This window comes from Symphalangus syndactylus, chromosome 2 (genome assembly GCF_028878055.3).
Source record: "Symphalangus syndactylus isolate Jambi chromosome 2, NHGRI_mSymSyn1-v2.1_pri, whole genome shotgun sequence".
In the NCBI taxonomy this organism is placed as follows: domain Eukaryota; kingdom Metazoa; phylum Chordata; class Mammalia; order Primates; family Hylobatidae; genus Symphalangus; species Symphalangus syndactylus.
Genome location: NC_072424.2, coordinates 131,482,818 through 131,554,906, shown reverse-complemented (window position 1 = coordinate 131,554,906; position 72,089 = coordinate 131,482,818).

Here is a 72,089-nt window from a genome sequence, read left to right as displayed (position 1 = left end):
GACTTGGCCATAAAAAGAGTGTCTGAGCAGAACTGAAGAGCTTCCTCATCATGTATGAGATTTGCCAGATGAGTCAAGTGAAATTGAACTGACCACTCAGCCTGTCCAAGTCCAGACAAGGTGTGCCACTGGACTACATGTTTCTCTTGGCTTTGATGACAGAATACAAATGAATTATAACTTAATGGAACCTTTAATGATGACTTTCAAAGAAGACTGTGAGACAAATTCATTCAGAAAAAAAAAATACAATACTTGCAAAAAAAGCAAGGGAGTCACATTCCAGAAGGAAAGAGTTGTCAAATATAAAACACAGCAAAGGAAAAATGTAAAATTTTGTGTTTTTTGAGAGGGTCTTACTCTGTTGCTCAGGCTGAAGTCAAGTGGCATGATCTTGGCTCACTGAAGCCTTAAGCTGCTGGCCTCAAGCAATTTTTTCACCTCAGCCTCCCAAGTAGATGGGACTACAGAGGCGCACCACCAGGCCCAGCTAATTAAAAAAAAAAAAAAGCTGTAGAAACGAGATCTCACTGTGTTGCCTAGGCTGGTCTCGAACTCCTGGCCTCAAACAGTCCTTCTATCTCGGCCTCTCAAAGTGCTGAGATTACAGGTATAAGTGACTGCAATCAGCCAAAATGTAAAATTAATGATTACTTTGTGTGTATTCACCTGCTTACAGTTAAAAACTGGTCATTTTTTCAAATGTTTATCATATTCATATTCATAAGCAATATGACATGTCTTCAAATACCAACACATCAAAAAATAAAAATAAAATTGTCTATGTTAAGAAGTCTGGTTTGAGAAAAATATTCACTATTTTATTATTGTGAGGACAAGAATCCATCAAGGTGACTCCCTCGTTTTATCATGAGATATACTATTTTTCCCCCTTGAGTGAGGTATGTGAAGTATATAGTTTTAGTATTGGTAGCAGGATAAATGTTAGATAGCATTCTATATAACCTATTATCTCTGTTCCTTAGGCAAGATTTTTACCTTCTTTGTGCTCCAGATTTCTCACCTATAAAAAGGGAATGGTGATAAAGTTATATTTCTCAGTGAATTGTTGTAAGGATTAAATTTGTGTTCAGCAGTGCCTGCAATATCATGAGCAGTGTAAAAATGCTTTCTGTTACTGTTATTATGTTGATGGAGATGATTCAACGGAGAGTGAAAAATAGATGATGCAGGAGAGGAGAATTTCTGCACTGATGTCCTTAAGTAGGTAAGGGTAGGTAGACGGAGTCTGGTGCCCAAATGGAAACTCCAGTCTTGGACAGAGGCATAGATTGTTTGTCCATATAAGCATGAAGCAAAGCAAAGAAGATGGCTGTAACATGGGACCAGAGTATATGGGGGAGTGTACTGGAAACAGCCTGGAGAAGTTTGTCTAGATGGCTCACATTTTCTTTGTGAATTAGGAACTAATGTCATCAGTTGGAAGTGAGAATAAGGAAGAAACTATGGGAGGAACTGAGATAGAGAGCAGTAGAGTAAGTTGACCAAGACAATGTAGTGGGACTCTAGAGGCAGACTCTGAAATACCAAGGGCTATGGCAGAGAATATTATTGAAATATTCTGAATATGTTGTTTTAATGTTTTTATAGGATTTTAGATCCAGGACCAAATTCTACTTTATATTGGACTTAAGTCCTACAAACAACATTATAGAAGTGGTTATTGTAGTTTCTACTCTTTTTCTTGACACAGGATTAATTAATGTTATTTATTCACTGTGATATTTTGATTACATTTTAATAAATTCAGAAGAAATTCTTGGTGGATATAAACACATTATCTTATTTTGCATACCCGCTTTGTGGATATGTGTGAATTTGGTTTTAATCATAAAATGTAACAGTAGACAAATGTAGCAAGGGTGAGGAACCACCTGGGCTTAGTGGTTGTGCATAAGCAGTGGAATCAGTCACATAGGATTCTGTAGAAACAGGGAAATTGGAGACTGGGACATCACCAGGATTACCAGGATAGAAGGGAAAGGAAGTTAAGGGTGTATGCAAGATGTTCATATAGAGGTGAACTTTGTAATCTCAACTGGATAAAGAGGGAAGAAAGACTGTAAGTGGGTGAGATCCAGGAAAAATTTGTTAGGATTAACAGATTAGGGAAAGGACTTAGTTATTGGTAATGGCATGTTCTGGAAGAAAGTGGCTGAGCAAGTTAGGGAACAATACTATGGAATAAAAGAAGTCAAGGACCTAGGAGTTCTATATGTTTGATGGTTTTATCCAAATACATATGGAAAAATCACCATCATTTTTAAAGATAACAATATCCAAGGGTTGGTAGAATCATGACCCCATGCATCCCTAATCTTAGAAAACATAGTTCATCTTTTTTTTTTTTTTTTTTAAACTGTGAGCTCTGGTAACTCCAGTCTTTTTAAAAGGAAAATTCATAATGAGGTAGCCTCTCCCCAGTTAGGGTAGTTTTACAGTATAGAGATAGTGGTCATATAATTTTCAGTGAAATGAAGACTGTAGGATAGAAATGAGACCTGGATGGTTTCCTGTTCACGATAAAGTGGTCCATTCTCACTGTACCCTATATCTAGAAGAGAAAATCATGTGTCACATTGCTTCTGAGAATAGTAATTCATTAATTTATCCATTCCAAAAACATACTTTGAAGAGTTTGATACTTTTAGGGATGTTAATTAGAAGTTACCACCCACAGTAGAGAAGTGCTGAACATAATATATTGGAAAAATGAGGATAAATCTCACTTGACTTTAAAATATTAAAAATACTTGAAAGATTCCTTTCATGTATGAGTGATCCGTAAAATTCTTCCTCTTTCTTTCTTTCTTTCTTTCTTTCTTTCTTTCTTTCTTTCTTTCTTTCTTTCTTTCTTTCTATCTTTCTTTTTTTCTTTCTTACTTTTCCTTCCTTCCTTCCTTCCTTCCTTCCTTCCTTCCTTCCTTCCTTCCTTCCTTCCTTCCTTCCTTCCTTCTTTCTTCTTTCTTTCTTTTCTTTTCTTTTCTTTCTTTTCTTTTTGTAAGATGGAGTCTCGCTCTGTCACCCAGGCTGGAGTGCAGTGGCGCGATCTCCACAATCTCAGCTCACTGCAACCTCCGCCTCCTGAGTTCAAGAGATTCTTCTGCCTCAGCCTCCCAAGTAGCTGGGATTACAGGGACCTGCTACCATGCCTGGCTATTTTTTGTATTTTTGGTGGAGACAGGGTTTCACCATGTTGGCCAGGCTGGTCTCCAACTCCTGAGCTCAAGTGATCCACCCACCTTGGCCTCCCGAAGTGCTGAGATTACAGACAGGAGCCACCTTGCCCAGCCAATTCCTCTTTTCTTTTATGCAGTTGTTTTTAGTAGACAACTAATTTTCTAGTTTACAGATTAAAAGGCATGTAAAATATTTCTAAAAATGACTGATAAAAGTAATATCGTAGACAGTTAAAAGAAAAACAGTTTGAACAAGGTCATTTAGTGGTATTTCTAACTCTACTTTGTTACAGCAACAGGAGAGAAGCTTCTACTCTTGTGAGATTCTGTAGTTTCATATTCAAGAGCCCAATTTTGAAGGGAAATCAGGAATATCAAGCACTACTGCCAACCAACAGCATTATTGGCATAGCTGGACATTCCATTTATGTTTTCACAACAGATTAGATTCATACCCAGTTTCCACTTGGTGCTGGAAATAAATAAATCCTGCCAACCGCTTTGAAGATGTGACTATGGTGACTTTTTATTCTTTATTTTCCTGTCCATATTTACTTACAAACAAAACAGTTATCTACTGGGGTATGTTTATTCAGAAATATTCTTGCTGCAAATTTAAACTCTAAAAGTAATCCTTTCTGACAATAAACATGATACATACCATATGCACCTGCTTAATTTATATGCAATGCTAAACTAAAAAGTAAAAGAAGTGTTAGTTGGTGTAACTATGGGAGTGCACTTAGGTCTGTGCAAACAGTGACAGTTCTGTTGATTATAGCTTCTTTATGAATAAACTGATAATATAATAAAATTTAAAATTTCAGCTGAGCTATTCATAAGCTATCAAAACTCCTCATCTAAAACTGTCATTTTCCAAATGCTAAGGTTGTCTTAATAATCATGAAAATCAATTGAGCCCTGATTTCAGAACAAAGTAATTGGCTTTATTAAGACTCCGTTTTCTGAAACTTCATCTGAGTTTAAAAGGAGTCTATTATCTTAACAAAGAGACCAAATTAATTCTTGTCTGCATCCTGACATCAGGATGGGCTTGATATTTTGGGCGAGAATTATTCTTGTTTTATTAGAAATAATTAGCAAATAAATCTAAGTGTTTGGTGGCATTATTCAGTCTTTAATCAAGTAAAGTAGTTGACATCAAGTTTTCAGCCACATTAATGAAACAATTATTATTAACATTCACTCCTTCTCCTATCTATAAATTAATCTGGATATGCACAGTGAAGTAGATGTTATTCTTTCTCCCTAAATAGCGAGTCCTTAGATGCAGAGATGAATAATTTGCATAAGTATACCCTTTTCACAAGGAAATGTATTTTGCTTCTTGAGATCCCTGTAAAGTATTGTGGATGACATTTGACTACGAGTAGGACACCCGCCTGGGACACAGAAGAGCTTTATTTTGCCAAATCGTCCAGTCTAGACCATTACTTCCTTCCTCTGTGCACTGTAAATAAGACTCTTCAGCGTTTCATTCCTTCTTATAGCCTTTGGATTTCTTCTTCTGTGTGAAGCCAGGATTAGGTATCTCATGTGTGTGCTGTTGATACACAATGGACCAACCTTCTCACCAGGTCCTTTTGATACACTGTAGATGCCTGATGGCACACTCTGTGGACATCTGACAGCATACTCTGGACTGTGGACAAAAAGTCACATTTTCTCAATGTCTTCAGGAGTAGTTGACATAATTTCAAAAGGTAGGCCCCTCTCTTCTGGTAAGAGCTTAGACAGAATTCCTCTTCTGTCTCTTTCAAAAATGGACATTCATCTCTTGCCCAAGACAGAGAACCATTCACATACTCCTAAGTATAATTACATTTGTGAATTAAAACATATTTACTTGTCTGCTTTATGAAGTTGATATAATTATTATGTTGATGATCACTATTTGCCACAGATGGTGGGGCGAGAAGTGGGAAGAAAGTGACTTGTTTCTTAATTTATCTTTTTGGTCAACATTGAGGAAGACGTTTCTGATCCACATTTCACTCTTGAAATTGTGGCAGTTACATAAATTTAGCATACGCTACATAATAGGCTTCAATAAGTATTTGCATTGTGATATTGAGCATTTATATATAGGAAATAATTTCATCTATTAAAAAATCCTAGGTTGATTCATTTATTTATGTACCAGTTCTTTCCTTATATAATACAGTATTTTTTAATGTTTATTTTTTAATGACAGAGTCTTGCTCTGTTGCCTGGGCTGAAGTGCAGAGGTGTGATCACAGCTCACCACAGCTTCGGACTCCTGGGCTCACGTGATCCTCATACTTTAGTGAGGTCCCAGGAGCTAGGACCACTGGTGCAAGCCACCGTGCCAGGCTAATTTTTGTATTTTTTGTAGAGACAGGGTCTCACTGTGTTGCCCAGGCTGGTCTCAAACTCCTGGGCTCAAGTGGTTCTCCCGCCTTGACCTCTCAAAGTGTTGGGATTACAGGCATGAGGTGCCACACTTGGCCTCAGTACTGTTTTAGTGGTTTAATTCAACATTTAATATCTCCTTCATTGTGTACTTTTACAGGCAGAAGAAAAAATGAAGAAACAAAAAATGCAGTTGCATTGCTTTTATTTTTACCTGTGTATTTATCTCTACTGATGCTCTTTATTTCTGCATGTGGATTTGAATTACTGTCTAGTGCCCTTTCTTTTTTCAGCCTGCATGTGAATAAAACTGGTGTTATGGGCTGAATTTTGTCCCCCCCAAATTGACTCTTGAAATCTTAACCCCACGCATCTCTGTAACTTTATTTGGAAATGAAGTCTTTAAAGAGGTTATATAGTGTAAATAGGACCTTTCGGGTGGCCCTTAACACAATGTGAGTGGCGTCCTTATATGAAAGAACATTTGGATACAGACGTGTGCACATAGAAGAGAGACAATGTGAAGATAAAGGGAGAAGGGGACTATCTATTATACAAGCCAAGGCAGAGGCCTCCTAAGAGATTTGCCCTGCCAACACCTTGATCAAATTCTAGCCTTCAGAACTATGAGAAAATGAATTTCTGTTGTTTCAGTCATGGTCTGTAGTATTTTGTTAGGACAGTCTTAGCAAACTAATGCAACTGGAGAGGATGATGACAGTTTGGTCTCCATAAAAGAAGTATAGGTGAGGAGTGTTGATAGCCTGCTTTTAGGCAATACTGTGAAAGAAAGAGATAGAACTAATCTGACTGACATTTAGAAGTAGAATCTGTAGGACAAAGAGGTTGTTCACCATGCAGGTGGATGGTGAGTGCATCCACATTCACAGGGAACATAGGTATTGGAATAAGTGTATAGAGGATAGAGGAAAGATACACGTTTGATCCTGAACATGTTGAGTTTGAGATGCTTATAGGACAACTAGACAAAGATACCAGGACTTGTTTACATACATAGGTATAAAGCTGAGCCCATATGTAGAAAGAAAAGGAGACTCAAATTTTCATTTTCAAAATGGGATAGATTTTAATATATTTGCATGCCAAGGAACTTTGTCTTTTGATAATTTGATCACTATGTGTCTAGATGTGCATCTCTTTGAGTTTATCCTGGTTGGAATTTGTTGAGCTTTTGTATGAATAGGTTTAATATTGTTTCATCAAATTTGGAATTTTTTTGGCCATTATCATCAAATATTTTGTCTTTTTCTCTGCTTCCTCTCCTGGGACTCTGATTATGTGCATGTCAGTACATTTGCTGGTGTTGCACAGGTCTCTGAGGCTCTTCTGTTAAGTTTCTTCTTTAATTTCTTTTTCTGTTGTTTGGAGTATAGAATCACAATTGATCTACCTTCAAGTTCACTGATTCTTTCTTTTGCTATCTATCATCTATTGTTCTTTTCTAGTAAACTTTTATTTAATTAAACTATTTTTTAAGTTCAGGATTTCTATTTAAGTCTCTGCTATAATTCTGCCCATTTGATGGATATTTAGTGAAATACTATTCTTATACTTTGATTCTTTAGATATAGCTTACTTTAGCTTTTTGAACGTATTTATAGTAGCTAATTGAAAATATTTTTCTAGTAGGTCCAAAATCTAATGTTCTTCAAGGACAGTTTCTATTGACTGCTTTTTTTTTTTCTCTATGTGTGGGCCATGTCTTGTCTCCTTGTGTCCTTGAAATTTCTTGTGGAAAATGGGACATTTTAAATAATATAATGTGCCAATTCTGGAAATCAGAAAACTTCCTCTCCCTCTCAATTAGCGTTTGTTCTTGTTTACTGTTGTTACTGATGCTGCTGTTTCTTTATTCACCAAATTTCCTGGATTAAGTCTGTACCCTTTGTCATGTGCAGCCATTGAAATCTCTGCTCAGTTCGTTCAGTGGTTAATGACATTCAGTCATTTTTCCTCCATAAATTCTCCTTGGATTTTTTTGTAAGTGATTAATTCCCAGAGTTCATTGAAGTTGATTTTGACAATTTTATTCCAGTGTTCTCATCGCTTTTATGAAGGAGCAGGGTTTCAGAGGTCTTTACCATTCCAGAAGTGCTTTATGAGCTTGAATATTTTTGACCTCATGTATACAAAATTCACATGAAGGCCAGCTTGTGATTTAAATTGTCTCACTGAGGATTTTAGTTTTGCTTTTCACTTAGCACCAAGGCCAAGACAGGTTGTATGTGTGTATGGGTGTTGGATTTTACTTATTTTGTATACTCACCTTTAAAATAAGGCTGTAACTCTTTTGAGACCCACGTTCATGCAGGTCTATTCATTTGTCTGCATTTCCACGAGTGAGTACTAGGCTTTATAACATGTTCCATTTGCTTCACAGAGCCAGAAGAAATAGAAGCTCAATGACATGATAATTTGATGTCTCAGGGAAAATTATCCTCACCACTCACTTCCCCCCCAAGAATTCCTTCTATGGTGTTTAATTTTTTTTCCTTTGTGGATTCTTCAAATTCTTGTCATTTATGCAATAATTTAATTATTAAAAATGTCCTTTGTCTGGTTTCAAAGCTGGTTTAATGCAAGTTGTTCAAACTTTATCATTCACCAGTGATCAGATAGAGAAGTGAGGTTTTTGTTTTTAATGAACAATTTTCCCCAAGAGTTTTCATCTCTTATTTTTATCTTTACAAGTAGTAACAAAACTTGAAGATCAAAACCCCTAGATTAATTTTGCAATGGATTTTTTTCACTCTCCCTACCCATGTCTGCTTTGCAACTCTTATCAGAGAAGGAATACTACCTAAAATCGCTTAGTAATACTGTGTAGTATTTATGCCTATGCTGTCACTTCAAAAATATCAACAGTGTTACATTACATTTAGTTATCCACTTCTAATCCTGATAAGGAAATTCAGTAAGAAGGAGAGCTGCCTTTGATTTAATCTGTTGGAGAGTGCTGGAATGACAAATGTAACCTTGGCCAGACATTAAAATATTGCCAAGAATTCCATATATATATATGGAATTATTGGGGGGAAAGTGAGTGGTGAGGATAGTTTTGAGATATCAAATTATTATGACGTTGAGTTTTCATTTCTTCTGGCTCTATGAAGCAAGTGGAACACATTATAAAGCCTAGTATCCACTCATGGAAATGCAGACAAAAGAATAGACCTGTGTGAATGTGCGTCTCATAAGAGTTACAGCCTTATTTTAAAGGTGAGTATACATAATAAGTAAAAACTAACACACACACATTCACTCTCACATACATAAATACATATATATGTATGTGTATATATATAAAATGTGTGCTATATATATTTACATATTCATATAGTATATTCAAATAGTGTATTCTGTTGAAAATTGACTTATCTTTGTCTTGTATAGAAACAAAATAGTCTACATTTGGATTTTAGTGTAGTCCAAAGGTATAACATGTATTATGCTTTTTATTACACTTGCCACCTTTACCTCTCATGAACACCTGTGGTTATGAGGTTATGACTAATCAGTCACGACAATTTCAGGCATGGCTTATAAACCTTCCTAACAGGGTACACTGGGAACTTTCTGCTAATTGATGGTAGTTGACACAGTACATGAAACTTACCTGCCATCCATGATTAATGAGTTCTCTGTTAATATTTATGTAGTACATTGTAAAATTCTACAAAAATATCACCACGTCTGTAAAAGTGTTTAAAAACAAGAACATCTGCAGTTGTTAAAACCAGCCTTCTCTTTTAAATATATGTATACCACCCTGGGTTTATTATAAAAATTTAAACAAGTATATGATATAATCTAATTCTACTTTTAATCAAATATGATGAAAATATCTTGACTCAAGTTTCTGAAGTGCACCCTGGATTGCAGGTGTTAAAACGCTCTGGCAGTCAAGGTCAAACTGCCCCTTATTGGAGTGTCATGGAAAGCCACAAGTCGCCATGGAATTTAGTCTGAGATGACAGAATCGGTGTTAGAAAAGGTACCTAAGACAGATGACCAAGATTTAATTTAAAGATGTTGTAAACTTTACAAATCAGGTACTAGAGTTGTATAGTTAAGTTTGGGACAGGATTTACAAAAATAAGCAAGGTAAGAGGAGATAAGAATTTCCAAGGCTGTGTCCCCAGAGTAATTGGACTTACCTAAATGATATTGCTCTCAATTAGGATATGTTTTTGAAATCATAATAATGTGTTAGCTCTTGCAATACATAATCTTAGGTTATATTTAAAATGTACCTCACAATATACTTCGTATATGCTGTGTTAAGCCTCTTTGATCATGCCAAGTATTACTATTTTCATATTACAAGTTTACCCCACTTGTTCTGTTACATGGGAGACAAGCATCTCACTATGTTGACAGATGTACTTAGTAGAAACATTTTTGAGAGCTTAATTACTGTTCCTCTCATACATAATTAGCCAACAATTATTTTCATTTTTAGCTATAGAAGTAATTTTTATACACAGCTTTGGTTTATTAAGTTACCATATAATGCATGGTCTATGATTTTGACATTTTAAAATTACTCTTTCTCTAACTGATTGCTGTTCCAAGTCGTGATCTTTAGCAAGAATGTAGATTTTTCAAGACAAAAAAATATACCATTGAATTAAAATATTAAATCTTCAAGGTTAAAGCCAAATACTATTCAATAAAAAATAAATTATTGGGCCGGGCGCGGTGGCTCACGCTTGTAATCCCAGCACTTTGGGAGGCCGAGGCGGGCGGATCACGAGGTCAGGAAATCGAGACCACGGTGAAACCCCGTCTCTACTAAAAATACAAAAAATTAGCCAGGCGTGGTGGCGGGCGCCTGTAGTCCCAGCTACTCGGAGAGGCTGAGGCAGGAGAATGGCGTGAACCCGGGAGGCGGAGCTTGCAGTGAGCCAAGATCGCGCCACTGCACTCCAGCCTGGGCGACAGAGCGAGACTCCGTCTCAAAAAAAAAGAAATAAAAATAAATTATTGAGTACCTCTATGATGCAGCATTGTGAAAGAGTCTCGTAAAGCATTGTGAATAAAAGACACAGTCCCTCTACTCATAGAGTTTATAATCTTGTGAAGGATATAGAAAATAAAGCAGATTATTAAAATCGAAAGTTATGTCCAAAAACCCCACAAGTCTGTAATCAGGTGAGAAGAGCCTTTATTCAAAGGATTATTTCAATTAGGGGAGGAGTATACTGTTATGAAAAGAGGGGGACTGTTACAATTAGGAGGGGCCTTTGACAATAAGATGTGAAACGTCCGTGGGAGTGGTGGCTCAAGCCTGTAATCCTAGCACTTTGGAAGGCGGAGGCGGGCAGATTACCTGAGCTCAGGAGTTTGAGACCAGCCTGGGCAATACGGTGAAACCCGCTTCTACTAAAAAAAAAAAAAAAAAAAAAAAAAAAAATTAGCCAGGCATGGTGGTGGGCGCCTGTTATGCCAGCTACTCAGCAGCCTGAGGCAGGAGAATTGCTTGAACCCGGAAGGCGGAGGTTGCAGTGATCCAATATCGTGCTACTGCACTCCAGCCTGGGCGACAGAGCAAGACTCTGTCTCAAAAAGACAAAAAATATCTGAAATGTCAGGCAGCAGAAAGGGCTTTCCTTTATAAAGAGAAGAAAGCATGAGGTGTGGAGAAATGGAGTGATGTGGGATGATTGCAAAGCTGATAGTTTCCCTGAAGGCCAGCAATTCTCTCTGCAGGGGCTTTTAAGGCAGGCTTATTCAGTGTCTCAAAGCTCTAGGGTAGGCCAAAGTTCAGGGGCACCGAAGAAGAAGAGAATCCTGACTAAAGTTTGGTCAAGTCTAGTTAGCAGACATGTTGTTCTGATTGATCAGTGTGGACAAACAGTTGAGCTCATTGTTTATGACCCAAAGAATAGGAGTGTAGAATGTCTCTTGCGACGTCTTTGGTAAACAAGTGAGCTCTCCAGGAGCCTTATCTAATTCATTTGGGGAAAGGAGTTCTTTGCGGTAAATTGTTTTCCTGAACACAAAGTGTGGGGGGATTTGTTTTACCTATTTCTGTTTTCCAGGAACAAAGGGCTCAGGTAAAATCGTATGTATCATTCTACAAGGTTTGTGATGGAAGCTATGAAGGAATATTTGCAGGATGCTATGGAAACACCAAAAGGAAGTCAGGGAGGAAATGCTTTTAAGAATCAGGGAGGCTCTGATTTTAAGAATTAGTAGGAGTCAAAGATGCAAAAGGATCATTGAATTAAAAGACAATAAATGTATAATTTACTGGGAGATTGCATTGTACCATTGTAGATTGCATATTCAAAAGAGTCAAAAATCCATCCCCCACAGATTTGTGCGTTTAGATTTTATTTTGTATATGTGTTCATGCAGTGGTGCCTTCACTTAGCGTAAGACACCTGGGAACCAGAAAGGAGTTGATGTTTATTCGCAAGGTCTTGCTAACTGCAGGACCCCAGCCCCTAATACTTGGGCCTTGCAGGAATTACAGGAGCACTAGGGCAGAATTCAAGCAGATCTAGTGTTAGGTAGAACGAGGAGGATAAACACTTGGTCGACACTCATGTGGTGAGGGCAGAAAGTAATGGGACTGAGGAACTCTGGCGTGTTAGCTCCTGAATCTGGGTAGGAAGAGTGAGGGGAAGAAGAGCATGCAGTTCGAATCACCAAATTCCAGGACTAGGATGAAAGGATTCTTTCCGAGACCCCTGTGCAATTGTCCCCTGAAGTGTTTTGTGCTTCAATCAGATTTAACTCAGAATCTGAGGTAGCACTTTGCCATCAGTATTGATGGTTTAGCACTGTGCTGAATGGATGGTATATAGTCCCTCATTTCGGTTAGGTACTGCCATTATCTTCAGATATATGGTGTTGAGGAAATAGCGACAGAGAAATTTAATTATTTCCAAGGGTCGCCAGGCAATTAGTGATGGAATTCACATTACAGACTCAGACGATCTGGTCTTGAGTCTAAGCTCTTCACCACCACACTGTGCTGCCGTTCAGCATCAAGACGCCGTGGTGCTCTTAAGTCAGAGGGGCAAAAGAATATACCTTGGTGCTTGTAGGGATGGGAGTTAGTCTGAAGATCAAGTGTAGATTGCATTTCGTCTCAGATCATTGGTCTCTTTCCAGAGGTCTATGTCTGAGGTATAGTTGTTATAGCAGAGGAGAGAAGATACCAGTTCTTCTTTCTAAATGCGAATAGTCCCGGATTGATAAATTATCAAGTCTTCAACACTTGTTGCTCGGCCCTTTTCTGGTATTTGGGGGAAGATAGAAAACTTTGAGAATCCCTACTTGGTGGAAGATAGAAAGCTTTGAAAATCCCTAAAGTGAGGGCAGAAGGCATTGAGAAGAAAATAACACAGCAAGAAAGAAACGGATCTTCCCATCCACGCCCACGATGTAGTCTATGTTGGGATCAGCCTGGGACCTGAATTTAAAGCCAGTTTGCCATGCATGACAGCCACTGCTGATGAGAGGGATAGCGTAGATGGTCCTCTCACTGATTCTCAGGGTCTTCTAAGCAGTAAATCTGCCCCAGTATACATTGTGCTCAGTTCCACCAAATCATCCTCTTTAAAAATCAAAAATAGCACTTTGTGTCTGAAGATAGTGTCTTGCAGTATTTTTCTATTTGGATTTTTATGGAAGTCGTTAAGTTTCTAAACACGTGACCTCTCAGGAATGACAATGAAATACATCTCTGAGCTACTGGCTCATAAATCTCTCTGTTTTTCTGTTTTTGTGAGACTCTTTATTTTGTAATGCCTGAACATAATCCACAGAGTTCTGTTGCATTCATTTGATTTCATAAAAGCTTTGATTTGGTGGGATAGGAAGTGGAATTCTGTCCAAAACTTAAAAAACTCCTTCATCTAATAACCCTTGTACACCTCTTCCCCACCAAATGTTTTAGTATGTTTTTTGTACTGTACCTACACTATTCAGACCTCAGAAAAATAGGATGTTCATGGTGACATCTATATACAAATTTAATGTTGTCCATATAGTAGGCATAGTATGCATGATCATAGAAAGGCTACATTTGGGCTAAATAACTCCTTTTTCTGCGATACTTTGAGCATGTTTCCTGGCCTCCATATGTAAATTCAAAATACTTTATTATTTCTGTTAAATCACTTGACTATTTTCACAGAGCTTGTTGCACATCTCTGCCATTTGTAGCATATTGTTTTGATAGTTAAACAAAGGGGAACAACCAAGTCCAGCAAAAGTGCACTGTTGTTGTTTAGGCAACACTCTTCAACTACCAGCACCTCAACTATTTTTTTTAGATTAATATTTATTTGACACATTAAAATTATAGAAAAGTATAAGAACGTAAGACATACTTAGCTACTCTCCACCATAATCAGCAATTGTTAACATTATGCTGTATTTGTTTCATATCTTTAAATAAAATGTAACACTTTAAATTTATATATACATATATATAAAATGTTGGAAATTTATTTATCACCTATTTCCAAATTTCCCTTTGTTTCCCCACCCCTCAATCTTCAGCCAACCAATCTCAACAATACAATGGCATTCTTTCTTTTTAAAAAAGTTTTTATTTCAATAGCTTTTGGGATACAAGTGGTTTTTATGTTACTTAGGAGAATTATACAGTGGTGAATTCTGAGATTTTATTGCACCTGTCACCCAAGTAGTGTACATTGTATCTAACGTGTAATGTTTTATTCCTAGATGCCCCCTCCCTGCTCCTTCTGAGCCTCTAAAGACCATTCTGTATACCTTTGTGTACTCATAGCTTGGTTCTCACTTATAAGTGAGAACATTTAGTTTTTGGTTTTCTACTCCTGTGTCACTTAAAATAATGGCATCCAGCTCCATCCATATTGCTGCAAAAGGCAGTCTTTTTTCCTTTTAATGGCTGAGTAGTATTCCATTGTGTATATGCATTTTCTTTATCCACTCATTAGTCTATGGGCACTTAGGTTGGTTCCACATCTTTGTAATTGTGAATTTTGCTGCTATAAACATATGTATGCAAATGTCTTTTTCATATAGTGACTTCTTTTCCCTTGGGTAGATACCCAGTAGTGGGGTTACTGTGTCAAATGGTAGATCTACTTTTAGCTCTTTAAGGAATGTCTATAGTGTTTCCCATAGAGGTTGTACTCATTTACATTCCCACCAGCGGTGTATAAGCGTTCCCTTTTCCCCACATCCATACCAACATCTACTGTTTTTTGACTTTTTAATTAAGGCCATTCTTGCAGGAGTAGGGTGGTATGTCATTGTGGCTTTAATTTACATTTCCCTGATGATAAGTGATGTTAAGAATTGTTTCATATGTTTATTGTCCATTTGTAGATCTTCATTTGAGAAATGTCTATTAATGTCCTTTGCCCAATTTTTTATGGGATTATTTGTTTTTGTCTTGCTGATTTGAGTTCCTTGTAAATTCTGGATACCAGGCCTTTGTCAGATGCATAGTTTGCAAGTATATTCTTCCATTCTATGAGTTGTCTGTTTACTCTACTGATTATTTCTTTTGCTGCACAGGAGCTTTTTAGTTTAATTAAGTCCCATTTGTTATTTTTTTGTTGCGTTTGCTTTTAGGGCCTTAGTCATTAATTCATTGCCTAGGCCAATGTCTACAAGTTTTTTAAATATTGTCTTTTAGAATTTTTATAGTTTTGGGTCTTATATTTAAGTCTTTGATCCATCTTGAGTTGAATTTTGTATAAAATGATAGATAGGGTTCCAATTTCATTCTTCTGTATGTGGCTTGCCAGTTTTCCTGGCATCATTTATTAAATAGTGTGTCCATTCCCCAATTTGGCTTTATTTCCAGGTTCTCTATTCTGTTCCATTGGTTTATGTACCGGCTTTCATGTCAGTACCATGCTGTTTTGGTAACTATTGCCTTGTAGTATAATTTGAAGTCCAGTAATGTGATGCCTCCAGATTTGTTCTTTTTGCTTAGGATTGCTTTGGCTATTTGGGCTCTTTTTTAGTTCCATATAAATTTTATGATTGTTTCTTCTAATTCTGTGAAAAATTATGTTGATATTTTGGTGGAAATTGCATTGAGTCTGTAGATTGCTTTGGGTAGTATGGTCATTTTCACAATATTGATTCTTCCAATTCGTGAGCATGGGTGCATTTCCATTTGTTTTTGTCATCTATAATTTCTTTCAGCAGTGTTTTGTAGTTCTGCTGGTAGAGATCTTTTACCTCCCTGGTTAAGTATATTTCTAGGGTTTTTTTTTTTTTCTGCAGCTGTTATAAAAGAGGTTGAGTTCTTGATTCGATTCTGAGATTTCAGAGGCAGAAGTTTGCTGCAGGGGCAGAACTCTCATGGAAAACATTTGCTAGGGCATTGAGGAAGGAAAATGTGGAGCTGGAGCCCCCTAGAGAAAGTCCCCACTGAGGCACTGCCTAGTGGAGCGTGAGAAGAGGTCAACCATCCTCCAGACCCTGGGGTAGATCCACTGACAGCTTGCACTCTGCACCTGGAAAAGCCACAGACATTCAATGCCAGCCTGTGAAGGAGCTGTCCAAGGCCATGGGAGCTCACTGCTTGCATCAGCATGCTCAGGATGTGACATATGGAGTCAAAGGAGATTATTTTGAAGCTTTAAAATTTAATCGCTGCCCTGTTGGCTTTTGGACTTGCATGGGGCCTGTAGCTCTTTTGTTTTGGCTAATTTCTCCCATTTGGAATGGGAGCATTTCTCTAATGCCTGTACTCCCATTGTATTTAGGAAAGAAGTAACTTGCTTTGGATTTTACAGGCTCATAGGCAGAAGGGACTTGCTATGTCTCAGGTGAGACTTTGGACTTGGACTTTTGAGTTAATGCTGGAATGAATTAAGAGTTTGGGGGATTGGGAAGGCATGATGGTGTTTTGAAATGTGAGAACATGAGATTTGGGAGGGGCCGGGGTGGAATGATATGGTTTGGCTCTGTGTCCCCACCCAAATCTTATCTTGAATTGTGATCCCCATATGTCAAAGAAGGGACATAATGGGAGGTGACTGGATCATGGGGGTGGACTGTTCTCATGATAATGAGTGAGTTCCCATGAGATCTGATGGTTTTATAAGTGGTGGTTTCTGCTCCTTTCTCTCTCCTACCATGATGTAAGACAGGCCTACTTCCCCTTCCTCCATGATTGTAAGTTTTCTGAGGCTTCCCCAGCCATGCAGAACTGTGAGTCAAACTTCTTTCTTTTATAAATTACCCAGTTTCAGGTATTTCTTTATAGCACAGTGATAATGGACTAATACAATATTACAATGTAATAATAATAGAAATAAAGTGCATAATAAATATAATGTGCTTGAATCATCCCAAAACCATCCTACCCCAATTGGTTTGTGGAAAAATTGTCTTCCATAAAACTGCTTCTTGGTTCCAAAAAGGTTGGGGACTGCTGGGTAAACTATTTCTTTTAATTATTCTTGAATTTATGTTTGATTTGACCGTGTTTCTTTTTTGTTTTTTAATTTCTTTTTTCCCCTTAAGGACGTGACTTTGATGTTTATAGTTAATCATAGCCAAATTTGGTTCTTGGTGCTTTCACGTGTGAAGACTCTGTAAGAGTTCCTTGGTTATAGGAGAGTCTTTGTAGGATGGGTTTCTCATGTGCTGGTTGTGGAAGCAATGTGCTCAGTGTGTGAGCAAGTTCACTGTCTCTTATGGGGTTATGATGGTAGAGGTATCTTAAAGCTTATATCATTCCCCTGTGGCATGCATTTTTAAAATTTATTTTCTCTCAGTATCTTATTTACTGGTTTGATGGTTTAGGCTTCAGGCCAGTAGGGGAGGTGTCCCTGGGTAGGAATCAGTTTTGGCTAAAGCAGGTGAGTAAATGCAATACCCAATAGTAGGCAGAAGTCCCAGCCTTGGCAGAGGTGGCTGGAGGAGCTCTCAGTGAGTTGCACTAAGGGCTTCTTAGGGGGAAAGGTTGGAGCCACCTCAACTCCCCTTCCAGGTCAGCAAGAAAGTTACCCAGCTCTCAGACACATTCCCTTCCCAGGGCTTCAGCTAATCAGATCAGTCAGGCACCTCTTTTCATCTGTGGGAATGTTGATGTTCCAAATAAGGTGTAATTGTGACTCTGTCGCTCATGCAAGCCTGAACCTGGAGGGTGCTCCTCCTGCGTGGATGTAGTCATCCTGATCTGTTCCAGAAAGACTGTCTATAGTTGCACCCATGCCATGCTCCCACGGGGAGGAGCTCCAACTGTGCCTGCAGTGGTGGTGGACAAGAGGTCCCCTTCTCCAAGACCCTTAAGGCACACCAGGGCTGTCTGACTGTTGGATTAGAGCTGAAGACTTTCCCTACTGTGCCCAGCATTGCAACTGTGCCTATGTTGAAAGAAACTTCCCACAAGCAGACAGATCTGGTACTTAAGGCCTGCTGTCCAGATTTTTTTTATCCCCCTGGGTGTTCCCTTGTTGTGGTACACACACTCCCACTTCCCCTAGGAGTTGGAATTCCTGAAAGCCAGACTACTTTGAGTGTTGTTGCTTCTCTGGATCTAGCTGCCCAGTGAAGTTGCCACACTCCAGGCTGGTATTGGGGAATGTCTGCAAGGGAGCTGGTGATGTGACTTGTCCTCAAGTCTCCCAGCAGTGGGTAGCAGGACCAACTCTAATGGAGGTGACAGGGGAATGACATAGACTCTTTTAGATTCCTTGGTTATTGATAGCTTTAGTGTGTTGACTTTCTCGAACCTGGTTAGAGTAGTAATGAACCAGTCATGTGGACAGACTGAGGACCTCCTGGTTAGCCAGAGTGGTACAGGCAGTGGCGATAGCTGAGATCATGCAGACACCTTCTCCTTCCTAGGTATGGTGCTATTCTGTGAGGCTATGGACTGTGTTAATAATGGACTGTGTTAGGTTTGTTGGCCTCCAGCCAGGAGGTGACATTTGCAAAACAGCACCAGCTGCAGTAGTAGCAGTGTGATTTTTGCTTACCTTACATTTCCCAGGGTGGATACTATGGTTTCTCAGGCAATGGGTGGGGCCATATAGTTCCTAAGAGTTTCTGTCCTTTGTGTTAAGCTACCAGAGGTGGTGACGGGGCAAAGCCCTGTGGGGGCAGTGTCAGGTGGGTTTGCACTTGAGTCTCCATGTTCAAGGCAAGCTGTAGACCCTTTGGGTGTCAAGGAATGGGAGCAGTTCTCAGGCCACTGGGTTGATGTTCCAGAGGGGACTGTTGCTGCCTCTGTTCCACTCTGCTTCATGCAGGAAGTGAACCCCACACAGGCAGCAGTAAGCCCTACACAGATCCCACATACTTGGTGAGGCAGATTCACTCCCACAGTGTTTCTCTGGCAGCAGTGGACTAGGTTCCAGTCAGCCTGCACTCAGAACTCTCATCTGCCCCAAGTCATAAACTTTCCCCATAGATAGAGCAACTGTGGCTTTCAGGCCATGCCCCTTTCCATCCACTGCAAAGCTGGGCACCAGGCTCCTGCACTCATGGCTCCTGCACTCCTGCTGCAGCCTGCTTTTCACTCTTCCCTGTCCTGGCCCTGGCCAAGGGAGTTTGCCCCCACTCAAAATTATATCATGAGCCCCAGCTGGGGGCCTCTTTCAACCTGTGTTCACTGTCTAAATTTTTTGTATGTCATCCACAGGGGTCCCTTTGAGAAACAATAAGCAATGGCTTCCCTCAGTTTGTGCTGAAAACTGGGAGTGCATGCAAGGATCTTCCTGCTACTGCTCCTACTTTTATATTCCATGATCCTCCCAAAGTCAGTTTCTACACTAGGTAGGGTTAAAGTCTTCCCCTGTGGCCTGGACTTTCAGGGTCCCCAGTAGGGGTGTATATCCTGGAGGCAGTCTCCCCATTTCACACTCTGGATACTCACAGCCCTTCACCTAACTAATGGTGTAGGCTGCAGCCTCCTGCTTCCTTCAAAAGCTCTGTAGATTCCTTCAGTTTTCCTGTTCAGTTCCTGTGTCACTTCTTGAAAAAATGTTCACTGTGTCTGGTCTTCCTTCTAAGCTAATTTTACATAGGTGACCATAAATAAGATAGATTTTTTTCAGGTTTTGAAAAATCTCCAGCAATACATAAATTGTATATATTATTCTATAATATTTTTTATTCAACATTTTGGTTTTGAGATCTATATAATACCTGAACCTTATAAAACTGGTCATGTGTTTTTAAAACAAACATCAATAGCTAATAAATGGGCTCTACCGCATTATTGTTAAAAATAGCATCAGGCAGGTGAATTTGTTGCGGGCAAGAATTAAAAAAGAACTCAACAAGAAGCATGACTGAACTGTGAAACCAAATGGAAAGGGCACAGATGCAGTGTTCCACAATAATGATAATCATTATAAAAATGCTGACTTGAAGCATATTTTAGAGGCCAGCTGCTAGAGAAAGCATTTGATTCTGTCTCTCACATGCTCTAATGGATGGAGTCTCCTGGGGTAGTGATCCAATTTGCCATATCCTCAGGCTGGTTCTGTCCAGGGCTTGAAATGAAAAGTTTCCCCATTAATGGCAGTCCACCCACACCATCCATAATTGGAAGTGCAGTGCAGCTACCTCTTTGAGGCCTCCCACTGGTGCACAGAGATGGAAAAGTATATATTTCATGTGGCCCATCTGGCCAGCCTCTGTCTCAGATAGTGTCCTTTGGGGAACATAATGTATAATGAATTCAGTTTTAGTGTAGATGCTATAAAAGACCAGGGACCTGACCTTCCTATGTGAAAAAGAAACAACAGGCCCAATCCAAAATATTAACAGGTATGTGGGAAAACTGGTATACATCTATCATTTTACCAGCAGCAAATGTATTTCTACAGAATGCATAAAGTAGTTCTATTTGCATTCAGTTATATTTCCTGGCTACAATGTTGAGACATAAGCCATTCCAAGCAATGATACATGAATTACCTACATCTCATATTTCAGAGACCCTTATGAACTCAAAAATTGAATTTCAGGGGTTTTTTGGTGTTTTATAAGAGTTTTTCACTCAGATTTTCTACTCTCCTTGAATTTGAGTGACTGAAATGTGGGAGAAAAGACCCCTAAATCATTTGAGTTAAAATTTCAGACACTATAATTTTCCATCATATGATTCTTCTCTTCAACTCCCTCTAAATATCTCCATGTTGACACACCAGACGTTTTTAACTCACTATTTGAAAAGCCTGTTATAGTCACTAAGTTGTCAACACCCAGTTACTCAAGCTAGAAATCTGGTAGTTACCCTCAACTCTTCCTTCTCTCACACCACACATGTAATCAAATTCGGCTAAATAGTTTTGAAATTTCCCACCTGTCTGTCAACTCTGTCAGGCTCACTCTTTCCTTATCTGGACTTTTTCAGTTAAGATTCTTAGGATTGCAAGCAATAGAATATGTTTTGTGCTAATTTGAGTACTTCATAAAAAATATAGACTGTTAACAGCCAAGTCTCTTAAAGGGAAGGGACAGGACAGCCTCCAGGAACTCTAGAGATTTCTGTTTTTTCTCTTTGGATTTGCAGTATTTGAAGAAGTGTAGCTGTTGTAACAAACAAAAGCATAATCATATCTCCAGCAAAATACAAGTTTATTTCTCACTCATAGAAAATCCAGAATGAGTATTCCCCAATATTTAATTTGTGTGAAGTGGTGAAATGGGAAAGAACATGGAGGGTTCTACATGGGCAATTACGGGCAAGCCTGGAAGTGCCACACATAATGTCCATTCATATTTCACTAATTGGAAATCAGTCACATGGCCACAGATATCAGTAAGGGAAGCTGGGAAATGTTTTCTAGCTGTGTGCAAGGGAAAACCAAGACTAGGCTTGGTAATCAGCTAGTAGTTTCTGCCAGAGCTTACCTTTCTGCCACTAAGTATGTATATATCTCAACCTTCCTTCCATGACAAGAACATGCTCATCCCCTCTCCAGGAGAGACAATTCAAAGCCACCTCTAGCTCAGTTTCTCGGGTCCTTGATTGATGTGAAATTCTCAGTATCAGGACATAAAATGACAACATCTGTAACCCTGCTCTGCACACCCTATATATGACGGCACAGAAACAGGAACAACACAAGAACTCCCATTAGAAAATGAAAGAATAGAAGATACATAACAGATATGTAGTGTTACAATTGTGAATTCTTGCTGGGCAAAATTTGGGAAGGCCCTACCATGGCTGACTGGCTCCTTGATTAGATCCTGATTATTCTATTTGCTTAGAAGAAAATTCTTATCAGAGACACCTAACTTTATTCTCTTGTTTTTTGTTAACTTGTACATTATCTTCTAAGGCTCTAGTTGTAGTGGACCTTGAAAGTATATGTTCCTTTGAGACTTTGGCTGTTTTTGCAGTCTTTTTCCTGCTTAATAGTTTAGGCAGTACTGAATGTTGTTTTAAGACTGAACAATGAAAAATGTTTTACTTCCAGGTCAAGAGTTCTTTCTAATATACAATTCACTCAGAAACCAATATTGCTTCCTGTATATTGTTTCCAGAAATCCTATATGCTAGTAAACATCTCCAGAGTTCTTTTCTAGGTGCAATGAGCAAGCCTGATATAGTTCTTGGTTTCCTAGTTTCTACTGATTTTTTCTTCTAAATTTAATGGTGGCCGTATTAAAGCCATTTGAGATAGTAGGTGGGAAAGCCTGTAAATCTTATATTTTTGCTACATGGTTGTCACTTGCCTGGACTGAGAAGACTTGGGGCTTTTTGAGTCTTGTTTTATAATTCGAAGTCCAGGTGAAGTTAATTTTTCCAACCCTGCAAGACTCATGCTCTAGATATTCTCCATTCTATATCATCTTTGCTTAAAAAATTGTAACTTCTTACTGTATTTCTTGTAATGCCTTGTTAAAAGTAGCCAAGAGAAGCCAACACATACTTATCATCTACTTTTAGAGGTCAGGCCTAATAGTCTTCCAAGTAACTGTAGACATATGTTTGACCAATTGTGTTCCCTCTACATAAGAAGATTCTTCCATTTTCCAGCCTGCACTGCTCTAAGTGCTGGGACGCTGGGGTTGTTCACCCAACTCCCACCCTCAAACTGTGAATAACCTCATTGGAAGAGCTTAATTTACTCCTATTAATATCTGTCATAATGAAGCAATGTATTTCGTAGTTTATGTACTTAATATTTTTTGTACAAATGAATCACATGGACCAAAGAACTAGCCATTATATTGCTGAATAGAACATCATGAGGATTTTTATCTATACTTACTATTCTGTGATTGTTTTTTCAAATGTAAATTGAAGTGTTCTACATTTCTAATGATTTATGCTTGTTCTTTACTCCTTTCACATTGGGACAACTTCCACATAGAAGAGGAAACAAAAGTGAAGAGCAATGCAGGAACTAACACATACATTTTCCTCTCCCTTTTTTCCTTTCTTTTTTCATTCATTTAAAGGCCTGTATTTCTTTGCCTTGCCAAATTCTGCAAAGAACTTGCAAAGATGAGTAAAACATCATCCATGTCTTCAATGAGCTCTTGGAAAAGTTACGAATACAGCATTATTACCAAATTGTATATCGTAACATCTTATGTGCTATGATACTGATTTATGCAAAGTGCTATTGAAATAAAGATTTTGTCTTCTTAATGGGTATTAGATAAAGAATCAAACAGATGGAGAACATCTGAGCTAGGCTTTGAAAAGTCAGTGAGATTTAATAGAAATAAAATTATGGAGCAGGGGGTTGCAGGCCAAGGAACAGCTTGCAGAAAGGACATGAAGTTATGCAAATGAAAGGCTTATTTGTTTCAGAATTAAAAATTCATCTAGGGTATGTAAAGTACTTTTTTCCTTTTTTGTTAAGAGTGGTAAGAGATAAGATGGAGAAGTTGACCTAAACTTAGTTTTAATCCTTGTTGGTTGAGAAAAAATATTTGTGACTGAAATTTATTTCCTGCTGAAGAACTTCAAAGACTAGTTCTGATCCATTACTTTCTCTCATTTTTTAATTTTTAGTGAAAAGGTGCTTGTGGTTTATCAAATTCCTATAGGCATTCCTTTCATAATCTTTGATTTCATTTCTTTTCATATAAAGCTTATAAGAAATTCTTGGAGGCTCATTCCAAGATTAACATCTAAGGTACTGACACACAGTATTGCATTTTCAAGGCAACATTTGTAAATCCAGCTTTCCTACTTTTTAATGCCCAAGTGAATTTGCTATCATTTAGCCAGCACTTCCGTTAGAAAAGAAGAAGGATTGGATGGTAAGTTTCTAGCAATTCTAAAGAAAAATAAAGGAAGTGTTTTCTCCCAGAAGACTCATTGAAGAAGTGGCATGAACATCCAGGAAATGATTCTAGAATAGGGGAACAATGCCTGAAGGTTGGGGATGGGTGTTCAGAATCTCTGGCACACAAAGCATTTGTTAAGGCAGGATCAAAGTTGTCATGCTAGGTGTAAACAGTCAAGAGTTGAAAGACTGGCATAATAAATGTTCCACAGTACTGATTATCTTTGTTTTCTTTTGGCTTATCCTATTTTTGGAGTGCTACAATCATCTATCTTGCAAACCTGCCTCCTATTTATAATTAATTTTAGACTCCAGTCTCGAGCCCATTTTCTTCTCACCTACTAGGAGACTGATAAATATTGGAAGGCATTTGGCCATCTCAGCCTATGACCATTAGGAAGCAAGTCTTTTGGGATGCCTCAGTGCTGTTGGCTGGCAAGAGCCAGATGGGAAATAAACTGCTTCAGAGGCTCAGGGCTAAGCAATGGAATTACATTGTCAGAGGGAAGAGAAAAGAAACAGAGCTAAATATCAGGCTTTGGCATTCACTTTGCACTTTTTAGCCATGCATGGTGAGAATTGCTGTGGGGTAGGACAATAAGTTTATAAGAAGGTAGTATCAAAACTGTACTCAATTTGCTCTACATCAGTAGTCTCCATTAGACTTCAGGCATTCCCTACACAAATTGCATTTTCTTTAATGCAATATGTATTCTTACTGGCTTGACATTTGAAGAATTTGAGATTTTTAGTATTAATCTGCTTCGCATTCATTTTTCATAAAATAGTAGCCCCAGGATAATCCATTTCTAAGATCCTACCCCTCTAATGGCCTGTGGTTCCATTGGCTGGTGGGATGTGCCTATGTATGCTTTCTGATGACCTGATGAGAGTGGGTGAACTCTCATCTTTCTTGGAAGTTTCTGGCAGTTTTGTGTGCTTGAAATCAAGTTTCAATGATCCAATAAAATTAATTTCCTTAATAAAAACACCTGTGATTATAGTATTGAACAAACAAAAACTGGTCTCCATTCACACTCATCTTCTGTTCTGTAGGAAAAATTCCAACCGCTTAAATTGTAAGATGAGCTCATAGCAAACTCAGTACTTTTCATGACTCTTCACTTGTGGTCTTACTTGTTCTCATGAACAGTTGCACACACTCATATACCAACTACACACATACACACATACATAAACACCATTCTAAGGAAAAAGAATAGCAATGGGTAAAATATATATGTATATGTATACTTCAACTATGATCATATATTCAACTACATATCGTACATATACGTATCAGAACCCATTCAATGTTTTAATGTCTCAAATTCATGATTTATAAATAGACTAACTTCTATTGATGTATCTGTTATCCTAACCAGAGCTTTAAGAAAACTGAAGACAATGAATTGATATTTCCAGTAGCCTTTTATAGTCTGAATTTATCAAGTAGAGAAACAAGTATCTGTTCCTGATTGAATCCTCAGTATCTAAATTGGTAGCCTTTTGTAATAGTTAATTCCACTAGAAATAACATTTTAAGTGTAGCTCATTATTTACAACTGAGTACTTAATGACAAATAAAAAAGAAATAAGAATTGTCTTATATGGAGAAAAAAAGAAAGTAGAAATGAAAGATAATAGCTCTGCTATTCACCAACAGCTACGAAGCTGAGAATCAAATCAAGAATTCAACCCCTTTGGCAATAGCTGAAAAACAAACAAAATAACTGAGGAATATACTTAACCAATGAGGTGAAAAACCTCTACAAGGAAAACTACAAAATACTGCTGAAAGAAATTATAGACAACACAAACAAATCCCATGCTCACGAATGGATAGAATCAGTATTGTGACATTGACCAGACTGCCAAAAATAACCTACAAATTCAATGCAATTCCACCATCATTCTTCACAGAACTAGAAAAAAAATCCTAAATTCATTTGGAACAAATAAAGAGGCCACATAGCCAAAGCAAGGCTAAGCAAAAAGAACAAATCTGGAGGCATCACATTACCTGGCTTTAAACTATACTATAAAGCCATAGTCACCAAACAGCATGGAACTGGTATAAAATAGGCACATAAACCAATGGAACAGAATAGAGAACCCAGAAATAAAGCCAAATACTTACAGCCAAATAGAACTCAGCAAAGCAAACAAAAACTTAAGAAGAATAAAACTGGATGCTCCTCTCTTACCTTATACAAAAATCAACTAAAGATGGATCAATAACTTAAATCTAAGACCTGAAACTATAGAAATTCTAGAAAATAACATCAGAAAAACCCTTCTAGACATTGGCTTAGGCAAAGACTTTATGACCAAGAACCCAAAAGCAAATGCAGCAAAACAAAGATGAATAGATTGGACTTAATTAAACTGAAAGGCTTCTGCACAACAAAAGAAATAATCAGCAGAGTTAACAGACAACCCAGAGAGTGGGAGAAAATCTTCACAATATATATATATCCAACAAAGGACTAATATCTAGAATCTACAAAGAACTCAAATCAGTAAGAAAAGAAAACAAACAATTCCATCAAAAAGTGGGCTAAGGAAATGAATACACAATTCTCAAAAGAAGATATACAAATGGCAAACAAGTATACAGAAAAATGCTCAACCTCAGTAATTATCAGGGAAATACAAATCAAATCACATGCAATACCACCTCATTCCTGTAAGAATGGCCATAATCATAATCATAAAATAAAAAATAATATATGTTGGCATGGATGTGGTGAAAAGGGAACACTTTCCACTCTTGGTGGGAATGTAAACTACTAGTATAACCACTATGAAAAACAGTGTGGAAATTCCTTAAAGAATTAAAATTAGATCTATCATTTGATGCAGCAATCCCACTACTAGGTATCTACCCAAAGGGAAAGAAGTCATTATACAAGGAAGATACTTGCACATGCATGTTTATAGCGGCATAATTTGTAATTGCCAAAATATGGAACCAGCCGAAATGTCCATCAATCAACAAGTGGATAAAGAAAATATTATATAGATGTGTGTATATTTACACACACACACACACACACACACACACACACACACACACAGAGATGTATACCATGGAATACTATTCAGCCATAGAAAAGAATGAAATAATGGCATTTGCAGCAACCTGGATGGAATTGGAGACTATTATTCGAAGTGAAGTAACTCAGGAATTTTCAATAAGATGTTTCAAGCAAACATCTTATGTTCTCACTCATAATTGGGAGCTAAGCTATGAGGAGGCAAAGGCATAAGAATGATACAATGGAGTTTGGGGACTCAGAGGAAAGGGTGGGGGCAGGATGAAGGATAAAAGACTACACGTGGGGTACAGTGTACATTACCAAAACCTCAGAAATCACCACTACGGAATTTTTCATATAATGAAACACCACCTGGTCCCTCAAAAACCTATTGAAATAGAAAATAAATTGAAAACAAAAAAAAAAGTTTAAGGTAAAAAAAAAAGAATATGGAAGAACAAAAGAACAGTTTCAAATTTTACATGTATTTAAAGTAAGTGAGGAAATAACAAAAACATCAAAACTCTGTAAACCCTGACATCATAAACACTCTTGTAGTTAATTTAAATTGTATCATTAAGACTTTGTTTTAAACGTATCTATTATGGACACTGTCAGAATTACAAAGGAATATTGATTCACTGAAATCACTATATAGTAAAAAGAGTAAGAAAAAATAAAGTTCATGTAATCAAAAATATGTTTTGGGCAATACTGAATGCATTTTTTTTGAGATTGTTGATATTTTACTGGTCACCCAGGAATGCCTAAACCACACACTCTTCCTTCATTCCTCCTTTTCCAGGAGTTCCCCTGAAAGGATATTATTTTTAAGAAAAACAGGCTGGGCACAGTGGCTCACGCCTGTAATCACAGCACTTTCGGAAGCCGAGGTGGGCAGATCACCTGAAGTCAGGAGTTCGAGACCAGCCTGACCAATATGGTGAAACCCTGTCTCTACCAAAAATATCAAAAGTTAGCTGGGCGTGGTGGTGCATGCCTGTAATCCCAGCTATTCAGGAGGCTGAGGCAGGAGAATCGCTTGAACCCGGGAGACAGAGGTTGCAGTGAGCTGAGATTGCGCCATTACACTCCAGCCTGGGCAACAAGAGTGACTCCATCTTGAGAAAAAAAAATAAAAATAAAATAAATAAAATAAAAAAAGGCCGGGCATGGTGGCTCATGCCTGTAATCCCAGCACTTTGGGAGGCTGAGGCGGGTGGATCAGGAGGTCATAAGTTCGAGACCATCCTGGCCAACATGGTGAAACCCCGTCTACTAAAAATGCAAAAATTAGCTGGGCGTAGTGGTGGGTTCCTGTAATCCCAGCTACTCAGGAGGCTAAAGCAGGAGAATCGCTTGAACCAGGGAGTCAGACATTTCAGTGAGCCGAGATCGGGCCACTGCACTCCAGCCTGGCGCCAGAGCAAGACTCTTGTCTCAAAAAAAAAAAAAAAAGCAAAGTGAGATATAAACTTCTACTTTGTTAATAACTGGACAAGTTCCAGGTAACTCCCAAAGACTGTATCTGGTGAAGATTGGATTAGAAATTGGGAACCAAGTTTTAAGTGACACATTCTGCTTGCAGCATATTGGTAAATCACTTGATTTAAGACCTGACTGAAAGAGATTAACAACCCCCTTGCAGCTTACAAATGGTATAAAGTATAGGGATAGGCCTTGCCTTTTGTGCCCTGTGGAGACAGGTTCTATCTCATTTGCCTACTTTTGGTCATAGATAGCAAAATTAGGTGGTATTTTTCATGGCTGTTGATCTTTAAAGGGCAGCAGTAATCCAGCACACTAGGAAAATGCCACTCTTAACATTTTTCTAGACTCAAAGAGGATATAAATGTTTCCTCTGCATGAGCTAGGTTCCAGGAACAAGGAGAGGATGTTCAGCAGGCGTTTACCTATAGTAAATTAGAAAAGAGAGACTGGGCATTCTAAATGGAGAGAAACGGCATGGACCAAATCAGGAAAATAAAAGTGACATATCTTGCTGGGAGCAATCAGTCCGTGAAATTCCGTAAAGGTCTTAGACTAAAAAGGTGACAAATGATCACCCTTCCATGTCAGCACACACTGTGTGTGTTGGGTGATTGCAAAAGGGTCAGAAAGGGCTGTCTCTCCCAAACTGTCTTCCCTGTTCAGCGACTCTTTGATGCACTTCGAAGTGCATCAAAACCTTTACTTGCACAGTTAGAACGATTGTTTCCTTTGTACATATCAGTGGAGAAGAGACATTGACTTAAACACAAACTTTGACTTAAGTTAGCATTTACAAAGCAATTAAAGGATCAGGAAAAGATATCAACAACAAAATATTGGGCAGGAATGATACAGGGTTACTTACACTTTATTTTGGCAAGAACCTACATTAAAATAAACAAAAAATGTATGTATAATCATAATATCGTTATGGAATGTGTGTTTTGGCTTTATTATGGATAGAATTGTTTTGATCCATGAATTCATATTTGGACCAGTTGACAAAGTTTTCCCTAGATACCTGAACTTTGCATTTTGCTTGGCATATGGATTATAAATATTCATGTTTCTTTAATCCGAGCCGTAAAATATGATGAACAGAAAATTATGAGTAAAATAAATGTTAGCTAGAATACCAATTCTTAGTCAATGCAGAAGTTTTTTCTTAGAAATTCCAGCTACATACTTGCCAGAGTATTTAGAAAATGAAATAAGGAAATTTCAAAGATACTCACGATGTTTAAACACTAATGATAGATCAGTAAATGGTACCTTGATGCTAAAAAAAGAAAATCTGGATGAGTATCTTTTCATAAATCATAATTAAGACAGTACTTGAGAATTAGAAACCAGTTGCTCACTTTCCATGTTTCTATAAAAATATCATTTTAATAAAATATCAACTTGGAAGCACCTGGAGCACAAAAATGTTAAGTAGCAGTGAACAGATTTGTCAGAAATAATTCTCAAGCACCTCTAATTTCTATCTCTGTCTAAATAATTTACCTGCTAAATAGCGAGGAGTTAGCTCACAAAAATGGTATCCATTTGTATTTTAATAAAGTAGAGTTAATCAACATGATTGTATATAGTCAAGGTAAACACAATGAAACTGATGCACAAGTTTTAAATTGTATTTTACACATGTAGAAATCACAAAAATTAAAATACATTTTAAAAGCGCTATCATTATCTTCTAACAAAATATACGTTTGGATAAAGATGACAGATTTCTTTAAAACTTTAACTCAATTGGTAGAAATAGTGATGTTTGGAAGAAATTTTACACAATACTCTGTACATTTGTAATTTATTTTTTCTGTGCAAAAATCCAGATTGCAGCATAAATACAAAATGCATTTTTACTTCGTGTTATCTGTTATTTTAGTGCCAATTGCTGAACAGTGCTGATGATTTAGATTGTGTAGATGTAGATGTTATTATAGGCATATAACCCTGGGAGAAGCATGGGTGATACTACAAACTATAATTTTTATTTATTCTTATTTAGTCCTTCATTTGATTATATCTCTCCCTCAAATTCTCATATATTAGGTTGGTGCAAAAAGTTATTGTTGTTTTTGTAATAATGCTTGAAAAGTACAAAGACCATTATTGTATATAATGTAGCCAATCTCCCTGCCATTCACTCCACATTACACATTTGAAATAAATGAGACTCAGTGAGGTTACATGGCTTGGCCAAATTCACACAGTAAAAGATGAAATATGGTCATCATTCTAGGTTTTCTTATTAGAATTCCATTGCCTTTCCCTTCCATTATGTTGACCTTTAAGCTCTGGTCTTGGAAATGGAGGAGATGAAGGGAGTAGCCTTTCTCCAACATGAAACATGGGGGTCTGGAAAAACCTACTCAGTCTACATTTTGTCAGTTCAGAGGTGCCACCTAGATGTAAAGAAAATGGGGAAAAAATGTTGTGTTCCATTTTTTGCCTTTAAAATATGTGTGTTTTGGAGAGAAATGAAACAACTGTACTTCTAATGCTTGTATTCAAAGTATAAAATATCAAAATTAATATGTTTATAGATTATTAACCATTAATATATCTTCTCAATGTTTACTTTGAACTTTTCTTTCACATAAGCATGGGTTTGCCAATGGAATTTGCCCATTTTTTCAAGATTTCTGCTCCAGATATTTTAACTAATTTTTTTTTTCTCTGAAAGTAAGGATTCTGTTAAAAGATTAATTGGGAAGCCATTAGGCTGGGGAAGCTACAGTGCCTGGAGTTTCTACATAAGCAAACCAAACCCAACTCAGTGTGGAAGGTCATATTCTTGGGCAATCAGAAACCACCAATGAGCTTTTACGAAGGATTCTCCCACTGGCATGATGCAAATAAGTTTACTGCAGTATTAGCCAATCAAAGATTTTCTTTGCCTTGCTTCCATATTCACCTTAGCAGTCTTCCCCTCATGCCCCTTTGGTGGAGTCTCTGACCCCCTTGTGGTCTGGAGCTGCCCAATTCATGAATTGCTGTCTGCTCAAATAAACTCTTTAATATTTGAAGGTAACTCACTTTATCTTTTAACATTTCTTTCACTATTGCTGACATGCTTATGCTCTATCATTTAAATCTGTTCTTTCTCTTGAAATTTGTTCTGAGTGCCTTTTGAAAGAACCATATATCATTTGATTATATTTGCATCTTGACTTGATTCTTTGACTCCAGCTCCTTTAACATGCAGCTTCTTCTTGATGACAAACTCATTTTTAGCATTATAAAAGCATAGGAGCCAGGTGCTATGGCTCATGCCTATAATCACAGCACTCTGGGAGGCCAAGGTGGGTGGATCACTTGAAGTCAGGAGTTCGAGACCAGCCTGGCCAACATGGTGAAACTCTGTCTCTACTAAAAATACAAAAATTAGCTGGGCATGGTGGTGGGTGCCTGTAATTCTAGCTACTTGGGAGGCTGAGGCAAGAGAATTGCTTGAACCCAGGAGACGGAGGTTGCAGTGAGCTGAGATCATGCCACTGCACTCCAGCCTGGGCAACAGAGTGAGACTCCATCTCAAGGAAAAAAAAAAAAGCATAGGGATTATAGAACATAGAATACCAATTCTAAAAAAGGGTTTTATTACCTAATCTGGTTTAGCTACATAATGTCAGCAACTTTTCATTCTCCATGTGAATCTTTAGAAATTGTTGAAACACAGACATGAATATGAAAAACTCTTAATTTTGAAATAAAATAAAAAGTTTAGACAAAATTCTTATAGAAGTACAGGGATATGAGTAAAATACTTTTCAAAATTGATCCAGTTTTTTTCTTTTATATTTTAGATAGAAGTAAGACTTGAGTAAAATCAAGAATGTAAACTGAGCATAGTGGTGCATGCCTGTAATCCTAGTGCTTTGCAGCACCAAGGTGAGAGGATCAGTTGAGACCAGGAGTTTGAAACCAGCCTAGGTAACATAGCAAAACCTCATCCCTACAAAAAAATTGAAAAAAAAAAATATACCTGGGCATGTTGGCATGAGCCTGTTGTCCCAGCTACTCAGGAGGCTGAGGCAGGAGGATCATTTTTGTTTGAGATTGCATTGAGCTATGATTGCATCACTGGACTCCAGTCTGAGTGACAGAGTGAGACCCTGTCTCGAAAAATAAAAATAAAAAAGTCAAGTACCCTAATCATAAGTGTAGAGTTTGCTGAAGTTTTATGTTTGCTCTTTTATCAATAATCCCAGATCACACTGTAGGTCAAGTCCAGCACCCTAAAAGGTTTCTTTATGCTCTTTCCCATTTAATATTTACCACCAGTGGCAACTGCCATATGTTGACTTCTGTTGCCATGGACTAGCTTTGCTGGTTACAGAACTTCATAACAACTGAATTCTAATATAGATACTCTATCATGTCTGGCGTTTTTTTTTTCTGCTCAGTATATTGTGTGTGAGATTCATCGATTTTTTTTTTCCCACATAATTGTAGCCAGTGCATTCTTACAGAGTATAGTATTCCGAAAGCAAAAGACCTGATTCAACATTTACATTTTTTTTACCAAAAACAATGGAAAGATAATATATGCTAATACTCTCAACTTATGATAATTGAATTTTGAAATTAAGAAAACATGTTTTAGAAAAGTATTTTTAAAATGATGCATTTACTTGTGTTTCATTTCCTATTGTTTTATGACTTTCTTTTTTAATTGTAATAAAGCATTTCCTACTTTGTTTACTTTCTCTCCCATGACTAAATTCATTATTTTCTTTTTATTATTATACTTTAGGTTTTAGGGTACATGTGCACAATGCGCAGGTTCGTTACATATGTATCCATGTGCCATGTTGGTTTGCTGCACCCATTAACTCGTCATTTAGCATTAGGTATATCTCCTAATGCTGTCCCTCCCCCCTCCCCGCAACCCACAACAGTCCCCGGAGTGTGATGTTCCCCCTCCTGTGTCCATGAGATCTCATTGTCCAATTCCCACCTATGAGTGAGAACATGTGGTGTTTGGTTTTTTGACCTTGCGATAGTTTACTGAGAATGATGGCTTCCAGTTTCATCCATGTCCCTACAAAGGACATGAACTCATCATTTTTTATGGCTGCATAGTATTCCATGGTGTATATGTGCCACATTTTCTTAATCCAGTCTGTTGTTGTTGGACATTTGGGTTGGTTCCAAGTCTTTGCTATTGTGAATACTGCCGCAATAAACATATGTGTGCATGTGTCTTTATAACAGCATGATTTATAGTCCTTTGGGTATATACCCAGTAATGGGATGGCTGGGTCAAATGCTATTTCTAGTTCTAGATCCCTGAGGAATCACCACACTGACTTCCACAATGGTTGAACTAGTTTACATTCCCACCAACAGTGTAAAAGTGTTCCTATTTCTCCACATCCTCTCCAGCACCTGTTGTTTCCTGATTTTTTAATGATGGCCATTCTAACTGGTGTGAGATGGTATCTCATTGTGGTTTTGATTTGCATTTCTCTGATGGCCAGTGATGATGAGCATTTTTGCATATGTTTTTGGCTGCATAAATGTCTTCTTTTGAGAAGTGTCTGTTCATGTCCTTCACCCACTTTTTGATGGGGTTGTTTTTTCTTGTAAATTTGTTTGAGTTCATTGTAGATTCTGGATATTAGCCCTTCGTCAGATGAGTAGGTTGCAAAAATTTTCTCCCATTCTGTAGGTTGCCTGTTCACTCTGATGGTAGTTTCTTTCGCTGTGCAGAAGCTCTTTAGTTTAATTAGATCCCATTTGTCAATTTTGGCTTTTGTTGCCATTGCTTTTGGTGTTTAAGACATGAAGTCCTTGCCCATGCCTATGTCCTGAATGGTATTTCCTAGGTTTTCTTCTAGGGTTTTTATGGTTTTAGGTCTAACATGTAAGTCTTTAATCCATCTTGAATTAATTTTTGTATAAGGTGTAAGGAAGGGATCCAGTTTCAGCTTTCTACATATGGCTAGCCAGTTTTCCCAGCACCATTTATTAAATAGGGAATCCTTTCCCCATTTCTTGTTTTTGTCAGGTTTGTCAAAGATCAGATAGTTGTAGATATGTGGCATCATTTCTGAGGGCTCTGTTCTGTTCCATTGATCTATGTCTCTGTTGTGGTACCCGTACCACGCTGTTTTGGTTACTGTAGCCTTGTACTATAGTTTGAAGTCAGGTAGCGTGATGCCTCCAGCGTTGTTCTTTTGGCTTAGGATTGACTTGGCGATGCGGGCTTTTTTTTGGTTCCATATGAACTTTAAAGTAGTTTTTTCCAATTCTGTGAAGAAAGTCATTGGTAGCTTGATGGGGATGGCATTGAATCTATAAATTACCTTGGGCAGTATGGTCATTTTCACGATATTGATTCTTCCAACCCATGAGCGTGGAATGTTCTTCCATTTGTTTGTATCCTCTTTTATTTCATTGAGCAGTGGTTTGTAGTTCTCCTTGAAGAGGTCCTTCACATCCCTTGTAAGTTAGATTCCTAGGTATTTTATTCTCTTTGAAGCAATTGTGAATGGGAGTTCACTCATGATTTGGCTCTCTGTTTGTCTGTGATTGGTGTACAAGAATGCTTGTGATTTTTGTACATTGATTTTGTATCCTGAGACTTTGCTGAAGTTGCTAATCAGCTTAAGGAGATTTTGGGCTGAGATAATGGGGTTTTCTAGATATACAATCATGTCATCTGCAAACAGGGACAATTTGACTTCTTGTTTTCCTAATTGAATACCCTTTATTTCTTTCTCCTGCCTGATTGCCCTGGCCAGAACTTCCAGCACTATGTTGAATAGGAGTGGTGAGAGAGGGCATCCCTGTCTTGTGCCAGTTTTTAGAGGGAATGCTTCCAGTTTTTGCCCATTCAGTATGATATTGGCTGTGGGTTTGTCATAGATAGCTCTTATTATTTCGAGATACGTCCCATCAATACCTAATTTATTGAGAATTTTTAGCATGAAAGGTTGTTGAATTTTGTCAAAGGCCTTTTCTGCATCTATTGAGATAATCATGTGGTTTTTGTCTTTGGTTCTGTTTATATGCTGGATTACATTTATTGATTTGCGTATGTTGAACCAGCCTTGCATCCCAGGGATGAAGCCCACTTGATCATGGTGTATAAGCTTTTTGATGTGCTGCCGGATTCGGTTTGCCAGTATTTTATTGAGGATTTTTGCATCAATGTTCATCAAGGATATTGGTCTGAAATTCTCTTTTTTGGTTATGTCTCTGCCAGGCTTTGGTATCAGGATGATGCTGGCCTCATAAAATGTGTTAGGGAGGATTCCCTCTTTTTCTATTGATTGGAATAGTTTCAGAAGGAATGGTACCAGTTCCTCCTTGTATCTCTGGTAGAATTCGGCTGTGAATCCATCAGGTCCTGGACTCTTTTTGGTTGGTAAGCTATTGATTATTGCCACAATTTCAGAGCCTGTTATTGGTCTATTCAGAGATTCAACTTCTTCCTGGTTTAGTCTTGGGAGGGTGTGTTTGTCGAGGAATTTATCCATTTCTTCTAGATTTTCTAGTTTATTTGCATAGAGGTGTTTGTAGTATTCTCTGATGGTAGATTGTATTTCTGTGGGATCAGTGGTGATATCCCCTTTTTCATTTTTTATTGCATCTATTTGATTCTTCTCTCTTTTCTTCTTTACTAGTCTTGCTAGCAGTCTATCAATTTTGTTGATCGTTCCAAAAAACCAGCTCCTGGATTCATTAATTTTTTGAAGGGTTTTTTGTGTCTCTATTTCCTTCAGTTCTGCTCTGATTTTAGTTATTTCTAGCCTTCTGCTAGCTTTTGAATGTGTTTGCTCTTGCTTTTCTAGTTCTTTTAATTGTGATGTTAGGGTGTCAATTTTGGATCTTTCCTGTTTTCTCTTGTGGGCATTTAGTGCTATAAATTTCCCTCTACACACTGCTTTGAATGTGTCCCAGAGATTCTGGTATGTTTTGTCTTTGTTCTCGTTGGTTTCAAAGAACATCTTTATTTCTGCCTTCATTTCATTATGTACCCAGTAGTCATTCAGGAGCAGGTTGTTCAGTTTCCATGTAGTTGAGCGGTTTTGAGTGAGTTTCTTAATCCTGAGTTCTAGTTTGATTGCACTGTGGTCTGAGAGACAGTTTGTTATAATTTCTGTTCTTTTACATTTGCTGAGGAGAGCATTACTTCCAACTATGTGGTCAATTTTGGAATAGGTGTGGTGTGGTGCTGAGAAAAATGTATATTCTGTTGATTTGAGGTGGAGAGTTCTGTAGATGTCTATTAGGTCCACTTTGTGCAGAGCTAAGTTGAATTCCTGGATATCTTTTTTAACTTTCTGTCTCGTTGATCTGTCTAATGTTGACAGTGGGGTGTTAAAATCTCCCATTATTATTGTGTGGGAGTTTAAGTCCCTTTGTAGGTCACTGAGGACTTGCTTTATGAATCTGGGTGCTCCTGTGTTGGGTGCATATATATTTAGGATAGTTAGCTCTTCTTGTTGAATTGATCCCTTTACCATTATGTAATGGCCTTCTTTGTCTCTTTTGATCTTTGTTGGTTTAAAGTCTATTTTATCAGAGACTAGGATTGCAACCCCTGCCTTTTTTTTTTAGTTTTCCATTTGCTTGATAGATCTTCCTCCATCCCTTTATTTTGAGTCTATGTGTGTCTCTGCATGTGAGATGGGTTTCCTGAATACAGCACACTGATGGGTCTTGACTCCTTATCCAATTTGCCAGTCTGTCTTTTAATTGGAGCATTTAGCCCATTTACATTTAAAGTATTGTATGTTATGTGTGAATCTCTGAATAGACCAATAACAGTATTGTTATGTGTGAATCTGATCTTGTCATTATGATGTTAGTTGGTTATTTTGCTCGTTAGTTGATGCAGTTTCTTCGTGATCTTGATGGTCTTTGCAATTTGGCATGTTTTTGCAGTGGCTGGTACCAGTTGTTCCTTTCCATGTTTAGTGCCTCCTTCAGGAGCTCTTTTAGGGCAGGCCTGGTGGTGACAAAATCACTCAGCGTTTGCTTGTCTGTAAAGTATTTTATTTCTCCTTCACTTATGAAGCTTAGTTTGGCGGGATAGGAAATTCTGGGTTGAAAATTCTTCTCTTTAAGAATGTTGAATATCGGCCCCCACTCTCTTCTGGCTTGTAGAGTTTCTGCCGAGAGATCAGCTGTTAGTCTGATGGGCTTCCCTTTGTGGGTAACCCGACCTTTCTCTCTGGCTGCCCTTAACATTTTTTCCTTCATTTCAATTTTGGTGAAATTGACAATTATGTGTCTTGGAGTTGCTCTTCTCGAGGAGTATCTTTGTGGCGTTCTCTGTATTTCCTGAATCTGAATGTTGGCCTGCCTTGCTAGATTGGGGAAGTTCTCCTGGATAATATCTTGCAGAATGTTTTCCAACTTGGTTCCATTCTCCCCGTCATTTTCAGGTACACCAATCAGACGTAGGTTTGGTCTTTTCACATAGTCCCAAATTTCTTGGAGGCTTTGTTCATTTCTTTTTATTCTTTTTTCTCTAAACTTCCCTTCTCACTTCATTTCATTCATTTCATCTTCCATCACTGATACCCTTTCTTCCAGTTGATCGCATCGGCTACCAAGGCTTTTGCAGTCTTCACGTAGTTTTCGAAACTTGGCTTTCAGCTCCATCACCTCCTTTAAGCCCTTCTCTTCATTGGTTATTCTAGTTATCCATTCATCTAATTTTTTTTCAAAGTTTTTAACTTCTTTGCTATTGTTTTGAATTTCCTCCTGTAGCTCGGAGTAGTTTGATCATCTGAAGCCTTCTTCTCTCGACTCGTCAAAGTCATTCTCCATCCAGCTTTGTTCTGTTGCTGGTGAGGAACTGCATTCCTTTGGAGGAGGAGAGGTGCTCTGCTTTTTAGAATTTCCAGTTTTTCTGCTCTGTTTTTTCCACATCTTTGTGGTTTTATCTACTTTTGATCTTTGATGATGATGATGTACAGATGGGTTTTTAGTGTGGATGTCCTTTCTGTTAGTTTTCCTTCTACCAGACAGGACCCTCAGCTGCAGGTCTGTTGGAGTTTGCTAGAGGTCCATCCCAGACCCTGTTTGGCTGGGTGTCAGCAGCGGTTGCTGCAGAACAGCGGATTTTCATGAGACCACAAATTCAGCTGTCTGATAGTTCCTCTGGAAGTTTTGTCTCAGAGGAGTACCTGGCCGAGTGAGGTGTCAGTCTGTCCGTACTGAAGGGTTCCTCCCAGTTAGGCTGCTCGGGGGTCAGGCACCCACTTTAGGAGGCAGTCTGCCCGTTCTCAGATCTCCAGCTGCGTGCTTGGAGAACCACTACTTTCTTCAAAGCTGTCAGACAGGGACATTTAAGTCTGCAGAGGTTCCTGCTGACCTTTTGTGTGTCTGTGCCCTGCCTCCAGAGGTGGAGCCTACAGAGGCAGGCAGGCCTCCTTGAGCTGTGGTGGGCTCCACCCAGTTCGAGCTTCCTGGCTGCTTTGTTTACCTAAGCAAGCTTGGGCAATGTTGGGGGCCCCTCCCCCAGCCTCGCTGCCACCTTGCAGTTTGATCTCAGACTGCTGTGCTAGCAATCAGCGAGACTCCGTGGGCATAGGACCCTCCAAGCCAGGTGCAGGACACAATCTCCTGGTGTGCCGTTTTCCAAGCTGGTTGGAAAAGCCCAGTATTAGGGTGGGACTGACCTGATTTTCCAGGTGCCGTCTGTTACCCCTATCTTTGAGTAGGAAAGGGAACTCCCTGACCCCTTGCGCTTCCCGAGTGAGGCAATGCCTCGCCCTGCTTCGGCTCGCACACAGTGCGCTGCGCCGACTGTCCTGCACCCACTGTTTGGCACTCCCTAGTGAGATGAACCTGGTACCTCAAATGGAAATGCAGAAATCACCCATCTTCTGTGTCACTCATGCTGGGAGCTGTAGACTGGAGCTGTTCCTATTCGGCCATCTTGGCTCCACCCTAAAATTCATTATTTTCAATTTTACAAAAAGAAAATAAAGGAATTGTTTCCTCATAGAAGTTCTGTTTAAAAAAAATTTGTTAGTAAAATGAAGTGTGTTCTTTTATTTATATTATTTATGTAGTAGTTACCACAAGTGTAATTACCAGCAATTGATGAAATAAGGGGTGAAAGAAAGTCATTACATCTAGTTTTCATGTTTGGATTGTAACTGAATTCTGAAGTGCCCTATGAGTATTATTTAAAATACCTAATACCATAAGAAATACCAATATTCAATTATTTTAACACAACAAACAGCAATGACTAGAACTACAAAAGGTATAAATGATGAAATAACCTTATTGTCAAAGATTAAAAACAATTATAGTAAACCAATGAAAATTTAGACTTGACCAAAATGTGGGAGAAATATAACAGCTATGCCTAAAACTGTACAGAGTTCAAAATTTGACCTTGGAAAAATTGAACTACTTGGGAAATTTCTCATAAAAAGATACTAAAAATGAGACAAGTTATATTTGGTAAAATCAGATGTCATTAAATAAATCATTAAATGTTTTATTGCAAAAATATATTTAGAAACAACTTTATCCAGGAGAATATAATTTTATAAAATTCAAATGAAAATGAGAACAGTTGTAAGCTACCAATCAGAAAATATTTCTATAGCAAATGATTTAAAATGTGCTTAAAATCGGCTGAAATGATTAAAATGTTTGTTTATTTTATGTAACAAAAGTCTAGGTTTAGCCAGTCTGGAGGTAGCATGACAGCAATGAAAGGACCCAGCCTCCTTTTATCTTCCAGCTCAAAGATATTCTATAGTTATATTTATTTTCTCTTCAGGGTGGGAAGGTAGCTTCTGTTTCCCCAGGAATCTTGTCCATGTACAAGGCAGGAAAAAACAAGAGAAGGCAAAAATCAGAAATGACGTTAATGAAGTCAACATTCTAGCTAAACCAGCCCTTGAAGAGATCTCTTCTGGAACCCCACCCGTGTATCTTTCTTTTCTGTTTCATTGCCAAGAACTGGGTTACATGTCCTAGAAGTAAAACCATCCAGACAAGTGAGTATTATGGTTTTCTGGTGTGGGTAGTAGAGGAGTGTAAGGGGGAAGGGAACTTTCAATAATCAGGGTAACTCATCCAATATCTATCACTCAGTTCCACTGTTCTCTTTGGATCCTTGAACAAAGAATTAAATTAATCTAAGGGAGTTCTTTACCTGAATAATTTACATTAAAGCTTCCATAAGTTTGTTTGAAATTCTTGTGCTTATAAACAAAGTAAAAATTGTTTATACTGCAAAATGCCAGAGGTGACACTTCTGCTAGTCCAAATGGCAGGAACAAAATGGGGATGAGTTTCTAAATGCATTAGCCATTAAAAAAAAAAAGGACGGGTGCAACGGCTCACATTTGTAATCCCAGCACTTTGGGAAGCCAAGGCAGGTGGATCAAGGCAGGTCGAGAGTTCGAGACCAGCCTGGCCAACATGGTGAAACCTTGTCTCTACTAAAAATACAAAAATTAGCCAGGCTTGGTGGCATGCGCCTGTAATCCCAGCTACTCAGGAGGCTGAGGCAGGAGAATCGCTTGAACCCGGGAGGCAGAGGTTGCAGTGAGCTGAGATCACGCAACTGCACTCTAGTCTGGGCAACAGAGCAAGACTCTGTCTCCAAAAAAAAAAGGAGAATTGCAAAAATCTCATTAGTGATTATCACTGAAATTATACTAAGGATAATTTTAAAAATCCATGGTTTTAGAATCTGAAAAACTAAGTATTTAGAGAAAGAGCAGGAGCCATGGCAAGTGCCCTCTTACAGCACCGCATCAAATATTGTTTCAGGGCTACTGATTCCTCCTGAATGCTGATTATCTTTTAGTTTTGTAGCTGTTCGGTGTCCTGTATCATGAATACAGAGAGATAATTTTGTTTTAGTTTGCAGTAAACTCAAACTTGCATTACTTTTTTTGGTTAACTTTCTCTGTGTCAACCTACGCAGCTTGGCCTTCTCATTTTATCCTTTTTGTCCTATGAAACCTTGCCAAACAGTGTTTGTAGAAAGATAACTTTTTCTTATTATCTTCGTATTTACCCTGTTCTTATCAACACCCAATTTTCCTTTGTTAAGGATATAATGTTCATGTTTTACCAATATTTCTGTGGAAACAAATTTAAAGAAAAAGAAGAAGAAGAATATAATGTTCTGTACTAATCTATTTCCAGCTCGTGTTTTTATTTTAAGGTATCTGTGGATTAGTTTTGGCTGCTGCCACCATGGAAAGAAGCAAATCATTTCTACACCTAATTTTGTATCAAATTCATTAGCTCCTTTGGAGATGGTTTTTGAGGATGTGTTACTTTCTATACTGATGGTCACAGATAGGTACTATTAATATTTAAATTAATAAAGTTTGAAAAATTATATGAGGAAATAATACCCATTTCTTAAATTTCAGTGACATCTAATAGCATATGTAAACAAAATACTGATACTCGGCTTAAATAATCACTATTTGAAAGGATTATTGAGTTTGTAGGGTCAAATAAATTTTTTAAAAAGCCATTTTTACTCCTGATGGATTTGTTTTTCACCCCAAGTAATAAAGGCTTTTTAGCTATAAAGAGTTCCCCCAACAACCAAAGCTTTAATTGGAGGAAACATTCATTCTGACATTAAACAATGTGGTTCTTATGTCGCTACTCATTTGAAGATTTGTAAAAATATCACTTTATATGTAAACATTTATAATGCCTCTTCGAATGATCAATGGATTGAGAACCTGGAGAGTATAAAATAATTCCAGGGATTTTAACAAAGGCTACTGATACATGCCTTGCCACTTCAAGGACTGATTCAGTGTCAGGAGTCCCACAATGAAAATGTGGCATCTGAGTAAATGCCTGAAAGAGATGAGGAAGGAAGTTCTGCCAGTGCCTGGGAGGAGAACTCCAATAAGAAGAAATGGCAAGTGCAAGGGCCCTGACAGCAAAGCATGTCTGAGTGATAGCCAGGAAACACTGGGTGGTTTTGAGTAGAGAAGTGAAAATATATGATGTCAGAGGTCATCCTGACTCCTCTGTTGAGAGTGTTCTGAAGGAGGCCTGGGGCGGAATCAGGGAGATGGGTTAGGAGAGAAAACTATTGTCATAATCCCAGCTAGCGATGACCATGGCTTGGACCAGCAGTGAAAATGGGGAGAAGTGGTTGTACTCTGAAGATAGAGCCAAGAGGATTGCCTAAATGAATAACTGTGGAATCCAGGAGAACTTCAAAGTTTTCAGCCTGAGCAAATGGCAGGAATTTGTCATTTAGTAACACAAGTAAGGTTTTAGATGCCAAAGATTTTGAGGTAAAGCTCAGAGGTTCAGTTTTAGACTTAATCATGTTTGAAATGGCTACTAGACATTCAAATGGAAATACCAGTTATCAGCTGAACATGTGAATCTAGAGTCTGAAGGAAAGGTGTAGAGATATTGAAAGCTTACCAGAAAGAATAAGATGTTTCTATGTCCATGAACTCCACAGTATTTGAGTTTACTCAGCATTCATAAAGGCTCATTCATTCCTCACTTACTGACTCTAATTTCCTTTCAATGGGAAGTAAGTGTTTTAAAAAATGTTGCTGTGGGCCGGGTGCTGTGGCTCATGCCTATAATCCCAGCACTTTGGGAGGCTGAGGCAAGCAGATCACGAGGTCAGGAGATCAAGACCATCCTGGCTAACACAGTGAAAGCCCGTCTCTACTAAAAATACAAAAAAATTAGCCAGGCATGGTGGCGGGCACCTGTAGTCCCAGCTACTCAGGAGGCTGAGGCAGGAGAATGGCGTGAACCTGGGAGGCGGAGATTGCAGTGAGCTCAGATCGCGCCACTGCACTCCAGCCTGGGAGACAGTGAGACTCTGTCTCAAAAAAAAAAAAAATAAAAATAAAGGTAAAATAAAATGTTGCTGTGAATCTTCAAATCCAGGATTTAGGAAATTGTCTAATTTGTGTTTGAAAGAAATGGACTTTTTGGGGGGCAGAAAGTCCTTAAGGAAAATGAAATATTTCATAGATGAGTATGAGACACGGAGAGAATCAAATCACAGCAAGATTCTTCTTTATGTTTTTCCAAGAAAAGGAACAAACATAAATGTCAAATATATGCAGATTCATATCACTAGTCTATTACTAGGAGTTAGTCAGAAACAGCAATTTTCAAAGGACGTGAACAAATAAGATTAGCTATTACAAAATGCTATGCTGATTAAAACAGTTTTTGTTGACTGCTGTTTCTTATTCTTAAACTTCAGTGCTCACTGGAAAGAATGGCCATTGTTATCATTGTGACTTGACTGATGAGAAATATTGTCTTGGCATGAGAGCTATAGATTTAGAGGGTTAGATGTACTATCATAGCATGTAAGTTGAGGAGGTGGAAATAGATCTGTGTTCTTCCAATTCCCTAGTCATTAAATTGCTGATTAAAATGCTTCTGGGCATGTCATCCTGTGGAACTTTAATTAGAGACCTCTTGTTCCAACTTAGGATCAATAGAGCCTAAAATAAACCTTACTTTTTCTAAAAAAAAATGCTATTTTTCATAGCAGTGTTATTATTTGTAGTAACATTTAAGATATTAAAAATTATAAATGTTGAATAGAAATTTTTTAAATGTCATGTCCAATCCATATGATGAGGTGTTATGGTTGTTTTGAAACTTACCCTTCCCTTAGACAAGATTCAGGCAAAATTTAAATTCTTCTTTCTGGGAATCTGCCCTCGGAACCTGTTCCACAGAGCAGTAGTTAACGCTGCTGTTAATAGTGGGCTTCAATGTAATTAATGGTACATATAAAATAAAGAAAAATTGTCTTTTAAAATATTGGAGGGAGGTGGGGAAAAAAATGGAAACACTAACATAAAGTTTAAAAGGTTTCTTTACCATATGACTTTGCAGAGTCCTTGATGAATAAAAGTGCATGGTAAATATATAAAGAAAAATAGTCTGAAGTGTTCTCAAAACATATTTAGTCATAAACACTTTTTAATTTGAAGGGAATCTCATGGGAATAGATTCTCATTTGGGGAAAAACTGCTTTAAAGTGGACCCAGCCAGGCCAGCACATTCCCAATACAACCCTGGTTGCTGACTGCAATTGTAAAATATGCTATGGTCTGAGCTAAAAAAAATCTGACCTTTTTTTTCTTACTCTCTCTGCATAATTGAGGAATGTTCCTGCTTTCAGTCTTAGGCACACTGGTAAAATTTATATATATATATATAAACATATATATATATATAAACATATATATAAAAACATATATATATATACACACACACATTTATGTGTGTGTTTGTGTGAGTGTGTGTGTGTATATATATATATTCCAATAAAGTAATTTGTTTGGTTTTATGTACTTTCATTTGAAAAGTTCAGTCCAAAATAAAAAGTAGGGCTATTTTTCTCTAACATTCCCTGGGATTTTGGGATTATGTTCAATGGTTCTATGGGCTTGAAATTTTATTACTTGAATATCTTTGAATATTTTTGAATTAACATATTTATCTTATCTCAGATATACTTTATACTAAATTTAAGCATATTTACCAATTTATTATGCTCTAGAATTTTATATTTAAGAGAATTCCTTATTTAGGATCATGCTACCTAGTTGGTGCTGCTTTTTCCCATTATTTTTAGCGTCACCAATTTAAGTGAAATGAGATATACTCAGTGTAGTTTTCTCAGGAAGAAAATCAGGTATAATATTAGATATTAAACTGAGCTATCTGTAGCATTTATTTTCTAGCTAAGTAACTCTCTAGATCTAATCTGCCTTGGTGAATCTATTTATCTGTTCTTCATGTTCTGCAGTTGAGACTGAAGTCTTATAAAATCTGTGCATTGATTCTCTTTCTCTGCCTAGTCCTTATGTGTCAGTGTTTCCTGAAGTTCTGTAAATCAATCTGTGTCTGTAATTGTACATATTGTAAAATTAGAGTTATGTCATCCCTATTCACCTGTAGCCATCTCTGATCTTCCTCCAAAATGCCAAACACAGCTTTAGCACTTGTTATTCCCTCTTCCTGGAATGTTCTTCCTCCAGAAATTCCCAGAGCTCACACTCTTACTTTATTTGGTATTGCTTCCTTAAAGAGGTCTTCCCTGACTTGCTTTATTTTTATTTATTTTTATTTTTATTTTAGATGGAGTCTTGTTCTTTCGCCAAGGCTGGAGTGCAATGATAAGATCTTGACTCACTGCAACCTCTGCCTCCTGGGTTCAAGCAATTCTCCTGCCTCAGCCTCCCGAAGTAGCTGGGATTACAGGCGTGCACAGCACACCCAGCTAATTTTGGAATTTTTAGTAGAAACTGGGTTTCGCCATTGTTGGCCAGGCTGGTCTAAAACACCTACCCTCAAGTGATCCACCCGCCTCAGCCTCCCTAAGTGCTGGGATTACAGGCATGAGCCACTGCACCTGGCCCTGACTTGCTTTTTATATTAGTATGCCACCTTGAATTTCTATTCCCTTATAGGATTTCCTTTAAAAAAAAAAACCTAATTGTTAATACTTGACATTATATTACACATTTGTTAATTCTTCTTCTCTCACAAAAATATAAATTAACTAACCACAACCTGATGATCATGAGTATTACCTAACCGCCAACTTGATGATCATGAGTATTACCTAACCGCCAACTTGATGATCATGAGTATGAAATCTTTTTAACATTTTTAAATATTTTTTCTTTTTTCTTTTTTTTTTCCTTTTTTTTCCACAGCCCCTGGAGGGAAAATGAGTATGAAATCTTTATCTCCAGCACTGTCTCTCTCTAAGCCTCAGACTCATATTAACCACTGAAAGAGAATTCCAACTGGATTTACCTCTTGAAGGTCAAACTCAATATATCATACAGCAAACTAATTGCCTCCCTGACTCTTTGCCATGCTATCACTCTTAGTAACATCTCCATCCCATTTCAAGAAAAAGTATCACCAATATCCAGTTATTTCAGCCAAATGCTAGTTGTTATCCTTGATCCTATTATTCCCTTTACTACCCTCCAGTTTCACTCTCCCATTTATTCATAAAACAGATATTTTGGGGAACTTAGATTATTTTCTAGACATTGTTCTAGATGCTGGAGATACAGTGACAAAAGTATGTCCCTGCCCTAATGAAATTTGTCTTCTAGTGGAGGAGCAAGAAAATAAACAATATAAGAGAATAGACACTGAAGGATGCATACTAACAAAAAGTAAGCCAGGCAAGACCTCTTTCAGGAAGCAAAGCCAAATAAAGTAAGAATATGAGTTCTGGGGCTTTCTGGAGGAAGAGCATTTCTAGGCAGCGGGAAAGCAACTGTTTGAGCCAGTGCATGGCATGTCGAAGGAGAAGCAGAGGTGGTCAGTGTGGCTGGAAAAGTGAGTTATATCCTGTGTCATAAAAATGTCCTGGAAATAATTTGATGTGAACTTTGAGGCCACTGGATGTTGGGAACAGGCCCCCAAACTCTGGCCGTAAACTGGCCCCAAAACTGGCCTTAAGCAAAATCTCTGCAGCACTGTGACATGCTCATGATAGCCTTGACACCCATGCTGGAAGGTTGTGGGTTTACTGGAATGAGGGCAAGGAACACCTGGCCCACCCAGGGCAGAAAACCGCTTAAGGCATTCTTAAATCACAAACAATAGCATGAGCGATCTGTGCCTTAAGGACATGTTCGTGCTGCAGATAACTAGTCAGAGCCCAACCCTTTATTTCAGCCCATCCCTTTATTTCCTCTAAGGGATACTTTTAGTAAATCTTATGGCTGGCTCACTGTCAATAAATATGTGGGTAAATCTCTGTTCGAGGCTCTCAGCTCTGAAGGTTGTGAGACCCCTGATTTCCCACTCCACACCCTATATTTCTGTGCGTGTGTCTTTAATTCCTCTAGCGCTGCTGGGTTAGGGTCTCTACAACCGAGCTGGTCTCAGCAATTGGAGAATATTTTGAGTGTGAAAATCAACAAGTTCTAGAAATTAAAGAGCTTCCCAGAGAACTAAAGTACCAGCAAATGAGACTGGTTAAGATAACTTTAGCATTTCTCTCAGCATGACTAAACTTCATACAGACTTATTTTTGACTCCAGGTTCCTGACTTCCCTTTTCTTAGAACATTTCTTTAGAAAACTTGTAATTGCAAATTATTTATCTGCCCCTTTGATGTAAATCGTTTTAAAAGCCTCTGGCCAGTTTGACAACCCAGAAATGTCTTTCTCAAGCACCTGGGAGCCATCTCTTTGAAATATAATCCTTAATATCATTCCCTATCTTCCAATCTCTGTGGTGCCTAACTCCAGTGCACATCTTGCTCCAAGATGGAAAATGATCTCAGGTCATAATGATGAGAAAGTTTACATTTCCTTTAGGTAAAGCCAATTAGCAACACAGATGACCGCTGATCTCTCTCTTCCCCTAGAATATAAATACACTCCCACCATTTGTGTTGGCTGAGTAGAATTCAAACTTTGTTTTGGTCAGTCTTCTCTCTTGGAATAGCCTTAAAGTCTTCTTTGTTTAATCTGGCCCAGTGCAATGTTTGATTTAACAAGACTAACTACCGACAATGTGTTTTAAGTCGGTAATTATGCTACTGATCATCCCAAAGTATCTACAGGATCTGCTGAACCTGTTGCAATGGGAAGATATATTCACATTTTCACTTTGTGTATTACCTGTTATCTACTCTGAAAAGCACATAGTTTGTGGCTTGCAATATTTTCTACACACTATTATGGAGACACAGACTGTAGCTTAAAATGGTTGGGTGTAGTGTGCCAGCTAAAGTGTTCTCTGATTCCTTGTCTGGACGTTCATCACAGACAAGCCAGACCCTAGATAATAAAGCTGTGCTTATTTTCTCAGTTCATGGTGCTGTCATGGGCAGGATAGACTATTGGAATGCAGAATATGGAGATGAAATGGGGTCAAATAAGATTGGGAGCTAAAAGAAAATTCAGACATACCACATCAGGGCTGAACCCAGAGCAGAGAAAGGGCATGGAAATTGAATCTGGAGAAATTTGCTGACCCTCCATCAGTAGGCTACAGAGCGCCCCTACAGCATGGTCCTGGGTTGAGTAGAGCTCTACAGGCTGCCGTATTACCTCAGGCAAACTTCAATTGCGTTTTCTGTTTTACCTTTTGTGACTGCACCCCAAATCTGCTTAACTTGTGATGGTTGCAGTGGACCACCTGGAGTGGCCGCTGTGGGGATGCCAGCTGCAGCAGAGGGAGTTGCGTCCAGAGGTGAGTGCTCTGTGGAGCTGGTGGGAGCCGGGAACAGGGATCTCAGTGGGAGCTCTGTGCCCTACTGAGTTGCCAGGGCAGGAGCCCATGTTCCAGGGTGCAGCTGCAGCCCACCCAGCCACAGCTCCAGACCCGGGAATCCCTGTGCTCTCAGGGGCTCAGCAAGCCACCTGCCCTTGCAGGCTCAGAAGTATCTGCTCATACTCCCTGGCCTTTTCCTGCTTCTAGCAGCTGGGGAGTTGTAGCTAAGCCCACGTGCTGTCGCAATCTGGCCAGGTGTGTGTGCCCTTGGGATGGCACTGACACATCAGCCACCACTGCTGCCTCAGTCCTTTTCAGACTTTGGGTGCCAAAAAGTGCAGGGGGGAGGTGGTGGGTGGGGTGGGGCACAGGCTGAGGGTGGCTCGGCACGGGCCTGCAGAGTTTCCTTGGTACAGACAGGCTGGGTACTGTGAATGGCATGTTGATGGTGGCTGGAGGCAGACAGGTGGGAAGGGGCATATCCCCAGTTAAACCCCGCCTTCAAGCCAGAGAAGACCTGAAGCCTGGGGGCTGGGCTGCCAGTTCCACATGGAGTCCACAACTGGGAGTGAACTTTATTAATGCCTTCTGGTCAATTGGATGGTGCTCTCTCCAGGCCTGCCCATGGTTGCCCATGGAGCAATCAGCATGCATTTCCTCCATTCTGAGCACATAAAACCCCAGAATCAGCCAGAATCACACACTTGCTGGGACAACCTGCCTGCAGAAAGAAGCTACTGACTTCAGGTCTCCTGAGAGCTGTTCTGTCTCTCACTAACGCTTATCACTGCCTTGATTATCCTCCGGTTGTCTGTGTGACCTCATTCTTCCTGGATGTGGGACAAGAACTTAGGACCCACTGAACAGCCAGAGTGACAGGAGCTGTAACAGGAAACAGTTCCTGGCTGGCTTGCTTAGCTGTGGGCAGTGACGTGCTCCAAGACTGTGGGAGTGAAGAGTGGTGACCCTTCTGGGGCTCAGATCTCGGGGTTCCTTAAGCCAGAGCTGTTGGAACACTATAGCCCTCCCACCCTTTGGTGGCACCAGGCAGCTGTTCCACATGACAGGAAGCAGCAGTGGGGCCAGGCCAGTCCAGGAGCTGGGGGATGGAGCAGGATGGCAGGATCGAAAGAGCTGTAACATGAATTGGCTGAAGCATGCCAGTACTCTCGACCCCAACAACTTCCCACTTACCACACTGTGGGCAATAAGAAGGAGAGAACCACAGTTCTATAACACAGTGAATTTCATATAAACCGTTATAAGAAGGAAGAGTAATGACCTTCATGATTTATTTAAATTAAAATATTGTTATATTAAAAAATGTTATTCTCTGAACATCCTACCATGTATATATCACACTATTGAAATCTGTTTAAAATTTTTCTAACCAATAATTTAATTCAGTTTATAACAACTGATTTATCCAGTGACTATTATATCCAAGTTGTGATGCATACTTCAGGACTCATGAACATTAAGGTCCTAACACCCAGTGTTTTGTGAGAATGGTAATACTTCTTTGCCATTGATTTAGTCAAGTGGCAGAAATCAAACTCTGGTGGAATGAGTAAGGTTTTCGAAGATATTTGAACAGAAATGAGTCCATCCAGAATACATGAGAAGAGAACAGTGTCACAGTGCAGTCTTAGCAGAATAGATGTGCTTCATGTCACTTGGTGTCCAAAATAGAGAAGTGGCAGAGATGACTCTGGTTGATTTCATGGTTTTCCAGGTCTTAGACTGATCTGTGAGTTACATACAATTTATCTTTAAGAAATTTGTTTTATAGTATGCTTTTCTTTTTAGACAAATCTTGCTTTGGAGAATAAAAAGTTACATTTATTCATTCTTTAAATTTTAACAACTAGTACTCATTTCTATTTCAATAGGTTTCATTGCATTTGTCTTCACATGTCAGTTCTGCAGATAGTCACCGAAACATAATAGTGGAAGATAACTGAAATTAAATGGGCTGGCTTTATCTGCTCTGTCCATGCCTAGCAGGATCACATTAAATGAGTCTTTGAGCAGCTGTCTTTCAAGAATATGTTGATTGATGACTGAAAAGATGATAAAAATGCATATTCTTGCCTTTATTTATTGTAATCACTATGTTGAAAAGTAGATTTCTTTCACAAAGAATCCCTGATTTTTAGGATTCTTAATATTAAAAAGTGCAACAAAACCCAAAGATAATTTATTTTTCTAGGTCAAAGCACTAACATGTATTTCAGCTAAGTTGAAAAAATATGAAAAAAATGATTGAAAATACAATATGATTAAAATAGAATTATTTTTACTTGGGATGAAAGCATTTAAGGTACTACTATGCCCAAGACCAGTGGAGAAACACTGATTGCTTTTGTAAGTATTAAGATATATATAATTTAAAACATCAATTCCCCATGCAATGTTAATAATAAAAAGGTAAACTGTAATAGTACAGTATTCACATGCCAATAAAAAGCAAAAGATAATTTCATAATCAATTGGAGTTTGAAAGCGAGGAAAACAAGAATAGAAAAAGCAGGATAAATAAATTAAGATAGTAGAAATAAATTTAAATACATTCATAATAAAAATAAATAGACCAAACTAACCTATTAAGTGACAATACTTTTCTGAGTAGGTTTTTAAAAAATCAAGCCATATATTTTTTGTTTTTTTTTTTGAGGCAGAGTCTCACACTGTCACCCATGCTGGAGTGCAGTGGCACAATCTCAGCTCATTGCAACTTCCGCCCTCCCAGGTTCAAGTGATTTTCCTCCCTCAGCTTCCTGAATAGCTGGGATTACAGGCGCCCGTCACCACACCCAGCGAATTTTTGTATTTTTTATAGACACTGGATTTTGTCTTGTTGGCCAGGCTGGTCTTGAACCCCTTACCTCAAGTGATCCACCCGTCCCTGCCTCCCGAAGTGCTAGGATTACAGGTGTGAGACACCGTGCCCAGCCAAGTCATATACTTTTGAAAATACAAAGGAACTTCAGCTTGAAAAAAAATTACAAAAAAAGATATTCCAGTACAATATAGTAGAATGATTTATAATCCTTTGGGTATATACCCAGTAATGGGATTGCTGGGTCAAATGGTATTTCTGGTTCTAGATCCTTGAGGAATCGCCACATTGTCTTCAACAATGGTTGAACTAATTTACACTCTGACCAATGGTGTAAAAGCATTCTTATTTCTCTACATCCTCTCCAGCATCTTTTGTTTCCTGACTTTTTAATGATCGTCATTCTAACTGGTGTGGGATGGTATCTCATTGTGGTTTTGATTTGCATTTCTCTAAAGACCAGTGATGATGAACTTTTTTTCACATATTTGTTGGGTGCATAAATGTCTTCTTTTGAGAAGTGTCTGTTTATATCCTTTGCCCACTTTTTGATGGGGTGGTTTGGTTTTTTCTTGTAAATTTGTTTAAGTTCTTTGTAGATTCTGGATATTAGCCCTTTGTCAGATGGATAGATTGCAAAAATTTTCTCCCATTCTCTGGGTTCTCTGTTCACTCTGATGATAGTTTCTTTTGCTGTGCAGAAGCTCTTTAGTTTAATTAGATCCCAATTGTCAATTTTGGCTTTTGTTGCCATTGCGTTTGGTGTTTTAGTCATAAAGTCTTTGCCCATGCGTATGTCCTGATTGGTATTGCCTAGATTTTCTTCTAGGGTTTTTATAGTTTTAGGTCTTACATTTAACTATTTACTCCATCTTGAGTTAATTTTTGTATAATGTGTAAGGAAGGGGTCCAGTTTCAGCTTTCTGCATATGGCTAGCCAGTTTTCCCATCACCATTTATTAAATAGGGAATTCTTTCCCCATTGCTTGTTTTTGTCAGGTTTGTCAAAGATCAGATGGTTGTAGATGTGTGGTATTACCTCTGAGGCCTCTGTTCTGTTTCGTTGGCCTTCTGTCTGGTTTGGTACCAGTACCATGCTGTTTTGGTTACTGTAGCCTTGTATAGTTTGAAGTCAGGTAGCACGATACCTCTGGCTTTGTTCTTTTGGCTTAGGATTGTCTTTGCTATATGAGCTCTTTTTTGGTTCCATATGAAATTGAAAGTAGTTTTTTCTAATTCTGTGAAGAAGGTCAGTGGTAGCCTGATTGGGTTATCAGGCTACTTTGGGCAATATGGCCATTTTCACGATATTGATTCTTCCTATCCATGAGCATGAAATGCTTTTCCATTTGTTTGTGTCCTCTTTTATTTCGTTAAGCAGTGGTTTGTAGTTCTTCTTGAAGAGGTCCTTCACATCCCTTGCAAGTTGTATTCCTAGGTATTTTATTCTCTTTCTAGCAATTGTGAATGGGAGTTCACTCATGATTTGACTCTCTGCTGTCTATTATTGGTGTATAGGAATGCTTGTGATTTTTGCACATTGATTTTGTATCCTGAGACTTTGTTGAAGTTGCTTATCAGCTTAAGGAGACTTTGGGCTGAGATGATGGGGTTTTCTAAATATACTATCATGTCATCTACAAACAAAAACAATTTAACTTCCTCTCTTCCTATTTGAATACGCTTCATTTCTTTCTCTTGCCTGATTGCCCTGGCCAGAACTTCCAATACTATGTTGAATATGAGTGGTGAGAGAGGGCATCCTTGTCTTGTTCTGGTTTTCAGATGGATTGCTTCCAGTTTTTGCCCATTAAGTATGATATTGGCTATGGGTTTGTCATAAATCGTTCTTACTATTTTGAGATATGTTCTATCAATACCTAGTTTATTGAGAGTTTTTAGCATGAAGGCTGTTGAATTTTGTTGAAGGCCTTTTCTGCATCTATTGAGATAATCGTGGTTTTTGTCATTGGTTCTGTTTATGTGATGGATTATGTTTATTGATTTGCTCATGTTGAACTGGCCTTGCATCCCAGGGATGAAGCTGACTTCATCATGGTGGATAAGCATTTTGATGTGCTGCTGGTTTTGGTTTGCCAGTATTTTATTCAGGGTTTTGGCATCGATGTTCATCAGGGATATTGGCCTGAAATTTTCTTTTTTGTTGTGTCTCTGCCAGGTTTTGGTATCAAGATGATGCTGGACTCAGAAAATGAGTTAGAGAGGAGTCTCTCTTTTTCTATTATTTAGAATAGTATCAGAAGGAATGGTACCGGCTCCTTTTTGTACCTCTGGTAGAATTTGGCTGTGAATCCGTCTGGTCCTGGACTTTTTTTGGTTGGTAGGCTATTAATTACTGCCTCATTTTCAGAATTTGTGATTGGTCTACTCAGCGATTCGAGTTCTTCCTGGTTTAGACTTGGGAGGGTGCATGTGTGCAGGTATTTATCCATTTCTTCTAGATTTTCTAGTTTATTTGCATAGAGGTATTTATAGTATTCTCTGATGGTAGTTTGTATTTCTGTGGAATCAGTGGTGATATCCCCTTTATCATTTTTTATTGCGTCTATTTTATTCTTCTCTCTTTTCTTCTTTATTAGTCTTGCTAGCGGTCTATTTTGTTGATCTTTTCAAAAAACCAGCTCCTGGATTTATTGATTTTTTGAAGGGTTTTTGGTGTCTTTGTCTCCTTCAGTTCTGCTCTGACCTTAGTTACCTTTGGGATTTTTTAAATGCTTAAAGATGGCCACACTTACAAATAGCCAATTGTTCAAAGATGATATCACAATATAAATAAGAAATGTAGAGATGTAGACAATTGTATTTGATTTAAATGCTTATACTATTTAAAAAACAAAAATTAATGAGCTAAGTGTCTGGCTTAAGATGGTAGAAAAAGAATAATGGAATAAAACTCTAGGAAGATGAAGAAAGGTAATGCCAACATACATAGATTTAAATTAGAAAACCAAGATATAATATAAAGTGTTAATAAACTCAAAAGTTGGTTATTTGAAAAGAATAATAAAAATAGACAAAACTGCAAAATTTATTTGAAAACATAAATTTAACAATGGATAAAATAATTATAAGATAGAAGTCTATAAATTCCTATAAAAATTATAGGAAAATCATATGAAAAAAGTTATGTCAATAAAATTGGAAATATATCTTAAATGAACTTTGAATTAAAACATGTATACACCAAAATTAAGTTGAATTTATTGAAGATAGGAAAACTGATTGGTTATGTAATTCATCTCAACAGTAGAATTTCAAGAAACAAATACTTGTTGTCAGCCTCTGTAGATGCATAACAATATTGGATAAAATGTATAACTCATTAATGATACAAGAATCAACACCTTAGCAAACTATTAACAAAACAGAATTTTCTAAATTTGATAAAGTAAGGGTGTTTTCCAAAAACTGCTTAAATATCACCACAAATTGTGAAATAATAAAAATATCTCCTTTAAATTTAAGAATAAGCAAAACAAATCTGTTCTTATGGGTTTTATTTGTTAGGCTAGGCAGCACAAAAATATAAAAGTAAATATTTAAAAGAAATAACCAGAAAGAATAAAGAAATCTGTCACCATTTACAAATTATATGATTATATTTTTAAAAACTCAGAACAATTGACAAATTGTTGGAATTAACAAAAGCTTATGAAGTTTGCTGTATATTTTGCCTGTATAAGCCTAAATCAATCACATTTATGCATACTAACAACTGACCAATAAAAATATAATAAATATATGTCATTTCCAGTAGTAATAGCAACTTTAAAATACATATGTAAGAATAAACCTCACAACAGATCTATTGAGTTGTTTGAGTTCCTTATATATGTTGGATATTAACCCTTTATCAGATATGGTTTGAAAGCACTTTATCCAATTCCATGGGTTGTCTCTTAAGTCTGTTGATTGTTTCATTTGCTTTGTAGAAGGTTTTTGGTCTGATGCCAATCAGATTTGTCTGTGTTTACTTTTGTTGCCTATGCTTTCAGGGTCATATTAAAAAACTCTTTGCTAAAACCAGTGATAAGAGGCATTTACCCTCTGTTTTCTTATAATGATTTTACAGTTTAAAGTCTTAAGTCTTTAACCTATTTTGAGTTGAATTTTATATATGTTCTGAGATAAAGGTCGAATTATTTTCTTCTGCATGTGTATATCCAACTCATGCATCACTGTTTATTGATGAGTCTGCCTTTCCAGTCTGTGAATTTTGTTGATTTTTAGTTGTTCTATATATGGATTTTTGTATCTGAAAGACAAAAATAAGAATTGAAAGACAAAACGTCTCCAGGTGAGTATGTAAATGAAGCTATTATAACTAAGAGGAAAAAACGATGATGGTTATTCAAAAGACATAGCAATAGGCCGGGCGTGGTGGCTCACGCCTGTAATCCCAGCACTTTGGGAGGCCGAGGCGGGCGGATCATGAGGTCAGGAGATCGAGACCATCCTGGCTAACACGGTGAAACCCCGTCTCTACTAAAAATACAAAAAGTTAGCTGGGCGAGGTGGTGGGCGCCTGTAGTCCCAGCTACTCCGGAGGCTGAGGCAGGAGAATGGTGTGAACCCCGGGTGGCGGAGCCTGCAGTGAGCCAAGATCGTGCCACTGCACTCCAGCCTGGGCGACGGCAAGACTCCGTCTCAAAAAACAAACAAAAAAAGGCTTAGCAATAAAAGTCTTAAATTGGTATTAATAAAGTAATTATATTCCCAGCACGATTTTCATTCAGTTTGTTTCTAAACACCCATATTAACTGAACAATGCTGATTTGAAGAGTTAGACCCCCAAGGGATAAAAAAAAAAAAAGCTTTAGTATAGCATGTCACTTTGTACTGATAGTGAAAGCACATGTATGGCTTGGGAAATTGCTAGAAAAAATCAAAGAAATTTCATATCACCATGATATTTCCCCTATTATGTGAATCATTGCAGAAAAGGGAGACAGATATTTCATAAAATGTCACACTATAGCGATGTGAAGAAGTGCTGATTCAATTTTTGAAAACTTGCATGAGTGTCATACTGAGGTAAAATTTAAAACTATACAAATTCAGGAAATTTAAAAATAATTTTTGAAAGTTTGCATATGATTTCTTGTTTATACTTGATGGATTTTTTTTTTTACAACCCTGCTTATCTTTATCTTGTGAAAACTAGGCCTCCAGCTTAAAGTACCAAAAGACTCATCCATGTTGAATGTGTGCCTCAGGCCTTTATCTCAACAGGAAAGAATTCTTGACAAACAAAGCGCAGTAGTTCTGTGCTGGAAAATGAAAACAGCAGCAGTGGATGCTGTATCCGACAGTGTACTCACTAAAATACAAACTGTTAGTAAGATAACCAGGTCATGGGAAATTTCTAGCACTGGCTGGCTGAATATCTATGCTGCTGCTGCTTTTAAGGTAAGTAATATGTCAGGAGGCTACAAAGCCTCTGTTAACAAAGGAATACAGGTGTGGAGTAGTGTTTCCCAGTTTTCCCTGATCCCTATAGACTGACAATAAAATATAGTCTTAAAGATGCTTACTTATTTGTATGCACTATGAAAAAATAAAGAAGTGACATAAATAATTGCTCCCCATAAAGTCATATTTGTTCTTCCAGAGTAGGATGCTCAACCCTATGGTACCGTCCTCAGGATGGCATGCTATGAAGAGTCTGAGACCATAACTGGTGTTGTGAGAGTACTAGCTCTATTATTTCATCCTGTAATGGGTTTTTCTTCTTCCCCTGAAAAGCTTTAAACTATAAAATTTCTTACAGATAGATTCCTTGTCTTATTCAACCTTGTACTAGTCACAGTGCCCATGTAGTGCTTTGAATGACAGTAGGTAACCTAAAATTACTTATTAAATGAATAAATGAATGAAATTACCTGTCATTTCCCCATGTCTGGAGCTCATTCTATTGATATTTTCTTCATTATTCAAAGTTAAAACTTGTTTTTTAGAGTTTTGTGCTGGCTAGCTAGATGTGTTACTATAGCCAGGACTTTGATCTTTGATCAATGAATTTCCCCCACTTTAAGGGGAGACTCTCCAATAGGCAGGTTTTAATCATTAGTAAAAAGCAGCCCCAATAGGAGCATTCCTTGATAATTCAAATTGTGTTCATCACAAGGGCTTATCTTTCAGCATGCATGTTTAGGTGTATGTAAGGTCAATGCTTAGAACGGGATAAAGTGTATTAAAGGTTTCGCAGGGTTCAAAGTAATTCATCTAAACTTTTCCTTCTCAAGATCTCCTCTCTATGTCAAAAGCTCCCTCCTTCACTTTAATGAGAACATGTCTGAAGGTATAAACCTCTTAACTCTCTCTGTATCTCATACAGAGACCATAGAGAGACCATTTTGGCCAAGAAATAAAATAATTATTGGTGGAACACATGCACTCAGATTTTATCTTATTTTGGGAATAAAGTAAAATAAGGTGTCTTTTCCTATTTTTAGATAATAAAACCCACCCTTCATATTATGCTTCTTAAATAACATATGTATCCTACACATATTTGAAATTTTAAAAAATGGGGAAATATCAAATTAGAATTTTATCCCTAACAAACTGAAGACACTTACAAGCATATCAACTCATTCATATATTCATTCACTCAATAATTATGCATACATATGTTTTACATAGATAAATATATATGTGTGTATATAAAAATTTCCATTTATAAGTAAATGTTCCTATTTGTCCCACATTGTTTCTGTTCCTCATTTCTTTTCCCAAGAGGCAAATAAATATGTTACTATATTTTGTTTATATACTTTCCATTATATTCTATGCATATACAAACATCCACACATAATACATATTATGTGAATCTTATAATTTATAAAATAGTATACTATAGTACTACTGCACACCTTGATTTTTTCCTTACTTATATAACCTTGGCATTAATTCATATAACTATTTATAAAACTGAACAGTCTTTTCAAAGATCATAGTATTTTATTACATGGATTACTATAATTTTCTTAACTCAGATTTTCCTGATAGACATTTAGACTTTATGATTAAAATAGCTATTATCAACATGCAACCTCATAGACTCATTTCTCCCGCTTATATTTTATTTTGAAGTAACACATGCTGATTTACATTTGAACACGTATGACTCCTTATATATGACTATGGAATAAGGCTATACGATTGCTCTAATATTTTATAAATAAAACAGTGCCTACTTTTAATGAAACATAGTTTTCAAACTTGAGGGATTATAAAGATAAAAGAGAGTTTTCCTTTTACCTTAATATAAGCATGAGGCATGTATTTTGTGACCCAAATTTCACTCTCTCCATAAGCATGAGAATAGAAATTATGCATAATATATAATCAGAAACGTACTTACATAGGTTTGTGACATTTAGGAGACATCTTTCATTTTTTAAAAGTTATTACCATATGTATATGTGACCTTCTCCAAAGCAGACCCTGAGATAAACATTCATGTACAAGCAAGTTGTGAGAATCACCGCCACATGAAATCAATAAAAAATAACAGGACAAGGAAAGAGGAACAGCCAAATGGTCACAAAGATAAGACAATTCCTAGCATCAACTTCCTTCAAAAGAGCTATTGAGCACAAGTCATGCCTCAAGGAAAGGGAGCTAAGCTTTCTTATTTTCACAAGGGAAATGCAGACTCCCGGGAATTTCTGACTATAATGAGGGCTGAAGCCTCTCTAGGAGTCAAGGGGCAATATTCTGAGGAAGTTTGCAAGCATGAAGCATTAAAAGGATAAAATACAAAAGCTGGGGAATGAGTGCACAGATTCCTGGATATTCTGTTCTATTTCTTCTCCTTTGTTTTCCTCTTTGGATTTAAGTTTGGGGAGGTTTTATTGTCATGTCATCAAGTTCACTGATCCTGTCATTGGCTGTGTCTAGTCCACTGACCAGCCTATCAAAGGCATTTGTCATTTGTGTTACAATGTTTTTTATATCTAGTATTTCCTTAGATTCTGAGTTCTCTCTCCACTTACATTACCAATCTGTTCTTGCACCTTGTCCACTTTTTCCATTAGAGCTTTTAACATATTAATCATGGTTATTTTAAATTCCGTCTGCTATTTCTAAAATCTCTGCCATATCTGAGCTTGGTTTTGATTTTGTGCTGTCTCTTCAGACAGTGTGTTATCATGACTTTTAGAATGCTTCATCATTTTTGATTGAAAGCCAGACATGATGTATCAGGTAATAGGAACTGAGGCAACTGGGCCTTTAGAGTGAAGTTTTATGCTTATCTGGCTAGGAGTTAGTCTGTGTTTCATGTTTGTTGTAGCTGTAAGAGTCAGGGACTTGAAATTCCTCTAAGATCCTTGCTTTTGTCTCTCTGTTTTCTTTGGATTTCCCTAGAAACTCCTTCGTAATTAGTCTTTGTTCTGTAACTGTGTTATAATCCATGAGTGTTTTACCGTAGCCAAGTTACTGGCTTTAGTGGCTTCTGATCCCAGTAAGCTGTGATCCTCTGTATTTACCTGTCTCTCCATTTTTGAGGGCAGTGGTTTCCCTGTGATCTTAATTCTTTGAAGGATTTAGGAAAATTTGTTTCTCTGTTTTCAGCTCTGTTTTTGTGTGGACAGAGTGATACAAGTGATTACAAACTCTTTACATATTAGAGTGGAAAACAGAGGTTCTGTTGAGGAACTTTATATCTAGATACATGAAGAATATTGACCTATAATTTATTTTTCCTAGAATGTCTTTTTCTGTTTTCCTTATCAGTGTAATACAACTTCATAGAATGAATTGTGATGTTTTCCCTCCTCATATAATTTTTAGAAATAATATTGGATGAATAAATATTATTTCTTTTTTAAAAAGTTTGATATAGCTCACCAGAGAAGAAAACTAGGCCTGGAGTTTTTTTGGCAAAGTTTTTAATGATAAACAATTTCTTTTATAGGTATAGGGCTATCCAAGTTTGTATTTCATTCAGTATCAATTTTCAGGCGTCTAGTTAATCAGTCCATTTCATTCGAGTTGTCACATTTCTTGGCATGAATATCCATATAAACAGTTATTGTATTATTCATCTGATGTTCTGGGATACATAGTGAGATGTATCTGTTTTATTTTGAATATTTGTAATTTGTTTATTCCTGTCTTGATTAACCTACCTAGAGTTTATGAAATTACTGATATTTTTAAATCTAAAACTTGTACTTTTATTAATTTTCTCTGACATTTGTTTATTTTAATTCTATTATTTATATTCTTATCTTTATTAGTCTCTTCTTCCTACTTACTTTGCATTGAATTTGATTACTTTTTCTATTATCTCAAGAGAAATTTAAATAATTGATATTAGACCTTTATTCTTTTCATAAAAATTGGGCTCTATAAAATTTCTTTTAAGCACTGCTTTACTTGCAAAATATATCACAAATCTAAATATATGTTTTTATTTTTACTAAATTCAAACTATTTGCTAACTTGTGATTTCTTCTTTGACAAGGAGTTTATTTGGTAACGTGTTGCTTAATTTTCAAGTGATTGTGGATTTTTCAGTTATCTTTTTATTATCAATTTTAAATTTATTCATTTTGTAGTAAGAGAACGTATTTCTAATGATTTCAAAATGTGTGAGACTTAGTTACATAGTCTACCATATTATCTATCTCAGTGTGTGTTTTCTGTACTTAAAAAGGAAGAGTACTTTTCTATTGTTGATAGAATGTTTCTGGATTTCCACTGGGTCAATTTGGTTGATAATTCTGTTCCACTCCTCTATGTCCTTATTTATTTTCTTTCAACTTTTATCAATTACTGAGAGTAATTAAGAGTGCTGCTATCTCAAGTATATCTATTTGTCCATTTACGTCTCTGTTAGTTTTTCCTTCATGTATTTTGACACTATTTCCACTTTATTTATATGAGCTATATATTTTTTCTATGCCTCCAAGAAAAATCCCATCAGCTCCAGGGTCCTTGACTACAGCATTAAAACTAGGTAACAGGAAAAGTGCTCCTATATGACAAAATTTATCTTATCCAACTTTATATTCTAACACTCTGGTTCAGCATCCTCAATATCTACCTCTGGCTTTTGTCAGTACATATTAATCAGGCGCTATAGTTCATTTGTAAGTAATTCTCTTTGTCCCTTACCAGGGACACGATTTGCCTAATTGTAACATGAAGTGCCTTGACACTAGTTACCTTTCTCATGACACGGAGAGTTTGTGTGGAAAGATTCTGAGGAGGAAAGCATTAAGAAAACCAAGCATTAATTACATCCCTTGCCTCTCTTTTGCAGTCTTCCTGCAAAGGAGAAACCAATTCTAGCCCCTACCAAGGTGGTGGGATACTTTTTTTTAGGGAAGCAGGGTGAATAAGAATGGGAGTTTGATGTTCTTAAGTTCATCAACCCAGACCTTCCCATCTGAAGTCTCAGAGTCTCACTCCTTCCCTATCAAGACAAAAAGTCTCTGTAGGAGATTTATTGCAATTTAAAATGTATTTATATCAAATTTTGCCACTCTTACAATTGAGTTCCAAGCCTATTTGCCCTCTCTTTTCAGGAAATGAGGGTTTTTTTCTTGTTTGTTTGCTTTGTTTTTTTTTTTTGACGGAGTCTCGCTCTGTTGCCCAGGCTGGAGTTCAGTGGCGTGATCTCGGCTCACAGCAACCTCTGCCTCCCAGGCTCAAGCGATTCTCCTGCCTCAGCCTCCCAAGTAGCTGGGATTACAGGTGCCGCCACCACGCCCAGCTAATTTTTTGTATTTTTATGGAGATGAGGTTTCACCATGTTGTCCAGGCTGGTCTTGAACTACTGACCTCAGGTGATTCACCCACCTCAGCCTTCCAAAGTGCTGGGATTACAGGTGTGAGCCACCGTGCCTGGCCAGAAATGAGGGTTTCTTTGTATCTTGGGTTGGAAATTGATTGATCAGAACTTGCCATTTGTTATTTTCAATACATAAATCATACTTAACAACAACAAACTCATTCCAGAGTCCTCATGCTTATCATTTCCCCTAGTATCTCTCAAATGCCAGAAAAGTGGCAACATAAAAACCAATGCAGTCCCTTCTGCCTGTATTATAACCAATTTGTCACAGGTCAAAGTCTCATCAACTACAGTGATACATTATGTCAGGGCTATCAACACCTTATCTGTTACAAATGATGAGGGTCTTTATTGCTATTTGGGCAATGAGTGAGCTAGCATCATTATGTAGTTCATGCAGGCTGTTCCCTAGAACCAATTTTGTTATTTATTCTCTTAGGTATCAGAAATAGACCTTAAGATAAAGATCCTAATGCAAGTGACTTATTGAAGAGACACAGGAGCTGGGTAACTATGTTTTATGAGTCTTTTCTGAAATAGCCAACATAGCATTGCAACAAAGAAATAAAGAATGGCATCTTCATGTGCTGTACTATTTTTTTAAACATTTATATTTTCTCTTTTTTTTTCTTCAACTTTTAAGTGCTAGGGTGCATATGCAGGATGTGCAAGTTTGTTACACAGGTAAATTTGTGCCATGGTGGTTTGCTGCACAGATCAACTCATCACCTAGGTATTAAGCCCAGCATCCATTAGCTATTCTTCCTAATGCTCTCCCTCTGCTATGTACCACCTCCCAAAAGGCCCCCGTGTTGTTCCCTTCCATGTGTACCTGTGTTCTCATTGTTCAGCTCCCGCTTTTGCTTGTTTTTCTGTTCCTGTGTTTGCTGAGGATAAAACAGCTTCCAGCTCCATCCATGTCCCTGCAAAGGACGTGATTTCATTCCTTTTCGTGGCTGCATAGTATTCCATGGTGTATGTGTACCACATTTTCTTTATCCAGTCTATCATTGATGGGCATTTGGGTTGATTCCATGTCTTTGCTATTGTGATTAGTGTTGCAATGAACGTACATGTGCATGTATCTTTATAATAGAATGATTTATATTCCTTTGGGTATATACCCATGAGATTACTGGGTCAAATGGTATATTTCTGCTTCTAGATCTTTGAGGAATCGCCACACTGTCTTCCACAATGGTGGAACCAATTTACACTCCCACCAGTAGTGTAAAAGTGTTTCTTTTTCTCTGCAACCTTACCAGCATGTGTTGTTTCTTGACTTTAATAATCACCATTCTAACTGGTGTGACATGGTATCTCATTTTGGTTTTGATTTGCATTTCTCTAATGATCAGTGATGTTGAGCTTTTTTTCATATGTTTATTGGCTGCACAAATATCTTCTTTTGAGAAGTATTTGTTTATGTATCTTGCCCACTTCTTAATGGGGTTGTGTTTTTTTGTATTACCAATAAGCCAGTTTCCTTTTTAATATAGTATAATACTATACCCATTCCTTTGCAGAACCTCTCTTCCAAAGACATTGAATGAACATGTAATCTGGCCCTATCCAACCATGTCATTACATCATCACTCTGGTACAGTGAATGACCCAGAAACTGCCACAGAACACATATAAAGTTGATTGAAGTCCTCCAGAGTGCTAGGAAAAAGAAGGAGGCTTAATTACTGACTCTATGGAGATATTCTAGTCTGAGACATCTATGAGAATTCCTCCCTTTTGTACCATATTAAGAAAAAGAAAATGTAGCTTAACACAGAAAGAATTAAAACTGAGAGATGGAGAGATCCTATGGTAACAATTGTGCCCTACATCCAGGCCCATTTCACTGATTACTTCACAAGTATATGGGCCAAAACATTCTAATTTTTAAATCTCTGTATAAGCTTGTGTTAATTAAAAGTGAAGGGTGAGATTATTTCTCTTAATAAACTGAAAGTGTTAATATAATGAATTATAAAAAATGAAAAACACAAATCCAGAAGAAAATCAAATAATTTATTTTAAATTATGAAATAAAAGGTACTAACCTAGTATTAGAAAACTAGCAAAAATATCCTCCAAATATGGAAATGAAATTAAAATGTTTCAGACAAACAAAAATAGAGAAAATTTTCAATGAACAGACTAGAATTAAAATAAATGCTTAAGGATGTTTTTGAGGAAAAGATGAATGTTTCCAGACATAAGCAAACAGAGGAATGAATAGACAGCAGAATACATAGTAAATACGCAGATAAATTTAAATAAATTTTAATTGTGCAGAATAATAAGGAAAGCCATCAAAGTTAAAAACTTGATTAAATATGTCAAAAATAGTGCAAAGATGAGATTGGGCTAAGATAATTAAAATGTTTTAAAATCCTTACATTGTCTGAGAAGTAATAAAAGTACTAATCTGTAATAGGTGCTAATAAATCAAGATTTTATGTTGTAATCTTTAGAGCAATCACTAAAGAACAGTAAAGGAATGTACAAATGACAAGAAAATAAAGCAGAAGATTGAAAAATAAAATTTCATTTGATTATTTCAAATGAAACTAGACGAGAGAAAAGACAATGTAAAACAAATAGGAAAAATAAAAGGCAAGTGGTAATACAGGACTCAAATATTTCAATAATTCCATTAAATATTATGGAGTAAATGCTCCAAGTAAAAGTGTAAAACTCCCAGACACATTGAACAAAACGAAGCCAATTATGTACAGCTTACGTGAGACATACCTTAAAGTAATAGAAAAATGACAATAAAGAGACTACAATGAAGATACACCAAGAAAACACTGTCTTATAGCAAGCAAACACTATCTTGCCTCATCCATGACCCCCTCCCCAAATGGTGTTATTATATAATTTCAGATAAAATTGACCTTAAGTCCAAAAGCCTTATTAAAAATGTACATGCCCTAGTAGTATACACCAGCAACTTGTGAACTATGCTCCATCTCCTGTTTTTATAAATAATTTTTTATTAAAACACAGGCACATCAATTTATTTTTAGGTATTATACGTGGTTGTGTTTATACTAGATGGCAGAGTTAAGTAGTTGCAACAAAAACTATTATGTACCACAAAGCATACAATTGTTATTATCTGGTCCTTTACAGAAAAATGTATGTTCAAAATATATATATTATAAAAGTAAAGAACTAGACAAAAAATAGATAAGCCCACAAACATTTTGTTAGATTTTTAATGTATCACTTTCATAAAAATTAAGGAATCACTACAGATAAGGAAGATTTGAACAAGCAAATAATGAAACAGAACTAATTTCTATATTAAGAACACAACACTCAAAACCTAGAGTTTTTTTTCAGGTAGATGTAAATGGAAGTTAACAAATGTTAAAGGGTTGAAATAATATAGCACATATTCTAACCACAATGAATTAAGGTAACAAGAGTAAGATAATTGTAAAATCTTCAAATATTTAAAAATTAAACAATATTCCATGCATCAATGAAGTCACAAGTGAAATAGTAAAATCATTTGTACTAAATAATAATGAAATTATTACAAGTTATTACATATCACAATTGGTTGAATTCATCTCAAACCATGGTTACAAATTTATAATGGTAAATGCATATATTAGAAAAGAATGAAAGAAAATCAAACATATGAGCATCCATCTCAGGGAGTTAGAAAAATAACTAAGTTCAATGCAAAGAAGTAAATGGAAGGAAATAATAACAAGAAGAGACTATGTTAGTAAAATGTAACACAGATAGAGAAAATTAATGGTCACTTATAAATGGGAAGGATACTTCAAAGACCCCCACAGATGTTAATGAGACCACAAAGAGCCAATACAATTTTATGACAAAAAAAATTGTAACTTTATTTGAAGTGGAGGCATTTGCAGAAAAATACAACTGACCAAAATCAACACAGGAAAAAATAGATCTGTGAAAGGCGATACTTCCATTAAAGATACTGAATCTGCATTTAACATTTTTTTCTCAAGAAATAACTAGACAAGATAGATGGCTTCAAGTCAGTGGCCTGACTTTCATGTGCACATTTTCTGAGAGGCCTGATACATGCTCAGAATACTGTTGGAAATTAATTTTGAAAATAGAGATGCTTTGTGTTTTTGCAGTACCATAGGGTACTTTTGTTGAGTGACTAACCTATTAAATGTATTTAATATCCATCACATATATACACCCTCAGTAAGGCCAAATTTTGATGTGTTGATTTTCTAGAATGAAGAACATATTTTTTATTAATGTAAATCACAGAGGGAGAAAAAAATTACCAACTTATGGAAGTTGTTGAAGTTTGAGTACAAATAAAACCATATCGTGTTTTTTCATTTTCTTTTTCTTATTTATTAAAAGTAATGGCAAAAACTGTAATTACTTTTGCACCAACCTAATATTATAGGCTAAGTAAAGCCAAATTATAAGAATTTTATTTTTTTTTGTTTGCACTTTTCCTTTTCTGGCAAATGATATAAACTAAAGGACATTTAATGATCTTAAAATTCATACGTAATTAAATAAATATTATTTTATGACTGGTCTTTAACAAACGACATTTGGTGATGCTGGCTGCCTCATCAAATAACTTATCTGCTGTGTAATCGTAGCATTAGACTGTAGCACTGGAAATATTTACAGGGGTCAGAAGATCCTCTTTCTTCGTACATAAGGCAGAACACGAAAGCAATAATATGTTTTTATTATAGCTTTTTCTCTCATTAAATCACTTGATTCTCATTTTTCTTTATTTGAAAATATTGATTATTCGAAAAGGTGCTCCAAGTTTACCAAGCATTTAATGACTGAAGTGGGAGAGTGGTCATGAGTATGGTTTGGAAGAACCACATTCTAGAGGGACATTTCTGAAATTTGCTAGGACTCAGTAAACATTTTATTATAAAGAGAAATGTCTATTTTCTCTTCTACCCTAAAACAGAGCCAGCCTTAAACATAGGCAGAATCAATAATTATTTCTACTGTACAGATGGAATAATTTAAAGGGATAGCCTGAAACTTCAGTTTTGATCACCCACCTATAATTTTCTTTCACAGTATTCTCATTTAGTCATCCAGAATCTGAATACCAAATTATTTGCATTTAAAGAATTAGTAAAGTAGAATCAGGGTGTTAGGTAAGGTTAAGCCATGACAAGTATAGAAATAGAATCGTGATTGACTACCGAGAATCATTTTAAAAATACACGAGCACATCTTTAGACACAGAAAATAGCCCATTGGGGAAGGAGATAAAAAAGCAAATCAAATGTATCTGAATGATCACAGTGTTAATTCTGTCGAGAAGGGTAAAGTCCCATCGCTAGAATTGTTGGTACCGCATTTAGATCTTGAAGCACCAGCTCCATGCACCATCCCTCAGGGTCTAAATCCTTGGCTCTAATGGCTTCCATCTGTCATCTTCAGAGAAAGACCTTTTGCAGTTGAAGGGACTGGATGTTCAGCATGTTCACTGAGGATGATATTAATTTCTTTAAAACAAATAGCTAAGAAATCTGTTAAATCCAAGTGAAAGACAGTTGGAAGAGAGTAACATTTTAAGAATTCTTCCCATTAATAGTAGAAGAATGAAAAACAGTGAAGAGCACAAATTTTTATTTACTCACAACACTGAATAATTAATGTAAACTTTTTGAATATTTCTTTTCCTTTAGACATTTTTCCTCTTAAATAACTTTTCAAGGCCTTGTCATGAAGAGGCTTGTTTTATTGTCAAAATAAATGCACGTATTTTGGGAAGTAGTTTGAAGTAAGTCATAAGCATTCCCCACTGTGCAAACAACTTCTCTTATGGTAAAGTTCATTTTCTATTTAGGTCACTAGCTTTTACATAAAGCCAACCCTGGTTCCGTGTAACTTACATTTCACCTGTAGTCATTCCCGCAAAGGATGTGGATTTATTTAAATAGGTACATTGAGACTGTGTGTGTGTGTTTTTTTTAATGTTCTGATACTTTGGGATGAAGTTAAATCTTAAATCGTATTAGTTGAATTGTTATAAGGACACTGATGTCTAATAACAAGATTTGACTTTTAGGTAGCAATGTTTTGGTCTAGTCTTTTCAAATCTATTTTTGTTTGTTTAAAAACAGTACAACTTTTAGAAAACAAAGCACACAAAAAAAGCCCATCAGTGTTATGGGCAATATGTAAATAAGTAAATATAATACTTCATCCTTTATTTTTCAGGTAAAAGGTCATGCTGTTATAAGTGTACTTTGTGTGCATAAATAATACTTCTGAATTAAATTATTTAATATTTGACTGATTCCAATAACTGAAAAATAAAAAAGGTGTTGCATTGCTTGTGAAAAAAAATAGTAGAAGAATATTGGAACCATTGCTAGAATCCAGTGATGTTACAGAAAATTTTATTCTTGAGAAGGGCTGGGAGATTTTCAACAAGAAAGTGAAGTGGTGTCAGAGTAAAAGTGATTTAAAGCATAGGAGGAGCAGAGAACAGATCTTTGTGACCCAGTGTAGTTGGAGGTGGGGGTGGGGGTGTAGGGACTGGAATGTATGGGAGGGAGTGGGTAGCTGGGAACAGGTAGAAGGTAGACATGCAATGATGGTGCCTGGAAATGCAGAAAGATGATGTACAAGTTTCCAATAAGATCTTATCCTAGAGATTTTTGCTTTTTTTGTTTTTTTGTTAAAACTAGACTTGACTTCCTCCCCTCCCAAAGTATGGCTACTTACACTTAAATGGAATTCCCATAGTTATTTTGGGTAGGGGTGGCTCATTTTTAAACTCACAGTATGAGAATTAAGACTAACTACCCAGGACATGTGCCTTCTGCATATATAGCCAGTAACAAATCAAAATACATGTTTTGGAAGTGCCTGTTTCTGGTTTCTGGTTGGAGACTTTGCTTCCCAGCCTGTCAGACCAGTAAGCTGCAAAAACAAATAGATGAATAAATAAATAAATACATACATACATACATACATACATACATAAGAAAAAGAAACAAAAAAGTTTTATTTTTATTCAAACTTCAACAATATCCATAATTCAGTAAATTTCTTATTCTCATTTTGTGATTTACATTAATAAAAAAGATGTTCTTCATTCCAGAAAAACAACACATCAAAATTTGGCCTTACTGAGAGTGTATGTAATTGTGATGGTATCTGTGATGGATACTAAATACATTCAAGAGGTTAGTCACTCAACAAAAGTACCCGTTAGTACTGAAAAAACACACAGCATCTCTAATTTTAAAAATTACTTTCCAATAGTATTCTAAAGATGTATCAGGCCTCTCAGAAAATGTGCACATGAAAGTCAGGCCACAAAAGGAGGTTGAAATGAAATGTAAAATGGAATTAAGGAGAATCAACCTTTCTTTCTCTCCTCTTCCCACTTCAAACATCTGTGAACAGACTGTACTTTACTTTGTGAATAATAGTCACTGATCCTTTAGTACTTAACCACTTCCTGGTAGAAGAGTCCCTAATTTTGGACAAATCATGATGAATGCTGTTTTTTTTTTATTTTCCATAAAACTGTCAAACTTTCATTCTTAAGATTTTATTTATTTCATTTTAAAACAGATTAGAAAAGTAACAAATGATAAAAAATTACCATCTTCTATTCAAATTCCTTTATGACAGGTTCTGGTACTTTGAACATTCATTACAAGAAATCAATGAGTGTGGTAGGTTTTTAGTCTTTCATCCCAGAAAATCCATTGAGTTCTATGGCACAGCAAGAGTTTCCAAGTGACTGAAAATGTCAACATAGTCTATATCTGTATTGCTAACTCTATAAAACCTATAGAATGTATTTAGTATCCACTACATATACCATCACAAACTTATACCCTCAGTAAGGCCAGGTTTTGATGTATTGCTTTTCTAAAATGAAGAACATCTTTTTATTAATGTAAATCACAAAGGGAGAATTAAAAAGTTTACCAAATTATGGATGTTATTGATGTTTGAGTAAAAATAAAACTCTAGATTATGTAACATGATATAGAGGAAAGAGCTCTTAACTTAGTGGGATAAAATCAAGATGAAAGATTAAATTCTCCCATTCATTGGCTCTGGGCAATCTTCTTAAACTTTCAAGCCTCTTTTCTTATCAGTAAAACGTGTTTTTTCTTGTCTAGGGAAAAGATTACTTATTTTACCTAATGCTATGATCTGAATGTTTGTGTTGCTCTAAATCTAATCCCCAGTGTGATGATAGTATAAAGTGGGGCCTTTGGGAGGTGACTAGATCATGAGGGTAGAGCCCTGTTGAACAGGATTAGTGTCCTTATAAAAGAGGCCCTAGAGAGCTGCCTTGTCCTTTCCCCCATGTGAGGGCACAGTGCAAATGCATTGTTCTAAGAACCAGGAAGTGGGCTCTCACCAGACAGTGAATCTTCTGGTGCCTTTATCTTGGACTTCTCAGCCACCAGAACTGTGAGAAGCAAATTTCCATTGTTTATAAGCCACTCATGGTATTTTGTTATAGCAGTACAAATGGAATAGGACACTTAACTGGCAGATTTCACATAAAAATAAGTTGAGGTAACAAATAGAAAGACTATATAAACTTTCACTGTTATCCACAAATAAATGATCATTACTATACTCTGAAAAGAGGAGAGGATTTCATATTTTTTGAAATAAGAGAAATAAAAATAATTTGTTTCCATTGTCATGTATCTATTACCATTTGTATCTTCATCTTTACTTGTTGAGATTGATAACTACATTTTTAACTTCATATTTTTTGTAAGTAGAACAAAATATTGTGCTCTGAGAAATTTGATGATCTGCCCAGGGTTGCTAGACTCCCAATTCAGAGTTCTTGCAAGACTCAGAGCTGTGATGAGCATTCTCCATCCAAAACGCCAAGGCATTTTCCTTTTTGTTGTTTCACAAAAACAGGAACCAGAAATTCAGAGTGGAGGTTGCTGCAAAAGAATACTGCAGACTCATAATTTTAGTAATACAGATAACCATTTGTATTCTTTATATAAAATAGATAAAGTAATTTTAAAATATCAGCTTCTGAACATTATATCTACTCTTTTGCCCAGGAATAAGTGTCTCAACAACCCCATTACATGGGCCACCTATTTGAATATATCACCAGGATTGTACCTAGAGTATAAAGTATATACAGTAGTTCTGTCTGAAAAACTATTTCCTTTGACTTTAACTTAGTTTTTGTATTCTGTGGGGCTCTGGCAACTCAAAAGCAAATATAAAAGTAACCTTCTGGCCAGGTGCGGTGGCTCATGCCTGTAATACAGCACTTTGGGAGGCCAAGGCGGGCAGATCATAAGGTCAGAAGATCGAGACCATCCTGGCCAACATGGTGAAACCCCATCTCTACTAAAAAAACAGAAAAGTTAGCCAGGTGTGGCAGTGGGCGCCTGTAGTCCCAGCTTTTAGGGAGGCTGAGGCAGGGGAATCGCTTGAACCCAGGAGGAGGAGGTTGCAGTGAGCGGAGATTGAGCCACTGCACTCCAGCCTCGGTGACAGAGTGAGACTCCAAAACAACAACAACAACAACAAAACTACCCTGGCCTAGGGGTGCATGCCTGTAATGCCAGCTACTCGGGAGGCTGAGGCAGTAGAATCACTTGAACCCAGGAGATGGAGGTTGCGGTGAGTTGAGATCATGCTATTGCACTACAGCCTGGATGACAAGAGCGAAAAACACTGTTTCAAAAAAAAAAAAAAAAAAGGAAGCTTCTACCATATAACCATATTAGTTTACAAACATTTAATGCAATTCATATTTCTAGACTTCCTTTTTCA